Source organism: Gavia stellata, chromosome 6, assembly GCF_030936135.1.
Source record: "Gavia stellata isolate bGavSte3 chromosome 6, bGavSte3.hap2, whole genome shotgun sequence".
Lineage (NCBI taxonomy): Eukaryota > Metazoa > Chordata > Aves > Gaviiformes > Gaviidae > Gavia > Gavia stellata.
In genome coordinates, this window is record NC_082599.1 from 52,324,134 (window position 1) to 52,396,222 (window position 72,089).

Consider the following 72,089-nt stretch of genomic DNA (forward strand, 5'->3'; position numbering starts at 1 on the left):
TACTCCACACAACAATCAAAGTCTTTTCTTCCCCCCTACAACAAGACTGCTGCAGAGCATGGAGCCGTAAATACCCCAGCTCAGACGTATAGTTCATTGTACTACAAGTTTATTCCTTTTTTAAACATCAGTGACTCCTCCAGCCAAAGTGAAGAGTGGTGAGAAACTGTGAATGTAACATTAGTAAATTCCTTCTCATTAGCTGGTGTTTAATCTCGTCTGAACAGCATCGGATTGAACAGCAGACACATTCAAAGTGACAGGGTCAAGAGAATGGGAGAGTTGCCCAGGCATGTTACGCACAGAGACAAGGAGAGCGACTTGGAAGCTGACAGTTTTTTTCATTACTTACTTAACTCACTTCAGCTTGATCCCTCTGTTCTTCATGCAGGTCTCCAGCCAAGAGCTCCTTGTTAACTGCTCAAAGTGCATCTTTAAGGAAATTTGGCTATGTTTTATCTAGGAACTGTGGAAGATGCGTTTCTGCATGATTTGTTAAAGCAAAGTATTTAAATGCTTTATATCTGCCTGATAATCATGGTTCAAATAAATACAACAGCACCACTAACTTACTCCATCACTTTTAAGTGAAAAATTATCATACAGGATTGCAAAGCACCAGTTGTCCTAAAATCTCCCAAGTCTGAAAATTGACCGAGTTATGTAAGCAATATTAATACTGGCTTTTAATGGATACAAGGGCAGGAGTAGCCTCATCACCATGGGGATGGGCTGTGAAACAGCATTCCTTGCCTTGAAGGTAATGTCACTTCGAACTTGACCCTGTGAAGGAGCAGACTGACTGAAAGGGCTTCAAAAGAAAATGGGTGGGATTAGCAATTAGCCAATACCAAAACCAAGATACCCAGCTGCAGCACCCTTTGTCTGACCCAGTATCTCCATTATACACCCAGAACTGCCATATTTTGACAAGGTTGAGCAGCTCAGCATGTTACCTGCCTGTAAGTCCAACCAGGATCCAGAAGATGCATCTTTTTCATCTTCTACCTTAGTCAAGTAAAGTACTCCCCAAGGTTCTTGCACACCATGGGCATCCCTGTAAAACATAGAATGGTCACTATTGACTAGCCTCTGAATCAGAGCATTCTCCCAGGGAACAGGAGATCCGGGTTTACCTCCGCATCTCCTACAGCTTAGCAGAGGATGAGCCTGGCGACCGGACTGCTGGCATTCCCACCTCTCCTGCTGAAGCTGTTTCACTGTGCAATGAATTCAGCAGTCACGTATCAGATAAAGGGGGCTCAACCCTGCCCTGGCGACCAAGCACCACCAACACTGGAGCTACAGGTCCCCTTCCAAGGGCTGGCTGATTTTTTTAAATGTAGGACTACTAGTGTTGACACCTGCAACTGCAATGCATGTCTTCCCTTCCTGAATGGGTCCCTCTTCCACCCTCTCTCTGGCCCCAAAAAATCCTGAATTAAGTCACCTTCAGCAGCAGCTGTAGTGAATGCTCCTCTAGGCAAACCAGCACATGGCCCATCCTCCTGGGGAGGGGTGACCCTGAAACCTGTGGCTGTCTCAGCAGTCCAGAGAAGTACTCCAGCCACCCGGCTGTTACGTAAGTACTCATCATGTCCTCCTCCAAGTAAACTTTTTTCCTGGCTGCCTCCTGGTGAAAATAAAGAACTCTGCTTCTTTTGACAGAGAGACTACTGAAGGTTTCCAGGCTGCACACTTCACATGCTCTCCTACTCCGGGACTCCCCCGGTCTAAGTTCCAAAGATACAGAGGGTCTGAAACTTACCTTTCTGCATGTCTTTAGCAGACAAACACCATTTCAGATCTCCAGTACCTCTCAGCTCAGCGCGCTTTTGCTCCACATACCACACTGACATAGCCGGCTTTCTCCATAGGAACAGGCACCTCATCCACTTCTGCTTCAGGGTCCTTTTACGCAGCTCCATGTTCAAGGGCTCTTCTCTTTTTGGGGACCAAGGCTACTAGAAATGTAAAATTCCTGTAGAGTGCTCCAAACTACATAGATGCTGACTTTCACTGGGACATCACTAACACTGGAGTAACTCAAAGCTCAGCGTATCTAAGCTGACAAGGCAAGTCAGCAGCAAATCTCCTTAAAATGTTTTGCTCTAACCTATTTCTAGAGAAGCAGCCAACTTTTAAACAGCTCCAATGTTCTATCCTTGATTGTTCAAAGGTAAAAATCTCATCCCTTGATTTCATGAAGCATGTCTAGCACAAGACAAGCAAATGTTACAATGAATAGTTCACAGGGAGGCATAGAGCACTGAACTGGTGTGACATAGCTTCAGTAAAGACCTACTCACCCCTTCACAAAAGGGAATTACAAGGATTTACTTCTACAAGATTTAATGAAAACTATTATTTATTTTTCCTGCAGAATGTCTTAGAGATAAGCCTAATTCTGTCAATCGTTTGCTAGAATTTCAGCACTGGTATACACAGGACAATTTAGAAACCAGTTGATCAGAAGCCAAATGAAAGTAACTTATAAGCATCTGGAGTATTGATATTATTTAAATCACTAGCAATTGCATCTGTATGTAAACCATGAAACTTTGCATGCAGACTAAATGGAAGATGGGCTGTAGGTAGGCAAGGGACTTCTACCAATTTCTTTCCAAACATTATTTCCACAGATCAAGCAGCACAGGATGATTGCAACAGCCTTCAAAGGCACTGCAACCCATCCTCTTGCAACAAGGCAGGATCAACACAGCAAAGATGACAATACCAATACACACGTCAGAAAACTGAAATAAATGCTCTAATTCTCACAGAGCACTTGTTTGCAATGGCTCTTAATCTGAAAATTCAACTGCTTTGGTGTTTAAGTATCTGACACCAAGTGTTTCACATTGACTTTGAGTATATGTACAGTCAGAAATCTTTGCATACAAATGTAGTCATGAAAATGACAAAATAAAATATGTAAACTCTTCCACTCCCCACCACACCAGCTCTTATAAATGGGCATTAGGGAAGACACTCAAAATTTCTGACATCTACTACATCAAGATAAACAAGTAAAGAGTACAGGCATTGCCTAGTACTTTGCTAATACATTTCCGAGTTACATGCTAACTGAAAGCCTGAACAATATACGTGCCATAAATCTAATACACAGCAAGACCCAGAGACACTTTAGTAAATCCAGGTGTGAAGATCTTCATGAAAACTGAATGCTCCAACAACAAAGGTAGAAGCTCAGCAGCAACAGCTGTGGTCCCCTTTCATAAAAGGAAGGGTGTTTCATAATTGGTTTTCAGCAAATAATATCATGGGGATTGCTGGCAGGAAAATCTTTTATTTTATTTACACTGAGATGAGACAATTTCTTCCCTCCCACGTTTTCAGTGAGCATAAAGGCAAAAGGCTTCCCTTTAGGAAAGTACCCATCACTTCCCACACAGTCCTTCGTATTAATATGAGGCTCAAGCAAGCAAGAGGAGTTTGGAATTTGGAGAATTGTCTTCTTTTAGACCACACCCCTGTCTTCCAACTACAGTGAATACTTTGTCGTTCTTTTATTTAGGTGTCGTTTTTGTATCACCAGGGAGAGAGATTTTAAGTCACCAGTTTCTGTGCTCCTGAAGCCTTTTCTGAATTCTTTTCAACTCAACATGGCTTAGACAGGCAGAAGTGGGTGGATTAGCTTGACAGCCTGCATCCCCTACTCAGTTCCAAGGGTTTCAATGCAAAATGCACCGCATACATACCAAGATACCTACCATGCCTCTTAAGCCCTTTGAGTCAAAGGCATTAGCTGGTGCCAGAACACTGGAGCCTCCATCAGGGGTGAGAAAGATTTTTAAATAAACAAAAAAAAAACCCCAAGGGTGTATCTGGACCACCCCTTTTTGCTAATGAAACATTCAAATAGGATTAATGCACACAGATCATTATTATCTGAAGAGACTGCCATGGAAACGAAAGGTTTATGTTTATTTACGCATACCATCATAGGGGAAAAAACCCTTTAAGCACTGATATTGGACTGGAGATCCAACTAGATTTCCCATCTCCGCTTGAACATTACTGAAGTCTTGGCCTAGTATAGCCCTGAAACTACAGGCCCTGAACTTTGAATTGCTATTAATTTTGGCTAGCAGTCAGTATTTCACATGCCATTGACATAAGTTCCATCTGGGAGTGCTGATTCAAAGTCAGAGAATGACCAGTGGTTTGTATTGAACCATACCAAGGATGATAGGTCCCTGCACCAAGGAAATGTACCCGAGACGAAGTTTTTGATGCAATATAACTTCTGTTCTTACGTCTCCTTCTTTGTTTTCTCTTTGCTTGGTGTTTTGCAATAATGTTTTTAAAGCTTCATTTTTCCCACCAAGAAAAAGAATAATCACTAGATCTTTAAACTGTGGCCAGCAAGGATTTTTAAATTGCAATTATCCTTAAAAAGTTTAGGTAGCATTTACTGCCACAAATGTAAATACTGAAGCTGAGAAACTAATCCAGAAAATTTCTTGGAGTAATCTCAAATACAAAATACACATCATTATAGAAAACAAAGCCAAAGAAGTTACATTAATGATCCAACTTTCTTAATTCTTGTTTTCTATACAGTGCAGGTGACTAGCATTACATTTCATCAAGGTATGTTTTTAAACTATCTTCTAGATGCTTGCTTAAGCAACAAGGCTTCTTTAAGATGAAATACTTAGTAAAGAGTCTTCTGGCAGACAACAGCAATTACAATGCAATGGATAACTATTACTGCTGCCCACATTGCTCCATTCAACAGTAGCGTCTCATTTCTACCCATGTAAAATGTCCCAATTCCACAACATTGAGCGTAATGACAAGTTATTAAGTTTTTGGCAAAAGTTAATTATTGAAACAATCTGATATGTATACAAAATGGCTCCCTTTTCAAGATAAAATATTTCAACAACTAAATAATACTCTAACTAATTATGTTTAACATGCAAATGCATTAATTTAAAATGTTGCTAAAGAAGTCTACAGTATGTTGGAGACATTGAAATCCCAGAAGTAAGACAGCGTCAGTATGAATGTATACTCTGGACACAACTTGTAAATCTCATTCATGCAGTCAGTCACATACGACTTTCAGAAAGCATTCAAAAAATAAGACAAGATGAAGTGATTTTAAAAATTTTACAGGTTTTATAAAAAAGTTATTATACATTACAAAAAGCATTATTATACATTACAAAAAATTTGATCAATTAAAACTTACAAAACACTTAAAATGTGTAATATTCTTTTAAAGAAAGATTATCTATATTTCAATATGTACAGGTTAATGTTTATATCACAACTTGATCACATAGAAGACAATCCATAACTTTCATACCTATCTGATTAGAAGCATGTACACTGTCAAAAATATGAATGTGTTTAGAAATTACTGTTCTTGTCTATAAAAATAGAAAAGAGAGATACTTTAAGTACCTCACCTGAAGACTCAAAAATTTCCAAACATAACAAGACTCAGAACACGGCAGGTTTACAATGGTAACCTAAAACCACCAATTAAAACCTCTTAAAATCAGAGAAACTAGCCTTCTATTTTTCTGAGTATTCCAGCTCAGAAGAATGATGATGCAAATTCACAGGGAAGAAGAAAAAGAACAGTGGAAAAATACCCCTGAGATAAGGCAGAAACATTATTATTTTTTCCTACTTGTTTGTTTCTTTGGCTTTTTGTTACTTTCAAGCTACTGCATAGGTTTGAAAAGAAATTTGTCCTGTCATAGGTTTTTAACAATTACATCATCACCACATAGGTAATTATTCTGACACAATGTAAGTGATAAAAAACAATAGCATAAATTGCTCTTTTTCTTCAGACTCTTCCCATTTCTGACCCCATCCCTCTATTTTTCTTTTTAACAATTTTTTTATTCTAAAATTAGATTGTTAAGAGGATAGAATAGCCACCTGCATATTTTTTCTAATTACCATTTCCCACATCTTCCTTTTTTTCTTGAGGGTTTTTTATAGACAAGTTCTTCAAAAGCCATGCTTTCATCTTCGACTTCATTTTCCAAGTCTCTATCATGCACAAAGCCTATATTAAAAACAAGAAATTAATGCAGAATTGAAAACCCCAACACCTTTTCCTCTTAGTAGTATGACAAGCTATTTTATATGTCAGCAATATACCTTCATATGTATATAATCATGTTTAAGAAGTATTGGGCTTAATGTGACAATGTGCTTAAGAGCTCTGCTAGAAAGCAGAGACTGCTAAGCCACTTGCTGCACTAGCAATTAGTTTTTATACTGAAAATCTGTACCTATTGTTACTGCTTTTGACTTTTTTAAGAAGTCTGTCTCTCCTCTCTCAAGGTTCAGTTTCAGCAGGCAATACATTTGCTTACTGACTTAAAAGACAGACTATAAAGTTGCGTGTGAGACTATGGGAGCAATCCCAGGTAGTCTTTTTAACTATATCTTTCTTGGAATAGAAGGTGTAACACAAGGCTTTATCACAATCAAATTTTCTAAAATAGAGCTACTTCAATGATTTACATATAGTGCAATTTGTAAGCCTGATCACTTCATTGCTGCCTTTTTATGCAATTGTTGCAATCCCACCACCTAAATATGTACTTAAACCTAAACATACAGGTAGGCACAATGAAGTCTTAAACTTGGCCTAAGAGGTCTGTGATGCAATAGACTGCATCAATGTATGTTACTTTTGGTGTGAAACCAAGTGACATGGAAGTGAACTTATATTTTTCCACAGAACTCTTAAAAGCAAGAGAAGGATTAGTTTTGTTAGGAAGCTGGTTTCCAGGAACTTGGATCCACGCTGCCCATAAATGCACTGCTGCAGCAGAGTTAAGAAACAGCACTATCTTATTGGTGAAGATAGCTTCTCTTCCGTCCCCCCTGCCTAAGTTTCTATCCTGAAGACTGCACTTGAACCATAGTTACGTCCGCTTCTGCGTATGCCTGTGTGCACACACACACGCATACTTTATGCAGGTTGGAATCCACTGAGGGCCAGGGGAGGAGGCTTGCTCTGTTCTGGCTACCCTGTAACCAGCTGCAAGGCTCATGCTCTGTTTTAAAGAGCCACTGAGGAAAGACTGGTTAACTCCTGTTTTCCAGAGTGCCCCTATGGAGGTGCCGGCTTCTTGTTGCCTAGAAGGTAAGTGAATATCCACAACACTGCTGACTTGGAGACGAAAGTGATGCTAAGAGACCATTACAGAACAGTGTCCTCTAGGGGGCACAGAAACTCGTGTAATTCCAAAACGTACCTTCTTCTTTTATCCTGTGAGAGTCCATTTTCTTCAGCCACTTACCAGCCTCATCAATGGTGGCAACCAGTTTGTTGGCATGTTTGGTTACTATTTCTTCAGCTGAAATGGAGCACAATTAACATTCTGTAAGAACACTAGCTGAGAGATGGGCAGCAGCTAAAAGCCAAGCAGAAAATGAAGTTACACAGAGCTGTGGTGCTGTAAGATGATGCTGCAAAGCAAGAAGCCTCAGTCACCAGTGATCTCATGTGCAGGCAAATTCACTACTGAGGATGAAGATGCTGTATGTATTGCTCCCCATTCCAATCAACATTACTAGCACTATCAGAGGAGAAGCTCTTCATCCTTGTGCTGTCCCTTTTAAGGTATACCTGAAACTCCTGAAAACATTCTGGTTTATGTATTTTGGGGTATTAAAGTTCCTGGCTTTCATTATCCCTCTGAAATCATACAAGTCAAAGTAAAACATTGACCCTAGATATTGCAGTCCTTGCTTAACTGCACCACTAAGGACTTGAAAAATGCTTGTTACAAAGTGAGGGAAAAGCAATCTAAAAGGCAAATAATTTCTGTAAATACATTTTCACTGAGTGGAAGAACAAAGTAACATTCATCAAGTAACTGTCATAACAAAATCAACTATTACCTGATTAAGCCTACTACATGTATCATATTCATCACTATCATGGTTCATTGAGCAGAAAGCCAACTAAATAATAAGCAAAACTTTATGGACTTCATCCATACGTAAAAGTTTTCCACCAGGAGTAAAGATAAAGTTTACACATGAAGACCACAACCTAACTTTTAGTTACAAATTTAACGTATTTCCCTGATCAGAGCTGATGAACATATCAAACATTACAGTTTTTCATTACTGTCAGACATCACAGGCAAAGTGACAACTTGCCAGGGTTGGTGGATTTCTACAACTAAAGCCAGTAACAATGTTTTGATTTAAGATGTCACTTTCCCACAGCAAGTACCCCAAACAATTTTGCTCCCAGGCCACTCGTTCAGTGATTCAGTTTTGCTTGCAAAAATCAGCATAGAACAACGCTTTAAGTATATGAGGGGAAAGAAAAATCAAATAGCAAAATATGTATCTCTTAAGTACCATAATTTACCGGACTTTGGAATAACAGGGTTGCCTTTGAGTGCCTGACACCCCACAGATTTGTAGTTAAGTATCCACTTTTGTTCAGCCCTAACAAAATTAGAAGTTCAAGGGCAGACTAGTCAGAGATATCCTTAACCAAAGACTCCAAGTACTCCTAACACTCTACTCCTGCATACCCAAATTACTATGGCTGGCAGAACTAAGTAAGTAGGAAATAGCAAAAAAATTAGTAAAGATTACCTGGTCTAATGTAACAGGCTGCTGTAACACTGTATAAATTCAGGAAACACAGCACATCTGATCATGTACTTAAAATTCACTTTACTAAAATTCACCACTATTCACTTTACCTGTACTATCCGATGTATTTGTGTTTGGAAGAGGTGAGAATATTTTTTAAACATTTTCAAGTGTCTCAGTTCCTCTTTTCCTCAGCTACCTGAAATACCCTGAAATACCTTTCTCTTGACCACATTAAGATTTTCAAATGGAGCTTTGTCAGGTCTAGACGTTTGACCACAATGACATATTAAATTGTTTAAAATAAAACTGGAAAGGTCCTACCTTTAGCCCAGGCTTTTCTCTCATATATTTCCTCTACTGCATCTGAAATCTTCTTAATATTCTCTTTGATTTTTCTCTGACGTAAATTGGAACCTTCTTTATATGCTAAATGGTCTCGGGTGTAAGTCTTTTCCATAATGGCCTCCACTACTTCCAGTCCATCATGTATTATCGGATCTATCTTTCTTCTGAAAAAGTCGGCATAGTATTTGTAGGCAGCGTTATTATTTCTGTGTTCATCTGTGTTTCTGTGTTCTGTGTAAGCCTCACTGGCCACAGAAATTGCATTTCCTTCTGCATGCAACTTTTCTTCCCCGCTGATCTCTGTTGGTGTCACAGCCTCAGAAGTGTCTGCCTCCATGTTTTCTGACTGGCCAAAATAGTTCTCAGAGCTCTGCATAAATCTGACTCCACAGAGGTCACACTGGGTTTGGTCAATATCTGCTTTTTTGAAGATCTCTGATAAAAATTCCCCTCCTTCCATTGCAACAGGCTCAGTTTTGGAGCAGGCCTTCCTTTTCCACTTCATGCACAGAGAAACAAAATGGAAGACACGACGCAGCTGGCGTTGAGCAGATGCTTTCTGTTCTTGCTTCTGTTGCTTGCTGAGTGCAATGACTTCCAGGGGATCCTTTTGATCCTCTAAGCAATGAACCCTTTCAAGTTCATTTTCTAGCTCATCAGTGTATTCTGTCTTGTCCAAAGAGGTCATAAACCTGTCAAGGTTTATGGTTTCATACAGGATGCCCCGTATGGGAGGATGCCCCTGAGTGTACGCAGAATCCCACTTCCATCGGCAGTCAACCAAATACTCTGCATCTCGCTCTGTCAGAAGCTCTTGCAGGCCTGCAGCAATTTCTCTTACATCTGTAGCATCACTCACTTGTTCCACAACCCTTAGCAATCTTTCAGGCACTTTAGAGGGAGAGTCTTTTTTCATTGATTTCAGCATCACCTTGATTTCAGGGAAGTGGTGGCATAAAAGGGATCTACATTTAGAATTCTGCACCTGGTCAGCATTCAGTAACATCACTAAGCACAGCACAACAGTCCGCTCAGCCTCCCCTGAAGTTATGTAATCAGGATCCTCGAAAGCATCCAGAAGGACATTGAACTTTCCATGAACTCCACACAAAACTTCTGCTAGATAACAGAGATGAAATCTGAAATTCTGTACAGCTACATGTGCGTCCTTCGGTCTATACTCCTGTATAATAGAAAATGTGTCTCTAAGCTCTTTGTTATGGTCCTTGCTTCTGAACAAAAACTCCCAGTAATGAATGAGAGCAATGTAACTCTTTGGAAAGCAGAGAGTAATGTTCTTGGAGAGACGCATCAGGACAGCACAACAGAGAATATACTGGAATTCCAACAACATCACTGTATTTCCTATGCTTGGAATCAGGTATCTCGTGCATTTCTTGACCAGGACATTCATAAAACGAAAAAAGAACCTTTTACAGTTTTCTGGGTTCTTATGAACATAGAATTGCTCAAGTGAATTTTCAAGAAGTCGAATGAAGCACAAGTGCGTTCTCCCTGCATTTTCAGCATTTTTGTCAGGTAGCAACATACCATGTCTGCCCTCTATTCCTTTGGCCTTTCCTCCTTGGCCCTTACCCTTTGGGGAGTTTTTTGCCTTTGACAAAGCAAAGTTTAGCTCTTTGTTATAATCATCCTCTTCCTTAAAAAGAAGTTTCTCAAATTCTTCAGGATACCCTGAAGATAAGATGAAAACTTGCATGGCACGTAGCCACAAGTCAGTTGATTCTCTTCTGGCTGCAGTGTCTTCATTTTTAAACTTAAATGTGATGTACTCCTTCAACACCGCTCTACAGGGTTTGGAAATAATGTTACTGAATTCCAGTACTTCTTTGCATGCCTTTGGGTTCTCGGACAGTATTCTCAAATGAAAATGATTAGGAAAAAACATTTCTAGGAGGGCTTTACATGATGCGTATTTGTCAGCAGTCAAAATGTCATCAAAGCTTTTGCACTGATTCAGTAGCTCTTTAGGGAAAGTGCATGTGGCTTCCAACAGCAGTCCATTTATTGCCACCAGATGCATTTTACACTGAAATATTGCTTTTGCTTCATGGCGCAACAACGGCTTATGGTAATCCTCACAGGTTTTATCTTCACAGTTCAAGCCAACAATGAACTTCATACAAATATCAGGGTAATGCTTGTTCAGTAACTCCTGGGTGATAGAGCACAACCTGCTTAACAAGTGCTGCTTCAAAGCTGATTTTACCTCCTCTGTGCTTACTGAGAAATCACCTTTTGTCTTCCTCTCTTTCAGACTTGGCTTGTCTGACAGAAACTTGAGAATGGGTTCAGCTTCATTTTGAGACACCTGGCAACTGTCACCTGTGGGGACAATCCCAAAATAGGCAAAGCATGACTTTACCATATCTTTCTCTGCATTGGTGGCTGCTTTCTTCAAACCCCTAACCAGACTCAGAAGAGCCATTAAGCCGCGTGTTGCCATAAAGAGGATGTTCTGGCTAGGAGCGGGGCAGCGAGATAATGCAAAGAGAGCTTCAACTGCACCAGCAGAATGATTCAGAGATAGGAACTGACAGTATGCGTTGCTCAGCTTTGAGAAGTCTGCCTTCAGGACTCCCTGCAAAAACACAGCCTCAGCAATGCCAGACTTCTGCTCAGTTTGTTCACAAAGTTCGAGGGCTTCTCTTAGGATGACCTCCATGTCCACCAGGTCTGATTCTGCACAGCGAGTCACACCGGCACGTGCTGCAGCGAGTAAACACGATGCACGAAACTCTTTTATAGCTGTGAGGTTGGCTGCTTCCAGAGCAAACCCGTGTTGTTTCATTAACTTTGCAGCTTCTTCTTCTCGACCTTCCCTTTTCAGTAAGTCTGCTGTTTGGCGCAAGCATCCACGAGACTTCAGAAACTCAAGCTGATCCTCTATATCAAGTTTTGAGAGGACCTGCATCATTTCCTCAGTTCTGTTCATACTTAGGTACTTTGCAGCTGCTTCCAAATACAACTGATTTGCTGTACATGAGAGTTTGGAAACCATTTGTCCTTTTGTATTTAGCATCTCTTCATATCTGAAATAATAGGTACATCAATTTACTACCATAGTTGACTAACCTAGACAAAAAAATACTGCATTTTTAAAAAGTCTCCAAAACATTAAACAAATAGATGCCCCCAGAAGCCTTTCCTTCAAAAAGGCCAACTATTTCAAGTGGTATGTCTGTCATGTGAAAAACAATCACATCATCTTAAAAGTTCTACAGAAAGAATTTAGTTGCAACATAAGGCTGTCTGAAGCAAGATCATTAAAACTTCTGGTACAAACAAGATCACAAGGTTTACAGCATTAGTGGATCTTTCTCCATGCTGTCAAATCACTGTACAAATTATTTTAATCATATTTTGCCAGTGAAAATCTTCTGTTTATTAAAGTAAGCCTCAATATACAATGGTTGTTTACATGAACAGAAGCCAGTATGAAATCAATCAGAATTTCAATGAATTCCCCATGGGCCAATACAGATAATATTCTGCAAAGTTTACACAAACCACTCAGTTTAGAGAACTCTTTCAATCCTGTCCTATGTATCTACATATACTGTGCTGCTTATTGAGTGCCTGAGTAAAGTACCTGGTTGCATCTTTCAGAACACACACTTTAAAATACTCAGTTATTCATTATTATTGGCTGATGTGAAATTATTAAGATACCCCCTATGCCAGTCTTACAACAGTATTCTCACCTGCATGCTGAGAATGAGTAATTTTTTCTTGATGGGTGAGTAAATTATCATTAGCCTTTCATTATCATCTTTTTCATGACAAACATGGGAGTGCAGATTTTTTTACCTAAGCTGATGAATTTTCATGAATGATTTGGGGAGGCTGATTTAAAAAATTGTTCATTGGTCAGGTGACTTTAATGCTTGAACTTTTTGCTTGAACTATCTCTACATATTAAACAAACTTAGTCGTTCAAAAAGCAGTTGCCATTATTAAAGGTACATCACAAAGGATTTCAGTGAAGGTGTGTAACTGCAGGCCTTGCTAGAATTCTAATTGGTGTATATATTCTTTAAAAGTCATCAATCAATTTAGGTGTAATGAAAGGTGTGGCCAATAAATGAACTGTTTACGCAAGAATGCGCTAATGAGGTCACAGGAATGGGGCCAGATGCAAAGTTCTGTCAAAAAGATACTAATAAAACCAGTTTATCAAGCACAGTGTGAGGCAGTTCTTAACTGCCCTGAGCCAGAACAGGGGAGATGGTATGGAAAAGTTCATCTCAGAGACTCAGACCAAGAATCTGTCAGAAAGGCAGTGCAAGCTGGTCATTTAAATTACTATTCTTTGCTCTAAGTTAGAGATTTTGAGACAAATAGTTAATTTGCCACAACGGCTGCTGCATTATATACCACACATCTCATTGTTATAACTCCTACAGAAGTCAGTGACTAAGTGGCTAAATCCATTAAAAGAGAAGTATGTAATACTTCTGTTACATGTTTTTGTGATATTTACCATAAGAACCCAGTTCAGAGGACTGGCTGAAGGAGAACTTGCATGACTAGTAATACATACTGGAAAAAATTCCCAGGAAAATGAAGCTAGTCACTGCTCCAGCTGTGAACACAGTAGAATGCTTTCACTGTGTTATCATTACCCAAGTGAGAATTCTGACAAAGTTAATTTAACTTCATATAAAACAAAGTCACCAGCCAAAACTCTTGTGAAAATTTTATGGTGAGCCAGCTGTATTACGCTGAATTTTGAAAAGATAATTATATTCCAACACCATCTTGGAAGACATACCTTTCAACTGCCTTTGCTGCTTCTTCATAGAGTTCTTCCTGACAGTACATTTTAATTGCCAGATCAAACTCCTCTATTTGTTCATAACATTCAGATGCTTCTTTGTAGCACTGGCTTTTCTGATAGTAAACTGCAGCATCTTTCATCTGCAATGCAGAAGTCAGTAATGAAACTGAAGTGCTCTAAACAGTCAAAACTACATGAATAGAATAAATTTAGTAATTCTATCATGTAGGTGTCTCATACAGAAGCACACTTTAATAAAATGTAATTAAAGTATCTGAATATAATAAACTACATATTAAAGTAACCATCATCAAAACTGAACAGATTTTAAAACAAAACTTCAAAATATTTGTATCCAAAAAACTAGAATGTAAAATTAAAGGTATTACACAGGATTTCCAAAGTACTTGTTATTCACCCAGCTCTGCCTGTTATTAAAAAACACCACGTACATTTCTGTTGACTTGCAAATTTCTCAGAATCAACAGGATTAAATTAAAACAGTTACGGATGCAGAATGGGAACCCTAACCTTGTATCTTAAACTTTAAATATTTGGGAACAATCACCTTACATTCTTTTAGTGGAAATACACTGCAAAGAAAAGATGTTAAATATCCTCATACACTTAGAAAATTATTATTAGTACATTACTTAATCTTTGCAAGTTTCAAGGTTCCATTTAGATGGCTGTAATCAGTGAAGTTTCAATATCATCAGAGTATTGAATGAAGTAACAGCTCAAGTTTCATTAAATCAGTCATTAATTAACTTCTGACTGCAAAGCAGAAATGCCTGATGGTGACATGTGAGGAAAGCCAAAGAAATAAATCTAAACTGCATAATTGCATCATTGTCCTCTTCATTCATCTTCTGGCTATTCTGTGACAAATGCTTCCTCTTGAACGGCCCAGCTACTACCATGTTACAGAAAAACACTACTACCTTAGGAGTAATATGAGGGGAAAAAAAGCTGTAGGAAAAGGGAAGTGATAAGGAGAGCATAGTTTAGAGGGTTTAATACCTTTCCTAACTTTTTACACAGTTCTGCACAAAGCCGGAACTCCTTTGATTGAAACAGACATTTTAATGACAGTTTTGGCTCTCCACATTCCAAGTAAGTTTTAGCCAATGTCATATATTCCATCTGTTTTTCCCTGTAGAAAGTAAGAGAAAATTACCACTCACATCCAAATTGTTTAGGATCACATGATCTGTCACTATATCCAACCAACACTGACATCATGTGTTCGTCTTCATACATAACCTGATGAGGTATTACCTTACAATTAGTTATATTTTGGGCTGACACTGTTCTGTCCAGAAGCCTGTTCCAGAATCTCACTGCTCTGGCAGTAGAAAGTTTGTTGTTTTTTTTAATTTTCAAACTAAGTATCCTAATGCGGTTTTGTGCTGCTTCCCTTTTCTAGCTTAATTTACTCCTTCTTCCTTTCTGCTGTTTAGTGCCAATGCCATTAAAGACAATAAGCAAATCTGTTCTCAGCCTTTTTTCTGTATAACTAAACAAGCCCGGCCTTTCTGGTATCATCGCAGCATGTTTATTTTCTTCCCAGACCTAGCCTGAATTCATCATTCTTGAGCCTGGAGGATCAGAACTATACAGAGACTTTCATATTATAGAGCACACAGGAATCTTACTTATTCTTTGTACACCAGCATTAACACCTCTACTAAAAAAAATGCCATTTTCACAGCTTCATTATTACATATGTTCTGTCAACTTAACATATCCTAATATACCCAGTTTCTTCTGAAATTTTATCCAGTTGACAAGCACCCCAGCTTACAGCCAACTGAAAAAAGTTTTTTCAGTCCCATCAACAAATTCTCTATGATCACGAAATTTTATGAGTATCCTTATACTTCTAGCTAGGGCCACTAATATAAAACAGGTAATTAAAAAAGGTAAAACATTGATTAACCCCAGTCATAACATTTCTCCAGACGTTCTCCCTTCAGTGCTAGCTTCCTCTGCTCTAGTCATTCCTTACCCACTCTGCTATCACTGCTAGTTTTCAGCCTCCCTGGCAAGAACAGGAATTCATCACTTAGGTCTACAGTCCTCCCCATGAAGTTTTTACCTGTCTTATTTGAGACATGTCCCAAACAGTTTTTCAGCCTCTTCAGGAAACTGCAAACTTTCTTCCCTGTCAAACCCTTGAGCTATTTTGCCCAGCTGGCAGCATGAACAAAACGATTCATCTCAAAACCTGTCTCTTTAAAAGTGCCCTTTGGTTCAGGCCTAGTTCTGCTTGGTTAGTTTAGATTGACTCTAACACTAATTTTACCTCAAAGTTCACTTTTTGTTAGCAGCTTTTCTTTCCCTATGTACACCACCATTCCTTCTTCATTAACCAAATATGCAGTGGGATTAACTGGTGTTGAGCACTGCTGATGGCATATGCTCTTCTCTCTATATCTAAGAATATAAGCCTCTTGAGGTAATGCAAATCCTGTTGCTTTTCTCTCACACAACCAGTAAGCCCTTTTAATGGCCATATTTGGTTTGGACAGCCTATGGCGTACAACTGCTTTCACTACTCCCCGAAGACAGCAGTGCCCCAGACCCTGCTGGAGCTCTGCTAGACTTTCCAATTTCTTAAATCTCTTTTGCCACCCACAGACAAAGATGTGAAGACACCTCACCCGCATGGTTCTCCAATGTCTCCAGTCCGCTCCCACAACTGTGGTGGGAATCTCCCCCTGCACATACCCATAAGGTCTGGCACCACAGAATGACACTCGCTCATCTGCATTTACACTTACCTGGGGTTGCTTTTCTTTGAGTGCACTTTGAGAACAGCATCGTGTGCCAGAGCCAGTTTTGACTTCTCAGCTGCTCCTCCCTTTTGGTAACATTTGGCTGCCACCTGGGGCGAAATCATACACAGCATTCACACATGTGCATCCAGCCCATGGCTTATCACATAAAAGTAATACTTAATCTTACAGTCACTGTAATGGAAAACAGAAAGACTGGCAGGGTGCCTGGAAGAACGAAAAGGTAAAACATTGCAGTATATTTTTAGGACAAAAAGAAAAGCTTTAAAGTCAGTCCACACGTGACTATCACAAATAGAATTATAATTACAATGTTTTACATGGAAGTAGTGAAAGCAAAATTCCTGGTAGGCTGATATAACAAATAGCACATGCAATTTGAATGATAGCCTAAACCATTAATCGGCAAGTCACAAGGCATCTACCACATAAATTCTATTAATAAAAGTTAGCAAAACCAATGTGTGCAAAGTTAAATCAAAAGCATGGAACATTTATTCATGCTTTTACCATACCAGGCCCTTTCTGTGATAAGCTAAAGACAAACAGTGGGAGTTACCATGCTCCTAGCAAGGTTTGCTTCAGTATCACCTCACTCCATCTGCAACACCATTATTTCTTTATTCTATCTATTAATGCAGTATTTGCTTCTGTTTGGAAATTGCACATTGCAAGCCATGCTTAGAACTGCCAAATTCACCAGATGATAATTTCTTCTTAATGTAGCAATGATAAGCAGAGACTAGAGTTATAAAGAAAACAGAACAGCAAATAATATAGCTACTACATTTCAGATTTCAAGATTAAATTTTTTCAGCTGTGTGTTTTTTATCTAAACACTTTTCTGTCCGTTTAGGAAATTGTCTTTTTTTTTCAAGGGGAGATAAACACTGTCTGTATAGTGGCAGCTGATTATTTTGATTTTTGCCTTGTTATAAATATCTATTTTCCATACAAAAAAATTATACGTTGCTATCAGCAAAAAACGGAAGCTTTCCTTCTGCCATGATCAAAAAGAAGTATCCAAAATTTTATTTCATAGAATGGTAGAATATCTCAAGTTGGAAGGGACTCATAAGGATCACCAAGTCCAACTCCCAGCTCCTTGCAGGACTACCTAAAACTAAACCATATGACTAGAGAACATCGTCCAGATGCTCCTTGAACTCTGACAGGCTTGGTGCTGTGACCTCTTCCCTGGGAAGCCTGTTCCAGTGACCGACCACCCTCACAGTGAAGAGCCTTTTCCTAATGTCCAATCTGAACTATCCCTGATGCAGCTTCATTCCATTTCCTCATGTCCTGTTGCTGGTCACCAGAGAGAGGAGATCAGCACATCTCCTGCTGCACCCCTTGAGGGAGTTGTAGACTGCAATGCGGTCACCCCTCAGCCTTCTCTTCTCCAAGCTGAACAAGCCAAGTGACCTCAACTGCTCCTCATAAGTCTTGCCCTCGAGACCGTTCACCATCTTGGTCACCCTCCTCTGGACACACTCTAATAGTTTGACGTCATTCTTATGTCGAGGCACCCAAAACGGCACACAGTACTCAAGGTGGGGCCACACCAGTGCAGTGTAGAGTGGGACAATCACCTCCCTCGACTGGCTAGCGATGCTGTGCTTGATGCGCCCCAAGACACAGTTGGTCCTTTTTGCTGCCAAGACAGACTGTTGACTCATATTCAACTTGCCATCAACCTAAACCGCCAGATCTCTTTCTACGGGGCTGCTCTCCAGCCTCTTGTCCCCTAGTTTGTACATATAACCGGGATTACCCCATCCCAGGTGCAGAATCTGGCACTTGCTCTTGTTAAATTTCATATGGTTGGTGATTGCCCAGCTCTCTAGTCTATCCAGATCTCTCTGTAAGGCCTCTCTACCCTCAAGGAAGTCCACAGCTCCTTCTAGTTTAGCACCGTCAGCAAACTTACTTAACGTACATTCATTTCCTGCATCCAAATCATTTATAAAAACATTACAGAGCATTGGCCCCAAAATTGAGCCCTAGGGAACCCCAATGATGACTGGCCACCAACCTAATATAACCCCATTTACCGCACTTCTTTGAGCCCGACCCATCATCCAATTGCTCAGCCAATGTATTATGGACTTGTCTAGCTCTGTGCTGGATGTTTTGTCCAAAAGGATACTGTGACAGACAGTATCAAAAGCTTTGCTAAAATCCAAAAACACCACATCTGCTGGCTTCCCTTGGTCAAACAGATGGGTGACCTTGTCATAAAAGGAAATTAAGTTGGTTAAGTAGGACTTTCCCCTCATGAACCCATGCTGGCTATGACCAATGACTGCATTGTCTCTCAAGTGTTTTTCAGTAACTCCCAGAATAATCTTCTCTGTAATTTTACCAAGCACTGAAGTGAGATCGACAGGCCTGTAATTACCAGGGTCTTCCTTCTTACCCTTCCAGTCGATTGGGACCTCTCCAGACTCCCAAGACCATTGAAAAATAATGGAGAGAGGTCCCACAATAAAATTGGCCAGCTCTTTCAGTACCAGTGAATGAATCCCATCAGGTCCCATAGACTTATGCGCATCCAGCTGGAGCAGCAAGTCTCAAACAAGTTCAGAGTCAGCTGGGAGTTCATCATCCCCCACAGTCATGGTCTTCTAACACAGGGCTCTGGGGTCCCAAGGCGCATCATCGGTGTTAAAGACAGAGGCGAAGAAGGCATTAAACATCTCTGCTTTGTCTACATCCCTACTTGTGAGGTGACTGACCTTATCAAGTAATGGACCGATGTTATCTCTGATCCTCCTTTCGCTGTTAACATATTTTAAAAAGCCCGTTTTGTTGTCCTTCACAGTGCTAGACAACTTGAACTCTAATCAAGCCTTGGCTGCACAAATTTTCTCCCTACAGTGTCAAGCAGTGTCTCTGTAGTTCTCCCATGTTGCCTGTCCTTGCGTCCAATGTCTATACACTTTCCTTTTCTGCCTAACTTCTAGAAGAAGATCCCTGCTCAGCCAAGCCGGCCTTCTGCCCCACTTGCTTGACTTCCGACACTTCGGAATTGCCTGCTTCTGCACTTTTAAGAGACAGCTCTTGAAAAGTGACGAGCATACGTGGACCCCAAGGTCTGCAAAAGCAGGTTCCCAGGGGACCTTACTAACTAGCTCCTTCAGCAGCCCGAAGCTTGTTCTCCCCAGATCCAGGATCAAAGTTTCGCTCAGTTTTTCTCCTGTCGCCAACGATTTGAAACTCAACTACTTCATGGTCACTGTGACCAAGACAGCCACCAATTACCACTTTGCCCATGAGTCCTTCTCTGTTTACAAACAACAAATCTAGGAGAGCACCCTTCCTAGTCAGCTCCCTTAGTACCTGCACCAAGAAGTTATCTTCAAAGTGCTCCAGAAATTTCCTGGACCTGTTTGTGTCCGCTGTATGATATTCCCAGTTGATGTCTGGGAAGTTAAAATCACCCATAAGGACAAGGGCAGTTGATCTAGAGACATCTCTTAATTCCTTGTAGAATAATTCATTGGTATTGTCATCCTGGCTGGGTTTTGCTTCCATTCCATTAACTGTCATCCCATATCTGGATTGTATTAACTATCAATTTAGGAAATAAAAGACTGTAAAATCTCCATGTTCTTTAAATAGTAATGGAATGAAACCATCCTTTTGCTACTCCTTCTGCGGTTTTCTTAGTGCTCCCTTGGTTCTTACATGCTGTTCTTAATGTGTGTTTTGTATCCATCCCTAATTACTGTCCAAAAAACATAAAAGGGCTCTGAGATCATCACCCAAGTCAATATACTTCCAAGAAATGTTTTCATTTTCCTACAGTAATGTGTAATGATATTGTCAAGCACGTGGCTTAGATTCACAAACTCCAGTCAATTCCAGTTGTTGCTAATAATTGTTTTTTCCAACCATCTTTTGTTTGTGTCCATTAAAATGTTTTTCCCTCATTGGACTGCAAATTTCTGAGTAGTGAATTTAAGATTACAGACAATAGTCTTGCTCTCCCTGCTTACTTCTTGCAAGTCATTTACAAGCAGTCTGTAGACACCTACAAAACTGCAAACCACAAACTAAGATAGACTGCTACAGAGCAACTGAAGGGTTACAGGTAATTTTATAGATGCAAAGGGAAAAAAAAAAAAAAGGTTTTGGAATAGACAAGAATCCTTATTTCAGATAAATATATGCTCCTACCTCCCAGAACTGATGTTTAGCATAGTAGTCTCCCTGTGCAATCCATTCTTCTGGAGTTGAAGTTTTAGCAAACATGCTGTCGTCTAAGTCTATAAGGTCAGGGGTAATAATTTTATATTAGAATGGATAAACCACAGAAACCACTTATCTTGTACCAAAACTAAGCATTAACATCTCATAATGTTCCAAACTCTCTGATCTGTGCTCAGACCAGTAATGGTAACTATGAGTTAAATACATTTCATACCTCTCAATCAGCACTAAAAATCAACAAGTTTGGTTTGGTTTTGAAAGATGTTTAAACATCACGCTTGTTTTTTGGACAAAACTTTGAGTAAATCCACTGTCTTTATAGAAACCAAATTATTTCATTTGATAGATCTCTTTTAGCTGGGGTGGTTTTCCGTGAATGGCCTTCATTACTGTGCAGGTGTGATGGATGCAATCCTCCTGTTTGAACTAACTGAACTTTGGTCCAGGCAGATGCTCAGCAAGTAGGCCTAACCGAAGTTAATCCTATTGTATGAGGCTATCAGTGAGAACACACCACCAAAGCCAAAAAACTGGTTTGGCTGGAGACTCAGCTGATAAGCAGCTGAAACTGTATAATAAACACAACAGAAAACGTGACTACAAATCAACCACTTTACACTATAAATATCTGCAGCCATGAGGGTCCATAGGGCTCTTCCCCCATAGCAGCTGGCTGAGCGGCGGCAATCTCGTCCACCTCTCAAGGTTACCCCTCGAGGCTGAGAGACCCCTTACCTGACACCAGACATCGATGGGTTGGTAACTGACATTTTTGCATGCATGTAACATTTAAGATACATACAGTAAGCTTACGCGATAATCTTTGTATCCCATGCTAACTTTAAGTGTAATAAATAGTAGAGTACTGACCACCAATCCATCTGTACATATTAAATATTTTACATACCTACATTTACTGGTTAGAACTCAACACACTACTAGATCAGATCTGTCTGAGTGATCTCTGACTCTTCTCCTGCGACAGCAGGAAAACTTATACTAATGAATTAGCAATGAAATTATGCATTAACATATACAACTGATCTTTAGAGCCAAAAGAAGTAAGACCCACTGAAATCAGTGGAAATTTGCAAGGCCAGTTATCAATGCATACTGTTAGAAGGACCAAGGAATTTAACCTTCTTTATTACACAGCCTAAAAGCAAGAAAGCATGAGTAGGCTGTCCTGTTTGACAGTCTTTTAAGAAAGTTTTATGATAACTTTACCTTTATTTTCATTTGCTTTGACAACCTGAACAAATTCTCTTTTGATGAAATACTTAAAAGCTGGAGCCCGTTTATCACTGTCTTCATCGAAGATCCAAAGATTGACTCTGGCTCTTGTAATGGCAGTATACAATTGCTTTAGTTCTCCATTCAGCATCTGAAGCAGAACAAAAAAAAAAAAAACCAAACATTAATGCACCAAAATAAAATAAAATAAATGAAATGCCAGATGAGCTAATTTGTTAGAAAGAAACATACTTTGCAGTTATAAGAAAACAGCAAATATATACAGAATGAATAACAAATAAGAAAGTATCTTCAAGTAAGCAATCCTGAAAATATCTGACTCATTAGATTCTAAGATGTTTCCTTAATTTTAAGGTAGTGACACCGATCTGAAACCAGACTAAAGTAATAATAAATATTGACAAGCTGATTTGCTATTTGCTTTAACCACAGCTGTTTTGTAAATATACCTAAAAGTCTATTATAAGTAGTTTTTCTTCTCTTATCAAATTACATTTGCAAAAAAACTCTTATCTTCCAAAATCAAGATTATATTATACAAATGTGAACAACTACCAAAAAGACAAAGCAACCTCAAAAAATATGGAACTACAGGATGAAAGGATTTCTTGAAGAGATTTTGCTACTTCCAGGATTTAAGAATTTAGTTTATCCTTCCTATTCCCAATGTTAGAAAAACTCACCTTGTACATTTCTACATTAAAAGGAATTCTTTTCTGCATACCAGTAGTATCCTCTAAAGGCATTTCGATTAGCAATTTGCTTCCTACTTGCACATCCAGATCAGGAGTATAAGAAGAAATTATCTTCCATTCTTTGCTAGCCTAAAATGTCAAGAGAATGAGGTTTACTTGTATGCAACAATCATTACTGCCCACATATGCAAAAGATAAGGTCATATGTTGTGATCGATCAATGCACCCCCACAACTGAAGAAGACTCAGAGGAGATGAGTGGGGAAAAAAGTTATCTCAGGGAAGATTGTAAAGAATAACCACCAATGTTCATCAAGAAAGCTGAACTTCATCTCAATGCAAGTGGGACTGCAGGGAAACCTTTGTTTGAGATATATGTCTGTACCAGGTGGTCGTCAAGCCAAATAAATAACTTTCCCTAAAACAGCTAGTAGAGAGTAATGTCCTCCTGAGCCACCCAGACCAACATGGGGGGAAGTGAATACGTGGCTCAGCCCAACAGAGTGTGTAAAAACTGTGCAACAAACAAAACAGACCTGGAAGAGTGCAACTGGCCTGAGCGGGCTTCAAGCTACATATTACTTCCCAGGGACTGGGGATGCCCAGCATCATGATGGTGGAGCATATAGGGACCACTAACAGGAAACACATTTGTATTGTGATTCCGCTGGATATTGCCATTGTTACATTATGCTTGTCTTGTGATTTCAGGATACCGTTGTATCACTCTTCTAAATCCAAATCATATGCAATGCCTAATATATCAAATAAGCAAATCTGATATTAAACATGAAAACCTCCTTGGGTGGACTATAAATTTTCAGCTAAATTTGAAGATACACCCCTACAACGGATGGGCCATCTATGGCGAAAAGGAGAAAATCAGGTTATCCTCACCATGCACGAGTCTCAAGGTTTAGTCCTAAGGCTGGGGATTCTCCTACAAATCCTAATACTGCAACAGGCAGGCTCGCTGTGGGGGTGTGCTGACTGCTGGGCCAGGCAGCTCCCTGCCAGCCTGGGGCAGCGTGAAAGGTAAATGGTGGTGGGACAACGCACATGAGTTGCAATCTGTCATGCTAAAATCTGCTTTCTAAGACATGGATGGATCTTAGCCTGTAGGTCAGGATGGGCAGCCACCAAGTCTCCTTGACACTGCAAGACTGACAAGCTGGGTGAGTTGCAGACCAGCTGGCCCACAACTCACCAACCTCCTCATCACTGTAGCACCAAGGAGACCTGGAGCAAGGAGGATCCAGGCAAACAGAGGCAAGTGGTTGTTGTCCTTCGGCTGGTGCACCAACAAGGCAATTCTCTAAACATCATTCACCTTGGCAGAAAAAGGCAGTGAATTAACAAGAGGGAAATTTGGGACATCATCTTTGACATGCAAGTCATCACCAGTGCCTGTGTAAACCATGATGTGGTGGAGCCCATGGACAAAACAAAGGGGTTGAAGCCATGGAGGTGGACCCATCTGTATACCATAGAGACATATATTCTCATCCTCCCAGTGCCTAGGGAAGAGGGCTAGTCATTCATGCAATGAATGTGTTAAGCTCACTGTCCAACACCAGTAATCGCTAGTGCTGGTCTGAGCCAGGGAGTGGAACGGCACCTGGCAACACACCCCCTTGGAAGAAGGCTCAGAGATGAGCAAAAATACACTTATGGGGAATATCTAAAAAAGCCTGGTCAGAGAATATCTAACTCTGACATAGGGACATGTGAGAAATGCCTACAAATGTGCCCAGCCATGCTTAAATATACGTTGTGTGGCAGCAGATTGGTGTTGTGCACTCTAATGCCATGTAACAAATGCCAGCTCCTGATCACACCCTTTCTGCAGGTTCCTGCACCCCCACAAAACAACCCAGAAAATCGTAAGTATATTTTAAGTTGTTATGTTCATTTTTTCCCCTTTTTGGTATTTAATTGAAATCTGATTACACAGTGCCAAGTTTCTGGCACAAAATGAAAATTAATTATTATAAGACTGAAACAGCTTTTTTTTAATCTATATAGTCCAGAGCTTTAAGCAACCTGATACAGGTTAACTGTCTTCCTAAGGGAAAAAAAAAATCACAGAATCATTACTGAGAGAGTGGTCAAACACTGGAACAGGCTTCCCAGGGAGGTGGTGGAGTCACAATTCCTGGAGGTGTTCAAAAAACGTGTAGACATGGCACTTCAGGACATGGTTTAGCGGGCATGGTGGTGTTGGGTTGATGGTTAGACTTGATGGGTCTTTTCCAACCTTAATGATTCTGTGATTCTGTCATTAAGGTTGGAAAAGACGTTTAAGATCATCAAGTCCAACCATCAACCCAACACCACCATGCCCATGCAGGAAGCCTTTCCTGTAAAATGTATTTTGAAGTTAAGATTGCAATAAATCATCAATCAAAACATTCCTACACCTGTCATGGATTACAAAATGACAACCAGCTAATGGTGTCAGTTTGGTCAACTGCTTGCTGGGTTTTGGGGGGTTGTTTTTTTGGTTTTTTTTAGATTCTTCATTCAAATCTTCTTGAAACAACACTCATTTCAAATCTCATTTTCAAGCCCAAAAAGAAAACCCAACACATTACAAACAGCAGACAGCCATATTTGCTGTGTTTACAACAGTTCACAGATTCAGCTTTTCAAAACTAGAAAACCTCAGGGTGAGCTGCTTTCTTGCCTGCTTGTTTAGCTGCTCAAATCAACTCAAATACTCATGATTTGCAAGAAACTGGAAGAATTGTATGAAAACAGTTCTCCAGGCCTGACATACCTTAGTCTAAGTTAAAGTGCTCTATACAACTCAACTCTGTTAAACTGAATCTGCTAAATTCTGGTAAACAGTGTGTTGTCTTTCTGAGTACCAAAACCAAACCAAGTTTGAGAAATCTACCATGGCAGCCAGTACTGCACTGTCCCCGAATCTCAGTAAGCCAGATACAAGGTCATTTACCTCAAGCTCCTTCCTTCTGCCCTCACCACATAATGTCCACTAACCTCTATGAAGAGCCACCAGGTAAGCCGCCCTCAGTTTTCCTGTGGTTTTCATCTGCTGAAAACCACATGTGAGACACTGTTTTGAGGGCTAGAGGCAGAGGGCATCTGCAACAGAGATGTTCACACTGAATTTTAATTGCAGAGCAACTCAGTCATGGGCATTCTTGAGTCAGGCATGTTCAGTAAGGATGATGCCTACTGCCTGGCTGGAGATGGACGGTTGGTGATGCTCCAGCAACAACAGCAAGCCTGCTGTAGTTGACAGCTCTCTGCAAGGAACCTTGAGAACCACACCCCTGCCCCAGGTCTGGAGTTACAGGAAACCCTGGAGAGACAGGGTGTGAGCTCCCCAGAGAACCACAAAGGGGGAAAAGGGAGTACCTAAGAAATATAAAACACAACACCTCCAGGAAAGAAACTCTTCTTTATCTGAGGCCATTCTATGGGCGATGGTCTCCACTATAGACTGTGAGACCGTCCCAAGTTTCATGACAGCTCCTGGGCTAGACCAGAATGAGTTTTCTGGAGCTAAGTTGTGGATGGCTACAGAGCATGCTCCTCCCCGCCCCCCAAACACATACACACACTATTTGATTCTAAACATAATTGGTTTACAATTTTGAGGTGATGCAAAGCAGGGCATCTAAGGTGCTTTTCTGGGACCCGGAACTCCAGTATAAGGTAGAGTGTGAGAGGGTGATGGAGCGTCCCTCCACCAACTGCTCTGACATGAACAGGGAGCAGCCAGGAGGGACATGCTGTAAGCTAGCAGAGTAGTCTTGGTCTACAGCTGAAGTGTGTGTGTATGTGTGCGCGTGTGCGTGCACTGTTGTGTGAACCCCAAGGCTCTCCCTTAAATTGCAACAGCCAACCTGAAGGAAAATGCAGCACTAAGGGAAGACGGTCTCAATTCATAAACCTATGAGCCCTGTTTTCTACTGTGATGAAACCATCGATCTTCAGAGGAAACAGAATCCTTCCCCAGCTGGAAAGTCAATTAGATCACATGTAAAAATCAAGACTGAATTAAAAATGCAGAAAATGGGTAACAATCAAATACCTCCGAGTCTGTGAAAAAGTTGTAAAGGAGTACATCATCAAATTCCAAGCCCTTTGCTTCATAAACTGTCAGTACAAGTGCTAAACTAAGTTCCTCGGGTATCTTCTCCTTTGCAGTTTCATTTGCCACTAATACCACCTATCATAAAATACATTAATAAAAAGAAGATATTAGGAAGCAAAAAAAAAAAAAGGGTAACAGCTGCATAGAGAAAGCATACAAACATGTCACGATAATGCAAGAGCCTTCTCAAAACCAGACAACATTTAACACAGACTTTCCAGCACACTCTGCAAAAAAGGTCACAAAGCTGCCACTAGAAGACTGACAAACGCGTGGTATGTGCAGACAATTGTAGATCTGGTGTAAGAAAATTTGGAGTTAGAAAGGAACGGGACAGGCAACACCTGATGCAAAAAAGAACAGAAAGAGTCAGACGTCTATTAAGAAGAAACAGAAACCAACACAATAAAGGTTTCTAAATTTAAAAAGCATAATTTATCACTAAGATACAAGGGCTTAAAAAAAGGAAATTGTGCGCAGTCCATATAAAATGATGATTTAGCAACAGAGCTGGAAGAATCTGCAAAAAGCCGTATACCTAAGGAAAGCAAACCTGATGTGCTCCAAATTCAATGGGCTGTGTTTTCCTTTTGTTGCCCCTCAGCAGAATTGCTAGGTCACTAAAACTGCAGGACTCCAAGACTGTAGGTTTTGGTCCATCAAAGAGACCGCAGTCCTTAGGAAGCCTATCAAAAGATTCTGGGAAATAATGCTGAAGCAAATCAACCACTCCAGATGCTAAACGGAGAATACCTGTAATAAGCAGAATACAGTTTTTAAACTTCAGTCTGACTGTCTCATACTCTCTTGCAAACACACTTTTAAAAGATTTTGTCAGAATTTTGAAATCAAGAAGTATCATGACAAAAATACTAGTCAGAGAAGAGAAGCTGTCAGGTCCACTTTATGCTTCTGCCATTTTGAGTGGACCTCATTCATGGGCCTGTAAAGATCAGAAAGCATGCTACAAAGGCTTAGCAGCATCCTCATAAAAAGGTCATAAATGAGAAACAAATAAGAAAAGCAGAAGTAGCACACCAATGCTGCAAAGTCTAGCGATTTGGGGATGGGACAACAGATATGGCTATGATTATTTGTTAAGTTTTCCTTCAAACAAATATAGTCAAAACACGCAGTAAGCATGAGTGTTCAAAAAATGACAATTTTAAAAACATTCATTCTTGGTTTTCCAGTTGAGATGTCAAAATACAGAATTCGCATGTCAGAAAAAGTTGACTATCTGATCTCTTAAAAAACCAGGATGCTTAAACATGCTTTGAATTGGCCAGTAGAAAACTTCAGTCATTAATGACATCTGAAGAGCGCAGGCTCAGATCATAAATAAATTTGTTACTCTACCTGAATGGGACCTGTAGTTCTGGTACAACTGATATATCCTTTTTGGTTTTCTAACACGCTGCTTCTTGTTCATGGAGTTCTTGCTTGCATAATGAAACAGTGACCTCAGATCACTAAAACGAAAAGCAACTCCTTTCATTATGCTCTGAGCAGTGTCACCAGTTAGAAACATGGCATTAGGGTCATTGATGCATTTCATTAACAGTGCTAGCTCAGCTTGGGTGAAATCCTGTATCTCATCACCATAAAACTCATGGATGGACCATGGCAGCTCCCTAAGCTTTGAGAGTCTTTGAGATAAATTATACAGCAAATCTTCTTCATCGAAGTAACCTCTCTGCGATCGTATCTGCTGATAAAGACAAAAGAGGTGATAGATTTCACTCCTGTCTTCTGTGAAGTTCGGTGATCTCTTTCGGCCTAGCTTTTTGTACTGCTCCTCAGTAAGTTTACCCCCAGAGCAACTCAGTGCCTCAAAAGAGCCTTTCAGAAATGATTTTATTTCTTTCCAAACCAGTGCTGGATTGTACAAGCTTTTACCTTTTATAATTTTTGGCCATATTTCATTTGCAAATACATCGTAAGTCACAAAAGTCCGAGGATCACTTTCCCTAGAGTACGCATCTGCAGTTCCTTGATCATCACCATGTTCTTCTTCAACATTACCTTCTTCATCCTCGTCTTGCCAATTTGGTACAACCAAGTCTTCCTGAGGACTCCAGCCAACAATGATTCTTTTAAGGCTTCCATCTTCATTTCTTGGAAAAAATGGTTCAGGCATGGATGCATCCAGTAACAGCAACAACTGCTTAGAGGTGACAAACAGCGGAAAATTTTCATCTTTAACGTCTTGTAGCCTGTGAACATTTGGCTCCAGGGGCTTGAAGTGACTGGTTACCTTGGAAGACTTGCTAAGTTCAATGAAATTCTTCTGAACTTCTTGGCACAAGACAGGATTTTTTGTCACGAAGAGCTGGTGCAGGTGCTCCAGCCTGTTGGACGCTTCTGCGCTACAGATTTGGTCTTCTTCATGGTCATCACATGAATCCATTTCCGCACCAGCTGTACCCGTGGGAACCTTCTCTTCCTCACTGTCCTGGTCTTGCTCATCGCTCACGGGCTCCTCACTTGAATCATCACTGTCCTGTTTTAGTTCACGCTCTTCCTTCTCTAACCTAGCTTTTTCAACCTCACTGCACTGTCTCTGCTGCCATGTTTGCCTCTCCAGCAGAGGACCATTTGCCAAGGTAGATTTTTCCCAGTACGAATAGAATTTCTTCCAAAGCCTATACAAGCAGCAAGTCGTCTTCCCTGTCCCACTTCGCCCAATTAAAATGATTGGTTCCATGGGCTTTGGATTGAGATCAATTACTGCGTACTCCAACTCCCCAACTCGGAAAGGGTATTCAACGGAAGAATGTACATCATTTATAATGTTAAGCGCCATGTTAGTACTGAAGCTGTGAAATTTCATTATATTGTATTCTAATTCTGCTGAACTGGCTGGAGGGAAGTACTCGGGTATGGCATTTTCTTTTGATTTTTCTGCCTCTAGGTCTTCAACATAACAACGTGGAACGCGCTTCTGTGTTGTCACACTGTGGTTCTGATGTCCTTCATTTATGCCCTTGAGCTTTTTCCTCAAGAGGCAGGATAAACCACGATTGTAGGAAATACATATATTATCTAAGACACGGTTCAGTTTGCAGTGGTCGAGAACAATGGCCCAAATTCTGATTATTTCTGTGTAAACTCTACCTGATTTTTCAGGCAGACTTTTTGTCTGCTCTGTCTCCATAATCTTTTCCGCACTCTCACTGCAACGAGGAGAAAAGTCAATCGCAAGTTCCCACAGCATTCTTGCACCTTTGCCCAACTTGGCTTCATACAGCTGGATATCAGCTTTCAAGTGTTTCAGTGGCTTCTGAAGGCCCCTTGTCCATTCCCCATTGCCAAGCTGCTTAATTGTCATTATAGTTTTAGTTTTCAGATAATGAGGCACAGCTTTGCTGCCCAATGTCTTCAGCATTTCAGGAGTGCACTCTATTTCCCAGGTCATGTTATCGAACTCCTGCACATATGCCTCAATATCCAGAATCTTCTCCTTCTCTTCCTCTGGTTCTTCCTTCTCTCCATTAGGCAGGGCCATATTAAATTCCCCTTCTTCCTTCTTTTTCTCCCAATCATCCCCTTTTCCTTCAGGACAAACTATGCTTCCACAAGGTTGCAAGGACTCACTTCTTCCCTCTTCCAAATTAGTCTGGGCTGAAGATGGCTTTTGTACCAGAGGACGATCCTTTCTCAGGGTGTCACCCAATTTCAATTGCTGAATTAAAACTGTGATTGCCTGCACTAGACTTTCCTGCAGCGTTAAGGGGCTATTTATTCTTTCTGTTTCCTGCTTTGCCAACTGATCTTTTTTTGTTTTTACAGAACATGGGGTTTTTAAATCATTATGCGCTGCATTGCCAGATGGTGCCTTTAATGAGGACCCAGATGAAGAACGCCCTGTGCTCTTTGGCTGTGAAATCTCAGAGGCTGGAACAGGCTTAGATGTTTTAACCGACAGCCCTGCTACATCCTGCCGGTACTTCTTTTTCTCCAGTGCAGCATTATTCCAGACAAGCAGCAGTGGGTCATTTTTTTTAATTCTATGCCTCACATCTCTTCCTAATTTGTTTTTTATATTAAAGTTAATATCAAATTTTGCCAACGACTCTATTATTCTCTTAGCCTGTTTTGAAAACCCTCTCTGAAAAACAACATGCATCACTGTATTTCCATTCTCATCTTGTATGTTTGGATTAAGATATGGAAAGTCAGAAGGTCTTGAAGCAAAGAGATCAAGTAGATAGTTCAGGATGTTTAAACCAGTGCCATCTGAAAGGAAGAGAACAAATAAAAAAAAAATTACTTGCTTTACAAGATTGCTTTGTAGGCCAACAATTTTTAATACTCTTTTTCTGCAACGATTAAATGAAAATCAATTTGCTTTCAAAAGAAAAAAATCTACATTTAATTTTTGTAAAACATGCTTATTTGAAATAGCTCAAAACTAAGCTTTTCTAATATTCAGGGAAAACAATACAATGGCACCAAAGCTTTAGAAATCCCTAGTGCTGCAATTGTTCCTGTAGCATCAGTTGACTTCATTCCTTTTTTAACCTTCAGGTGCAAACAGATTCGTTCATCTTCCAACACCAGCCCTGACTGCTACCCAGGGGAAGCTGGTGACTCTGGTCATCTGGACAAACAGCAGCGCTGGGTACTGCTCTGGGGTTATTTGATTCACTTTAATATGCCACCCAGAAGTAATCTGCTGCAGATAGCTTTGGTTTACTAAAATAACCTGTGGCAAATCCCAATTATTTCCTGATATCTGAGGTCCCTAGAGCAATTTCCTACAAAGTAAGATTAGTCCAATACCTCCTTGGGGGAAAAAAAAAAAAAAGAGATATTCTACAGTTTTCTGGATTTAATCCACATAATATATGTGATGTAAACCAGGTAATACATGTGAAACATTTCTTTCCTAATTGTAAAATAGTAACACACCAAAATCATTGTAAAGAAATTCCAACTGAAAAACTTTACACAGTGAAAAATACTTAAGAGAAGATACTGTCATTGGACTTCTTAATCTTTTGATTTAAAATTTAGAGCTGGCAGTATCTATGCTTTTAATCTCTCTAAAACTATTAAATGAAATGTTTGTGCTTTAAAAATGAATAAATTCAGTATTTTTAATTATTTTAATCCTTCAACTCAAAAATGCATTTTTTTTAAAATTTAAAATCAAACCTGACTTTGGGGCTTAATTTGACAGTTTATCTTAATTTCTTACATTTTTATGTAAGCCCTACAGTCCTCTCACTCACTCCTCCTCTAAAGAAAACTTTGCTTGATTTACAACTGAACAAAAACTGCAAAACAGATTTCAGATGTCACCATAGGATTTCCTGCAGGGTCTGATGCCATTGCTCTGCCTTTACCTTTGTTTCTTCCTAGATCCTTCCCGTTTAGTTCATTCCCACCTAGTACACATTTTACAGGGTTTCAAAGAGGAGCCTTCCTTTCAAAATCAGCTTGACTAAATGAGAATATATTCACAAAACAGCAACTGACGGAGTCATTACAGCTGCTTGATTCCCGCTGGTCACCTGAGCTGCCATTAACTCTCCTCATAGTCCCAGCCACTGCAACCAGAAAGCAGAGCACGTCAGCTTAACAAAGATCGGTGCGTATCCTCTGGCCTGCAAACTTTGGGGGCTGAGACGCAGTCAGACATCCTGGTCTGCTGCCTCTGCTATCACATGAGTAAACAGCAGCAGAAGGGGCAGTGGGCTGGGCAGGTAAGAAATAGGGATGTTTTCAACAGCTGCTGTGAAAACGAATGGTGCACATCTGCTAGAGCTCTTTGTGTCCCCTAGGCGCGAGCACACAAAAGCCTTACCTCTATTATTTAAACAGATGGAAACTGCAGCATGCAAAGGAGTATCTCCTCGTGCAATGGACACATTTTGAGGATCTGCACCTTTGGTCAGCAGCAAATACACCAGTTCAAAATAATTCTTTTTGAGGCATATTTGCAGTGGTGTTTCAGAGTTGGTTCCAATTCCATCTGGCAGAGCTGGTGTGAAGGACATGAGAATATCAGGGGTTAAATCTGATACATGAGATTTCCAAACTACAGGAAGTTCTAAATAGATGAAGGTACATGCTGATTGCTGAGCAGGTGACATTTTCTTTTTTTGTCAGCTTTTTACATGTATCTGTTAAAGAGCTATTGACTATGAAAATCTTCAAAATCTCCTCTGATTTCCCATTAAGCTGAGCAACTAGTCCTCCTGTTGTGATAGGAAGACAGAAAGGCCAGAACACATCTTCTTCAAGTCAGTCAATGACCAAAACAAAAAGCCTCCCTGCACCTCTGGCACTCAAAAGACCGCAGCAGGACTGTGTGTCCATAATTTATAGCTAACATCAAGTTATAAGATGAAATGGAAAATGCTGGAGTAATCCTAGGAATAAACCTCATGCAAAACAAGAAAAATTATGATGTCCACACTAGCTAAAAAATAAAAAAGACACCTGGTCATGCCTTTGAAATCACTGAAGTAGTCAATTACTTGCAACATAACAACAGACTGAACCCAAAGACTGTAGCTTACAATTTCTATCAGGATAATACTGTGGCTGAAGACAGAGAAATTAAAACCCAAAGAAACTACAAGCGAAGGAGCAACAATGATCTTTGGCCTTTTACCTTTTATCAACCCTGACAGCCAAATTTCATTTTAGAAAACATCTTCCACCCCATGTAGCCTTACCAGCTTCCCCATGTCGCACACAGTGGATGCAGCCAATGGACTGCACTCCAATAAGCTGCTGCACTTACACAGAGCCACAAAAAATATGCGTTGGTATTTCTGAAACTATGTTGCTCCAAACATGCCAAATAAAATATTGGATCTATTATAACAAATTAATATTGCACAGTTTTTCACCTCCTCGTTCAATCAAGCATCTTATAAGGTGCACTTGCTTATCCGATCTGTCACACCATTGGATGACGTTGCCAATGTCAACATCTGAAAGACTGCAGTTTTTGAAGAGTCCTCCACCTGACATGTTTTCTCCACTGGCTTTCCCTGTTAGCAGCAGCAAAACTTTATCCCACATTTGCTTCTCCAGCAACTGTTTTATGAGGCTGTTAGCACAGGCATGGGAGATGTCGCAAGCCACCCCTTCAGGGATTTCTACAAGACAGTCAAGACAACACAACTCACTCAAAATCACATAATAAAATCCATCTTACTGTAAACTAATTTCAGAATAATTAACTCATTAAATTCAAAGTACATAACAGCAAAATGCAACACTGGCATCTTTCCGGCCTGATGCTGACAGCCTAGTAAGTTTGAACGTTTTGATTCATCATACTGAATTTTTGTGTATATTCCAGTGGTTCTAAGTGCAAAACACAACAGGAAAAATAAGTAAAAGCACATTGTTCCAGTAATATCAGTTGCAGAAACACGGAAGTGAAGGAAGCATAAAAGAGCAAAAACTGTGAGTTAGCATCAAACATATTTTTACAGCAATTAAGTTTTGTGAAGGGGAGAAATGGGAACTTGCTGTACCTTTCACAGAAGACAGCAGTTTCAGAAATCGCTTAACTGCATCTTCCTGCAATACATTTTTATGATGTGCTCCATTTTCAATCCTGTAGAACTGGACAAACTGTTCAAGAACATCCCGGAAAGAATCTGTATCAGCTATGGCTTTGCTTTCACTCCCCCCTGCAAAACATTACAGAAATTGAAAATCCAGTTCCTTGCTGGCATGTTTTCAGGGCAGGACTGTAATACATTACATCTCAGGGCTCTGAAAAATGTGTAGTGGCAGGTTAAAATCAGATGGCTGAAACTCTTACTGCCAAAGCCAGTCCTGTGATGGACTTCATATCCCAAAGGATATTTGATACACTCATCGAATACACTCTTTACCATAATACACTAGGTTGAAAACTGCAATAGTTCACAAGTTGATCTGCATGCAGGCAGGACACTGCTGCCTCACAGGGATATCATTGTTCAGAATTTTTAGAGTAGATGACTAAAACCAGTAATGTTTTCAGCATACAGTTTTAATCAGATGTCCTGAGCTTGTCTGATTCCTCAGTGCCATTTAAGAAATACAGCCATAAAATAATTTGTCCTCTTAAAAGAAAAAAAACAAAACAAAAAAACCCCCAAAATTATATCTACAAGTTTAAGAGATACTTAGGTAATGGGCAATGGCAGATTTTAAATTATACCCCAATAAATGGCCTTAAATGAAAACTGAAAGACTTGGCCTGGCTTTCCTAAAAGCTTTGAGGAATTCAAGGACATCAAAGACCAAACAAAACAGTAGCTTTACCCCTTAGGACAAAGAGACAGACAAAGTTAGTCATCTTTTTAGCAATGAGGACTATCCTCAGACTGTTATCTGTAAAGCAGTGGCTTACTGTCCAGCCTCACACTTTGCACGAGGCCTAGAAAACTCTTGGGGGCTGTGCATTGCCAAAAAAAAAAAAAAAAAAAAAAAAGAAAGACAGGCTGAGCTACCTGGAACACCAACCAAAGTGATTACCACCACAGGGGAATGGGTGTTAACCTCCTAACTGAGAACCACCGGGCTAAGACCTTCTCCAGAGCAGAGATGTCTACAGTAAAGAAAGAGAAACTTTGAGCATCTGCTTGCCAGGAGCCATAAGATACAAGTGCAATGAAACCCAGTGCTTTCCAGTAAACTTATATGCAATACACACATGAAAATTAAAAACTTCGTTTTTTGCAAAGTTTGATTTGCCTGTGCAGTTTTTTGCTCCATCTGTGCTTTGAGATTTGCACAACACGAGCAAGTGCTGGTTTCAGTAGGTTATGCTTTGGGCTAAGACAGTAATATTGTTAATACAGGTGTTATCTTAAAGTTCTGGTTGGTTAGTGCCAGGGAAAACAAGCAGATAAGGCCCCAAGCCATCTCAGAAAGACTGTACTGAAGAAATGCTTTCAAGATGAACAATGTCCACACTTGGGACTTATTTTTAAACAGCAGTCTAAACCGTGGCTTGAAAAGATCAGCTGCAGGATCTGTCTCCTGAGTTTCTGAACCTCAGAGTCCTGCAGGAACATCTTGCCTCACCGGCCAATCTGTCAGTTCTCATGTGGATACTCACAAGAGCTTCTCCGAATGGCCTCCTATGACTGGATCCTCTGCTGGAAATGTCTGTGGCGCACTACAGTCTCTTTCAAAGCTAGGATGTAAGTAGCAACCAAGCTGTAGCACCATGTTGCCAAGAAGGTGCATCCCGCAGAGACCCACCAGTCCTGAGGGTAGACAGCTCCCCATCTCCTACCCCAACTAGCATCTCTCCGACCATACTGCAGTAGAGGCAGCTCAGGCTTGCTCCATTTGTTGGGGCAGACAAGAAACTATATAAAGGTTAGCCAGTCTCCATACTGTCACACTGGGGTGGTATTGTACAATCTGTATCTTTTCTCATTCTCATTTATTGGCATGGAAGAGGAAATTCGCATTATTTGGACAACCACACTTGATACATTAGTTTCTGGAATGGAAAATTATAAAAAACCAGACAAGTGAGAATTCTTTTCAGAACTGACAGGCTGTTATAAAAAAGCAGACTGGAAACCAGTTTGTCACCCCAGTTCATGAAATTTCATATTAGCGCTAGAACAATTAAGATTTGTGTCTTTCTGTATGACAACAGGTCCTTTGCAAACTGCCTAGAAATATCATTAATAATTTTTAAAATGTTGTTTGAAGTTTCCCCATACTCCAAGAGTGTAATTAAATTTTAGCCTGCTTTGGTTATGAGAAGCTCTCGTAGTTTTAGTCTGATAGTCTGCTCTGCTACTCTTTTCCCTTAACATAAGCAGAGGTTAACATTTTCCAAGTAATACAGGAGTTTTAGCTGCATGTCACCAACATATATCAAAGATGGCTAAAACTTAGTGAAAAAAGAGCTCTTACTAAAATGTTATTTTGTTTATAAAAATGTCAGCAACTTTTCACTCACATTTTCATCATTTCAGAGCTTCCCTTTTTTTGTCAATATTTTTTGTTATTGGAAGCATTTTAAATATGCCACCAACACTTTAACAAAATGTTTCATTTTCCAGAAACTAAAGCGAAGGTAAAAGGTTAAAACTGAAAAAGTATCAAAAATAAGCAGTTTCTATGGCGGGGGGGAGCCTCACGTTAAGGGTGAGAAAAAAATGCAGTGGCTTATAGTAACTTAGAGCAACTTTTAGTTACTTACTGCATGATATACTAAGAACATCAGTTGGACAGCAGTCACCTTCAGGCAAGGACAAAACATTCATCATTGACTGACAGGAGATCAGGGTGACAACTCATAGGAAAAGTTACATAAAAACCATCTACTATTACCAATTACAAATAAAACAATTTTGTATCTAAAGGATATAATTTTAAAACAGGAAAAGCACACAGTCCGTATAGTACCTGTCCGTTTCTCAGAGGAAGTGTGTTTCGCAATGTGGTTGCTGACTGCTTTTACAGCATCAAAGTTTTTGTTCTTTTTCAAGATATCTATGACATATCTTGACTGTGCATCTGGAACAGTGGGATCAACCCCAAAATTCAGAAGCATGATCACATCTTCTGTTTGACCTAAAACATTACATGAATAAACATTAGAGGAAGAGTAATTCTCATTGTTCAGGGGTTTTCTTCTGTTTTCCTTTGTACTTCTAATTTCCTGGCACAATTTCTAGCATAATTTTTAGTTTAAAAAAAAAAAAAAAATCTAATTTTTTCCAGTGTCATAAGAACGAGGTATTGTTAGGTATCTTTCCCCAAAAGAAATCCCTTCAAAAAAATTAAAACTCTATCTTCATTATTATTAACTGGGAAATGGGAGCACAGAAACAGAAAGTGACTGGGTGCCTCACGAGCATCTCAACGGCCAGAAGCAGTATGTGGAATTCACCTCCTCCCTTATGCCCCAACCCTGTTCTCCAGGCTCTACAAAAACTGTTCTGTACATAAAGAAAAAACAAAACAAGGGATTTTGCTACTCTTTGGAAGGTGACTCAATAAACCATAATATTTCACATATTCAGGTATGAATATACGCAGCTAAGCACTCAGTTTCTTTCCTTTGCAACACAAAATGCATGATTTTTTAATAAACCTTATAAGAAAGACGTCTAGTTTGACTAATGGCAGGTACCATTGCTTTCAACAGAAACTACTATTACAGAATCACAGAATGATGGGGGTTGGAAGGGACCTCTGGAGATCATCTAGTCCAACCCCCCCACCAGAGCAGGTTCACCCAGAGCAGATTGCACAGGAATGCGTCCAGGAGAGTTTTGAATATCTCCAGAGAAGGAGACTCCACAACCTCTCGGGGCAGCTTGTTCCAGTGCTCTGCCACCCTCAAAGTAAAGAAGTTCCTCCTCATGTTTAGACGGAACTTCCTATGACCAAGTTTGTGCCCATTACCTCTCGTTCTGTCACTGGGCACCACTGAAAAAAGACTGGCCTTTATAGCATTTCACACATAAACACAATAAATATAATGCTGATTTAAAGCCTTGACACAGGATCTAGTATTCTGGAAGATGACATGCTCCCTTCTTAGTATGTCACACTCCACTACCAGGGGAAACTTTTCAGCCCTGCACGCAGTTGCCTGTACTCTTGCCTCAAAGAGGCACATTTGCTATAAGCCATGCCCTCGGAACAGCTGGGAGAGTGCAGGAGCACCAAACCACCAAGTCACGCAGGACAAGACTGAGCGATGGCGAGCAAGTAAGCGTTAGTCCACCGTACTTCCCCCAGACACACCACCACAGCACACAGCCTCTGTTACTGAATGTGCCAAAGGCAAAACCTGTATGAGGAAAAAATGATGCAGGCTAACACAAATGTCTTGCTTTGTGTGTCTAAGCCTTACCATCCAAGCTATTTTAGGGATTAATTTTTGTTAACAGATGGGTGCAAGGGTTTATTTTTTATATATATATTTATATACATATATAAGTATACTCTCTATATAATACATATACTATATAAATATAAATAAATAAACTTCATCAATAAATATATAAAAATACTCTAAAGATAACAGACATAGCATATAAATAGAAATAAATAAATACATATAAAATATATATTCTCAATATAATATCTATTATGTAAATACAAAGAAATAAACTTCTATAAATAAATATATATATCTCTATATACGGTCTCTTCTTGAAATGCAAGAGTCATTTGGCAACAGATGGAACTGTTGCAAAAGACGTGTTACACCTTTCCAGAAAATGAAATTATTTATATATAGGTTGTGCACATTTCATTCATACTATTAAGGAGAACTACCAGAATGTCATCGCATTTAATGACCTAGAAGTCTGGTGTTATCTTGGCATTGATGCTTATTTCCTGTGGCCACCTGGTGGGCAGAGTAAGAAATACAAGAAGAAAAGCCAGGCTAAATCAACATAAAAGAAATCCCACAGAAAATGTGAAGGAAAGCATTTTATTTTCCTCCTCTGACAAGGTACACTGCTACTTAGGTCTTAAATCTTCACCTATTTAAAAGAATAGGATAGGTCTCCAGGTGGTCTAATACAATTTTAAGGGCACATCAAACTTTAAAAGGTAACTTCTGTGATTCTAAAAACTGCAGTGTACTTGTGGGAATATCATAACCACTCACACCAAAGAGCAAATAAAATGGTCACAGGTCAGGTATACAATTCTAAAAGGGAATTGCTGAAATGTTTAAATATTAGCTACCATTACAAATTCTACATTCAGATAATAGGACTTTCTCATTTTCTTCCTTGGCATGAAATAGTAAACACCAGGGTCTGAAATTTTCTTCCATTATTCATCTTTCCATGTGAAAACAAAACACCACACACACAAAAAAAAGAATTGTATTTACTGCGTTTCTGGGAATATTCACTGGAAGATGCCACAATATGCAGGAGGGTGCATCCATCTCTGTCTTGCTGGTTGATCCTATCCTTCAAGTCTGGCCTCTGAGTCAGTAACCACCTGAAGAGATGGTTCTTTCCTGAAATGATCAAAAAACCCCACTTGTTATCAAAGGTAAAGAGAGATACAGCAGAACAGATCCTGGTTTTTTTCCCCTATGGAGTGGCAAGGGGCATTTGTATAAAACCTTTTCTCGAAGACAGGGCGTAGGAGAGGGAAGAAATATGTGAAAGAATTCATGGTAAGAGCCAGCTGCATTGTGGGAGACATGATGCTATGTTCTTGCTGACTCGCAGCAAATGCAAATCTGAGGTGGCAGGAAGAAATACTGTATTTTCGTCAAAGCTGATATATTCAGGTTATGAAAGACCCACATCAATCACACTCTCGCTTCACCACGGAAGAGAACCACCATATTAGGTTTGTACCACTATCAGGCACAGGTGATCAAAGAGAGTGTTTACGGCACTTTTAAAATAGTGCCTTATCAGCACTGCAAGGTTATGCCTAGATGATCAGATCTCATTAGTTTAAAAAAAAAAAAAATGTAAAAAGCTCCAGCTGTCAGTTCTCTGATGAAGGCCACCGTTGTTTTATTCTAGCTGCAGATGTCACTCACTTGCTTTGATACACAGTCTGATAACAGCATGAAGCAGATACACTCCAATGGTTTCAACTTTCGCCCCAATGGAGATTAGCCACTTGACTAACTCCACCACTTCTTGCATCTTCTCACCGTGCCCATACAACTCGGAAGTCTGATAACAAAGAAAACAATTACAACACATTATTTAACATACACAAAAGGCGTTTCTTTTTTAATCCTATTTCCATGTTTTTTATGACAAGAATCAGCGGAACAGTAACAATCAAGCCATATCCACTCTAAAATAAAACATTTATTATAAATGAAACAATTCCAGTAGAAGCTCAAAACAAATACTTCTCTCCTACAAGATGTTTATGAATCTTAAAAGAATCTTGTCCTGCTCTGAAGAGCACTGAACCTGAAGTCTATTTTATAATACGTATTTCTATATTTCTTCTCTGTAATTGACTGCAACTTTCTGCCTTACACTTGTCTATTAAATGTTACTGTATCCCAGTGCAAATATTGCTGTAACCGGATAGGGTGCCTTTCACGCTTGGATGAGGCAGCTTATGCAGGCAGTTACCCCAAAGCAAGAAAAGGCTGGATAAATACTTGAAATTGGGAAAAGGGAGTTAGAGACGGGGGGAAGGAGGTTTAGGGAACTCAGGTAACCAGTCCTCCTACAGCTCAGGAGCCCCGTGGATGGAGAGCAGGGCAAAGCCCTACTCTCATCCAGCTCAGGAAGCACCCAGCATTATTAAGACAACAATAATAATATGTCTGCTCACACAAAGAAAAGATGTTAAGCCTTAGGAGACTAATTTTTGGCCAGCCAAATTCCTAGAAGGTGATCTGAATAAAGTATGGAATTTACAGGGAAGTTTACAGACCAAGACTGAAAGCACACAGCCTGACCAGAAGGCAGCTGCACCGAAAACGGATGTTCTAGCAAGGACTTAATGAACATGAAGCACAGTCTACAAGGGGTACAGCAATATGGGGAACTCTGGAGGTGGGCAGAGGAAGCTCAGATGGAAATTGAGACAATATGCCAGAAGGATCAGGACATGAGGGGGTGCTCGGAAACAGTGTTCAGACACAATTTCTCCATTTGTGCCAGTCATCTTTTTAAATAGCAGTCTTCACACATGCTTCCAACATCCACAAATAAATCTTTTTTTCTAACACCTCATGCCAAATTTTGACTGGCAAGAATTACTGTTTGTGCACAGTTACAAAATCAAAATACAACAAATTACAGGGAGTATGTAGTGGCAGCAGGGGAAGTTTGAGTTGTCAGAAAGCCACATTTTTCTAATTTTCGCAAAAGAGAAGCAGTGCTTAGGGATCTTTCATCTTGATTCTTTCAGTATTCCACATGTAGAACAAAGCCACTAGAATAGCTAAAACTGGTGGGGCCAATTCAGCAACGAAGGACACGCTATTTTGCAAAGGCAACACACTTTTATCCTCCTCTCTCAATGAGGCATTTTGATTTGCTTGCCTAGGAAGGAAGATTTTTTGCTAAGACACCCTACCTGTGTCCTCTACTGCATTGCCATGCTTTACTGCCAGTGTGAGGAGCATGTTCCCCCCTTGCAGAACTGCTTTGCTGCTGTGCCCCAGGCCAGGGTGCTGCTAAGAGCTGCCAACCATGGCAGCAGCAGTGGGCACCTTTGCTTGGGAGCTGCTTTAATCCAAGGCTCTCACGCCTTGGCCCCACCACAACTATGCTGCTCTAGCACCACAGCCCTGCTGCTGCCTGGCCAGGGGCCTGGCTGATCCAGAACCAAACCCTGACCCACCCTCCCTTCCCGCAAAAAACTGAGCAAACACACGAGGGGTGATGGTGGGTAGCATAAAGTCCCATACGGGCTACTCTGCTGGCACTAAGACAGCATACCAGCTTAATGATAGCTAACCAAGCATGCTTGTGTATACTCATCTGCTAATTCTTCTGCTATTGCTATAAACAAGCCTATGAATAGACGTTGATTTATTTCCTTTGCCTTCCCCTTCTTTTTCAGAATTACTCCCGCTCACTTTGTCAGGCACCTAACTGAAATACATTTATGGAAAAAGCCCCAACTTGAAATTATTATGACAAAAGTACCACAAGTACTGTAACAGCCAAATGGTAAATTCTGGTATATTCCATCAATATGCCCTAAACTGCTAATTTGCCAGCCAGTAAACACCAAGCAAATGTACTGTGTAGCCTACAGTTAACATCTTCTAAATCTTCCATCAGGAAAACCACAGTGCTGTAAGAAATCTAGTACACTTCAGCATAAAGCCTAATGGAATTTCTCAATGAATGTGTAACCTTATCTTTTAAAAGTAGGTTACATACAGCAGAACTATAGTTAATTAACTTACACACACAAAGGAATGGAATAATAAAACCAAAAAAATTGATACAAAGAAGAATTTTTTTAATGGCCCATAAGAAAAGCTGTACGTAACTGCAATTGAAACAGTCTGGGCATCCACTGCATGATAACACAGATGTACTGGGAGATGCCTTTAGAAAGTTGGTATGTTACTGCTACAGACACCGGCTGTTCCTGGGTGGCAAAGCTGGTGAACTCCCATCAGCTCCTGGCTCGCAGCTGGCCTGCGGCTACACCCTGGTTCCCAAGAGGCCAGAAGCAATGGCTGCACACCCCTTCACGCGTTCAAAGCGTTTTGGTAGGATATCCATGCACAAAGACAGGAGCAAGCAGCAGCAAGTGATGTGGGGCAGAGCCTCTGGGTGCACCAGTGCGCACGGCATGGCACATGCACCAGGCAGGCACAGCCAACCAGCAGCAAAGTATGCGTGAGCATGGCAGCTTCTGACAGCTGGAAGATTTCATTTTATCCTGCCAGCATAGAAAGCTTTGGAGGTTCCCAAATGCTGCAGAACATGAGGAATCACAAGATAAAGAAAAGAGCAAGTTTCAGAACAGCAACATAAAGATCAAATTCTGCTATCTGCAGATGCCATCATCTCAGTGAAAGGCATTAGGAATTGTGGCTACTTGGTCTACAACTACATGTTTCCCTCTTGCCAAAATCCTCTAAGTTATTTAGGGAGAATGTTTAGCAGTTGCTGCCTAGGTATAAAGCAACCTACCAAAAATTTGGGGTGTTCAGGGAAGGGAAAATTCCAACACTGCACTCAGATCAACTCCCTGTAATCATACTCAGCACTGTGAAGCAGTCCAGAGACAGGGTAGCAAAGTATAAAAATACCCTATCCCATGTATATCATAAGTTCTCCTGGTTGGAAAACGTATCCAACTTAACTGATGTCAGACATTTTTCAGCATTAAATTGTCAGGTTACAAGTGTGACATGAATAGCTTGCTGTACTTGAGAGGAAGATGTCTTCTTTTGATCAAATTAAAGGAAATATTAAATTACATACAGGAATTATGCAAATTAAGGATTTTTTTAACTTACAAATGAAAAGGGACAAAATAGATGATTTGATGTAATCATACAAAGCTCATATATTATTTTCCATTTTATTTTTCTTTGATCTGTTTTAGCCTTGCACACAAGATGGAAAATCTCTTACTAAATTGCGCAGAAAGAAAATAGACACAAGAAAAAAAAAAAAAGGATGCTACTTTACCTCAAAGAGATTCTTCAGTGACAACTGGTTGACTCTGAGATTGGTGGGCAACTCTCTCTTCTCAGACAACAACAACAGACAAGACTGGAAAAAAAAAAACGTTAGTGATCTTATAACCACACTTAGAAACTTTGTTTTTCACTGCCTCATCAGATCTTGTACGAAAGCAAACAAGGGCTAAGAACATTTCAGATCTTTTTTTAAGGTCGTAACAGATTACTGAATCTCCCTTTCCATTTTTCAACTAAATTAATCTAATATACAGTGGACTGTGGGAAGCTATGACCAATGCAAGTTTCCTCAGAAATAAAAACCATGTAGAAAGGTCAGGTCCTAAAAGTCTCTCCAATACACCTTGGAAGTGACCCTTCACTTTAGAAATGGACCTTTACATCCATGGGGATGAGACTCCCCAGCTACACCAACACCCTGAGCAGAAAGCAAGAAATGCATACCGTTTCTTACTCCGTTTCCTCAGTTTCTCTAAAACCGTCACCTTGATCCTTGAAAACCCATGTAGCTTCACCAGAGGACAAGGGAAGAACTACAGATGTCATCTACCTGGACTTCTGTAAGGCCTTTGATAAAGTCCCCTACAACATTCTTAGCTCTAAATTGGAGAGATATGAGTTTGATGGATGGACAAGGAATTGGCTGGATGGCTGCATCCAAAGAATTATAGACAATGGCTCAGTGTCCAAGTGGAAACCAGTAACGAGTGGTGTCCCTCAAGCGTTCGTACTGAGACCAGTACTGTTTAATATCTTCATCAATGACAGACAGCAGAATTGCATGGTGCACTCAATCACTCAGCAAGTTTGCAGATGGCACCAAGCTGAGTGATGCAGTTGATATGCTCGAGGGAAGGGATGCCATCCAGAGGGACCTGGACAAGCTCGAGAAGTGGGCCCAAGCGAACCTCATGACATTCAACAGAGGCAAATGTAGAATACTGCACCTGGGGCAGAATAGCCCCATGCATCAGTACAGGTTAGGGGCTGACCTGCTGGAGAGCAGCTCTGAGGAAAGGGACCTGGGAGTCCTGGGGGACAACAGGGTGACCACGAGCCAGCAATGTGCCCCTGTGGCCAAGGCGGCCAATGGCATCCTGGGGGGCATCAAGAAGAGTGTGGCTGGCAGGTGGGGGGACGTTATCCTCCCCCTCTACTCTGCCCTGGTGAGGCCACATCTGGAGTACTGTGTCCAGTTCTGGGCTCCCCGGTTCAAGAAGGACAGGGACCTGCTGGAGAGGGTACAGCAAAGGGCTACAAAGATGATGAGGCAACTGGAACATCTTTCTTATGAGGAAGGCTGAGGGACTTGGGTCTTTTTAGTCTGGAGAAGAGAAGGCTGAGGGGGGACCTTATTAATGTTTATAAATACTTAAGGGGTGGGTGCCAGGAGGACGGGGCCAGTCTTTTTTCAGTGGTGCCCAGTGACAGGACGAGAGGTAACGGGCACAAACTTGATCATAGGAAGTTCCACCTAAACACGAGGAGGAACTTCTTTACTTTGAGGGTGGCAAAGCCCTGGAACAGGCTGCCCCGAGAGGTTGTGGAGTCTCCTTCTCTGGAGATATTCAAAACTCGCCTGGACGCATTCCTGTGCAATCTGCTCTGGGTGAACCTGCTCTGGTGGGGGGGTTGGACTAGATGATCTCCAGAGGTCCCTTCCAATCCCCATCATTCTGTGATTCTGTGACGGCCAAGTGCAAGGTCCTGCACCTGGGGTGGGGCAATCCCTGGTATCAATATGGGCTGGGGGATGAAGGGATTGATAGCAGCCCTGCCGAGAAGGACTTGGGGGTACTGGTGGATGAAAAGCTGGACATGAGCCAGCAATGTGCGCTCGCAGCCCAGAAAACCAACCGTATCCTGGGCTGCATCACAAGAAGCGTGGCCAGCAGGTCAAGTGAGGTGATTCTGCCCCTCTACTCTGCTCTGGTGTGACCCCACCTGCAGTACTGTGTTCAGCCCTGGTGTCCTCAGCACAGGAAAGACATGGACCTGTTGGAGCGGGTCAGAGGAGGGCCACAAAAATGATCAGGGGGATGGAACACCTCTCCTATGAAGAAAGGCTGAGAGGTCGGGGTTCTTCAGCTGGAGAAGAGAAGGTTCCTGGAAGACCTTATTGTGGCCTTTCAATATATGAAAGGGGCTTGTAAAAAAGACTTTTTAACAAGGCCTGTAGTGACAGGACAAGGGGCAACGGTTTTAACCTGAAAGAGGGTAGGTTTAAATTAAACATATGGAAGAAGTTTTTTACGATACAGGTGGTGACACAGTGGAACGGGTTGCCCAGAAAAGATGTGGATGCCCCATCATTGGAAGTGTTCAAGGTGAGGTTGGACAGGGCTTTAAGCAACCTGATCTAGTGAAAGATGTCTCTGCCCATCTTAGGAGGGTTTGATGGGGAATGTGGGGCTGTGGCCAGTTCATAGCAGTCCCTCTCTGTCGCTCCCTCCTCCTTATGCTTCTCCCCTGCTCCAGAACGGGTCCTCCACGGGCTGTGGTTCCAGTCAGGAGCCTGCTCCTGCGTGGTCTCTCCACAGGCTGCAAGCAAACCCCTGCTCCGGGCCTGGAGCACCTCCTCCCTCTCCTTCACCTCCTGATTTTTCTAAATTATCTGGTTTTGTTTAATAACCATGTACTTCCACTGAGCTGCTCCTTTATTTGTGGGTCTTTCACAGACAGCTTCAAAAGTCCAGCTTGTCATACAGAAGCAAAAGTAAAAGGGACCAAAAATAAACATGTATTTTTTTCCCTCTGATTTCTTTCAAGAATAATGACTCTAGATGGCACCGTAATTATAACAGAGACAACAGCAAGAAACAAGCGGGATTTCAAGTTCATCGTATCCCTTCACGAAACGAATTTCAGAAATTGTTTATCACTAAAAGTATTTCTCAACTCCTAAAAATCCAGACGTTTGAACCAGGGCACAATAAACATTCACTGCTGTGGATTTTAAAGGTAACACGAGCTTACCCCAAAGGGGTGAGACATGAGCGCCTACCGTGCAGCAGTAGGCCACGCAGCCACAGACTCACCCGCCACTTCCCCTTCTGGGCCAACCTTTCTATCACCGCTTGCCAAATCACTGCATCGAACCTTGCGCCGAAAATATAACTATATGCAGGGGGAAAAGTTGGTGGGAAGACTCGTACATCTGCAAGAATAAGCAATCGAGAAAACTATTCAGTATACACAGCACTTGTCAGGTTGGGGTCTCCAACTGAATAACTTCATCACACAGTGACAATTTTAGCACTGATTAATACCCAGAATGCCAAATGGGGGCTTAAGTATCCCTGGCCACCCAACTGATATGGCACCTTGTTGTCAGCAGCCATTCTTTATTAAACAAGGGGAAAAAAAAATTGATCCCTGCCCTCAAGACACACCTCTACTCCCCAAGACATTGTGAACCTCGTGGTGGTTCTTCCACTTGTGGGTGAGCCCAGCTACGGACATGGCTCAAGCTAATCAAGGTCCTTAACATGGGGCTACAAGTTCAAGTAAATGCAGCAGTGGCATAACCCAAAATCTCCTGGCAGGCCTGCAGGCCCCATCAGACAAAGCCTGTGAACTGGCCAAAAAAAGACAAGTAGAGGAGGAGAGACTGAGGAGAGGGCAGGGAGTCATAGGGTGGACATTGCTCAAAAAAATCCACACAATGCCACAGAAAGGCCAAATTCCCTCTTTTCATTGCTGCCCATTACTAGCTGAGGGCAAGTCCCCCACACTAGAATACACTGCACTGTAAACCCAGGTTTAAGCTGAGTATCTTCTAATTATTTCAAAATCTACCCAGCTAAAAGAAAAGCAGAGCGGTTTGCACAAAAACCACTAAAGCCTTAGGGATCTGGAGCTCCAAATCACCAACCTTGCCTCCCTGACTCTGAATTTCAACCTTTTCTAATTATTCCACAATTGACATGTTCTTGTGATACAATACACAGCCCCGTACAGTGTTATGGGATTGTTGGCATCTGCTGTATACAAACTGGACCAAGTTCACCACATCCTTTTGATTAGGCCACTCAACATATTCATAATCCTCAAACAGTCCTGAGGCACTAAGGACCAAATGGATGATCTCATGAAGGACGCCCTAACAAGGACTTGTGTTGTCATCACTACTGAAAGGCTCTCAGAAAAATTAAGCTCTTAATTTGAGTTTACCATTGACACTTATGAAGATTCCTGCTACAAAATCAGCAACTTGATTTCGATCTGCAGAAGCATTCAGGAGAATCAAACCTTTATGAAACATCAAAATCGCCCTGTAAGAGTCTGATAACATGATCAATGAGTGGCCAGCTCTATAATAAGCCTGAGGAAAAAAAGGAAAACAAAAAAGACAATTGTTGGGAAAATACTCAGATATCTTTACTACAAAACGTTATCATTTTTTCCTAAATTCTCTAACTATGCTATAAACATGACATATAGTACTATTTTTACAGCTTCTTACACACAGATCCAAAAAAAGTGCAATAAACATCCTTTGAAATTCACAATATGCTACTGATGTCATCACAGATACTAAGAGTCATAAATCCTGGAATACAAAACTTGGAAAATAACAACAGGATGAAAGACATACTGTTAGCAACTATATTTTAAACTCCTCTGGACAGGATTTTTTTTTTTTTGTCACAAGGTGCAGATTATATGTTTATGTCCCCATGTCACTGCATTTTGCAGTATTTACCACAATACATATATTCATCAGCCAAGGGCACCTGAACATGTTTATATTCACCGCTGAACTAGGTTGTAATGGCTCAGAGTCACAGTGGAGTCAATTTGTTCAAACCAGATAACTGGCATGCTGCAATACAGCACAAGTTAAATTGATATTTCCATGCAATTTTACCATATCTAATTCAAGTACCTTCTACTAAAGTCTCTGGGAGTCTATAGTTGTTAGTCCAGAAGACTATTTATTGTACATAAAAGCCAATCCAAGTGTATGCCTCCATATCATAAATACTGTACAACCACCACTTATTCCTAACAGATGAGTATTTGAGTCAATGTGTACTTAATCAATGTGTACTTAATCACAAGCGTATGTGTAGTGTATTGTTCTGCCCACTGGAAATACAATATGACCTTGATCACCACGTACTGTTCCCAGGAACTGTAGGCTTATTAACATTTAAACAATATTAGGGCACACTGCCCAAGGGAGCCTTCAAAGCTAAGTCCCCATCCCAGGCCTGACTGCTGTCAGTGACTGATGAATCTGTACCATGAGCCAGGCTCTGTAAGACTGCAAGCGAACACAGAGCTGGTGAACCTCACCATGGACGGGATCTGCGCAGCATGCCGTGGCCTGACCAGAGACCTGGCCGGTGCTGCGTCATCCCCAGGTCTCCAGCATCACAAGGGCAAGTAAGATTTTATTACTTGCTATCACCTTGTAGTGGCCAACAACCGACGACCCCCTCCGCCTTTCCTCTTTTCGCAGAAACATGCAAACATTGCTGATACAAACCACAATTACCCCCGTAAGTACCCAGTACAGAAGGCGCTCGATCGGAAGAAGCACCCTTTAGTGAGTTTGGACAAAAGGTGCCCAGTTGTAAAAAGCACCTTGTGCATTTTGCAAAAAAGCAGTCAGTTTGTGGTTTGATTTCGGATCATAGCTGCAAGTAATTGCGCGTAGGTAAAGCAACCTCTCTTATAAAAGCTGAGCTTAGGAGAGGATCTCGCTGCACTAGTGAGATCCTCCCGGCCAAAGATGCTTGACCGTATGATACTGCCAGTCACCGTAATTGCAACTGTAAGTTTGATTTGTATTGCTATCATTTTAATTTCAATAAGGTATTTGTATATCTTTATTAATGAGTATCTGGATAGAGTTACATTTCACATAGTTTCTATTCGTGAATATATAGATGCTGAATAAATTATACGTAAGTTGGCAATCTCGATGTTTGATTGGTTGACTTCTCTTTCTCTGGGGGCCCAGTGGACACTTTTCTTTTATCTCTTATTCTCAAACACGGTTTTGTGGGCACTGATTTGCCCACATACACCCATTTTAGAGAGTTGGGTGGAAGTAAGGCAACCAAGGAGGAGCCCAGATATGGGGCCCAATACCCAGATCTGTCTCCGCAGCAGCCTGAACCTTAACCAACGCGTAACCCCTCAGAATAGTCAGGTTATGACACACCTTGTCTGGGATATTAATAAAATAGTTATGTTTCCTGAAAGTGTTGGTGCCTCTCTTGTTGGGACCCAGAAAGAACCAGCATCTCCTGGTGCAAAAGAGAGCTGCTTCATTTTATTAAAAGTACTATTACAGCAGTAATTCTGATGCTCATGTACAAAGTCAGACAGCGATTCGGGAATTTTATGCTATATCTGTTTAACACACCTCAAAACCAAAACACAACAACAAGCAGGTATCGATACTTGTTTTAAAAAGTAAGGCATGCAAAAACTGCCAGCTTAAACATCTGAATACCTTAACATACTCTGGATTCCAGTGTAAGCTCTGGTAGGCTGAAGACACTGCTTCTCTCCATTTACCAAGATTGTACAACGCAGTTGATTTGTTGCAGTGTAACACAGCTATGTCCCTGGAACACCTGAAAATATGTTTTTAGCATAACTGTTTATTCACTTGAAAAAGGATGCATCGTACTTTTCAGTTAGCAACACGAAAAAAAGAAAAATGTCTATGTATCACCCATCTAACAAAATTAGAGGTAAAAATGGAGTTGTAGAAAATAAAGATCATTTGAACATCAGCTACAAAACCTCTTAGCGACATCCTAAATGATACCTTAGTGATACCCTTAGTGATATCCTGGTCTCTTCTGCAGCAGAAAGCCAAGCCACTGGACTAACACAGTATGAGGATTTAGAAAGAGTTTAGACCATCTCGACACACCTAGATATGGCTCAGTGAAAGCCCGTGGCCAAGAGTGGGACAAAACAGCCACATGAATGGAAGCTGCTACATGGAAAGAATGCTAAACACATTTAACAAAACAATGTAAACACATTTTACTCTATCACCAGTTGGTGAAGTCAACAGAATTATCCACATTTACACCAGCCAGGAAATAAAGAAATGTACTTTAGAGAACAGGATATACTGAAGTATAGAAAGCATCTGCTGGATCCAAGAGTTTCTGGAAAGAGCTGCACACAAATGACAGGACTACAGTCCACGGGGTACCGGGGAGCCTGTCAAGCCTGTCTTGCCTGCGCTCAAACAAAGTACATGCCACGGAGCTGCATCCTTCATCTTATTCCTATCTACTAATTTACACTCAAGAAAGTTGTTTCAACTACACAGAATGTGTTCAGAGCACACTCTTGCAGGCAAGCAAATCCTGCCGAGGCAACCTATGGCAAGGGGAAAGGAGACACTCGGGAGCAGATCCCTGCGGTATGAGGAAGCCCACTGCCTGCAAGGGGCAGGCGCCAGAGAGAACCTGCTCAGCTGTCCTCCCTCGGTCCTACTCCCTGCATATGCTCCAGACTTATTTTATGACTTAGTCTAAATGGCTAAGAGTCAAAATAAATGAATGGCTGGTGTTAAATTAGGTTAACAGCAGTGCTGATACACGGTAATAATGAATATTTAATAGTTAACATACTACTCAAATATTTAATCATTAATAACATTAGCAACTGATATTAACTGATGAAAACAAGTACTTAACATTTGGAAAGAAATACCCAAAGAACTCTTCTGCTGAAAAATTATTTTTTAACAAATCGGAGAATACTAAGAAAGACCAAATAACAAAAACAAAGTAACTTGAATGAATCATTTTAAAGATAATCAGATGACGCATGTAACAACAGGCCAAAGATGTAACCAGTACATGGCAGAATCCCAGTAAGATTAATCCACAGCATGTCAGCTAAGAAACAGAAGTGATTTAACAGAAACCAACATGGTTTATGGAAAATTAATTTGAGCTTTAACTACACTAATTTGTAATTGATGCTTCTATAAAATTATTCAGATTACAGTCACTAATTAATCTCCCACATATGTCAGGAACAGCAATTCCTCTTTAATTATAGAAGAGTTACACTAAAGAGAGTGACAGAAGATAAAAGAAAATCAGGTGTCAGAGCAAGAAATACAGTTCTGAGTTAACTGTAGTACTGTACAAATTTCAGACTCATCTTATGGTTTACATCTTGTAATTCAAGAATACTTACGGGACCCATTGCACTAAATAACCGAGCATATGTAGAGCTTGGTCATACTTTCTGATGGCCAAAGAGTAATTTCCGTTTTTAAAATCCTCATTCCCGGCTTGTCTCATAAGCTGTGCCTGTTCCATGGCATCCATGCTAATTAAGAGGGAAAAAAAAAAAAAAATCAAACAAAAGCATTGATTTATGAGACACTACTTTCCCTAAAATCTACTTAAATTTTCACCTTAGTTTTTGCATATTTGAAATGGAGGACAAAAGAGCACATCTTTTTTGTTTCTTGTAGTTGGAATAGTAAAATATAACTCAGGTGATAGCCTTATTTTTGCTGTTGATGCCTCAGCTTCCCATCTACTTTTTAATCAACCTCAGCTAACCAGTTCTACCACTCGTATGCATTTTTTTCATTTCTTCTCCTCAAGTCTTAAACCATATTTTTTAAATTAAGATTCCAAATTATTTAAATGCGTGCACACACATTAAATGCAGGAGGAAATATCCGAGAGAACAAACAGAGTTCATACACGTAAGAAATACATGAAGCTATACATCTCGATTAATTAAGCACAAAACTCATTTACTTGCTTTTTATTTATCTTTATGACTTTTTTTGTCTAACCTCTCTGGCTAGACATTCAGTAATCCAATGTATACAGAACTGCATTAAAATCCAATTACTACATGAAAATACTGTAACATAAGTATGTTAATAGTGCATGAGGACCTTGAATCAGATTTAAAACAGTTATTAAAATGAATATAGCAAGCACCAAAGAAAACAAAGTTGAAACAGGCATCAACTGCAACTGATTGAAAAAAAAAATTTCATTATTAAAATTGTAAAATCAGGTTCACTACATAAAACTAATCACATGGTCAAGCAGCTAGATAAAGGAAATAAACATAAGAGGAAAAACAGCTACATGTATGTTGCGAAACAGCACATCAAAATCACAAATGAGAAAAATCCAGTACTAAAGCCTTGCGTAGAATCATTCTACACAGATGGATTTTATGATTAAAAGCCATTTCCATTACCTGCAAAAACCTGTATGAATCGCACAAATCTCAGTACTATTAAATAAGATTAATTCACCAAAAAGGAATGCACAGATTTATTTACTATCCAGGTATTAGCAGGCCTGGAACAAAACCAGTAACAATCTGTAACTTCACAACCTGCTAACATAATCTGCAAGATCTCTTCACAAAAGAGCAAACTAGATTATTTTTATGAACCTACAGACAAACCAAGAAGTACCGCCAACATATTTTCTCTACAGTACTCCTCATGATGAACCTGAAACGTTGAGCATCAGTACTGTATTGTGACCACAGAGGTATGAAGAGGCACGCTACGGATGGCATCGCGCCTCCCTCATTTCCCCAGGCGCAAGAGGCGCTCGGCAGGATGACACCTGCAGCGAGCAGACAGGGGAGCAGCAGCCCGCAACTCGGAAGAGGCAACAGCAGAAGAACCAGGTGCAACTGCAAAGCTCAGATCCAGGCTGCTTAAGGCTGGCTGGGAAAAGGCCTGTCGGAAGTTACGTCTTATTTAATTAAACAAATAAACGCTCTGTGACTATGTCCGCCATCCAAACATCACCTCACTAATTCCAGGGAAGCACCAAGAACAGATGAAATTCCTGTCTATAATCTAAACTGAAGAAAAATAGGTCGCATCTACATGGGGGAGGTACGATGACCAGTCATGCTAGAGGAGTAATTATGACATCTACGCTAGGCAAATTAAATCATCACTTCGTTGAGCAATGTGCATACAGTATATATTTTTAAAATACTACTTATCCAGACAGCGAATCAAGTGTACTCTTAGCTTAAGCAGGACTTTCTTACACTGCACGGTATGAGCACTACTGAGGCGAAGAAAAGGAAAAAAATAGAGCAACAGCCCAAAGAATAAAAAGCAAGTTCTAAAAGATGGTTATACCTCGTATTTTCGTAATTCTTCCAGCTTCCAACTTTTTAGCATCAGGTTAGATAGATTTCCATCAAAAATAATACCAAAAAATTTCAACTACACAGGAGCTTCTTCATGTAGGAATACACATGGACCTGTGGTTTTCTAAATCACAGTTAAATTTCAAGCTTTTTCTTTTTTTTTTTAAAGAAGGCTATGCTTCTAGTTAGGGTGAAACTTTTACCCAGAATTATATTGACCTTACTTTTCCTTGGAACCTACTTAAAGTACAATTACAAATAAAAGGTACTTTCAAGACTTTTAAAGGATTATTTTTCCCACAATACAGCAAAAGATCCCCAATTGCAACATACATTTTAAAAGGACTTTCAAACGTGTCCTGTACTGAGAGATTTTAGAACTGAGCTCCCTATTTCAGATCAGGAGGCGGCATACCCTTCCCGCTCCCGGCAGCAGGATTTCCAGCAGAACACAAACTCCCATCCTTTTCCAGCACCGGAGTTTCCCTGCCAAAACTCCAAACTGTAGGTCATTTAAATAACTGGGATGTCTGCTGCGGGCTTTAGCAACTACACCCAAGTCTGCAGACCCAAGAGATACACAGGCATGCAAATCTGACATTGAAGTTAATGATCCAAATCTAAGTTACTGATCAAAAAGAATCGCTGTGCTGACTCGCACAGCATGTATTGCTATTGCCTAACATCTTCCTGAAGCATAAACAATTTTAACTCAGAACCAGTGGATTAACTGAAGACCTATTACATAAAGTCTACTGAGCGTGGCGAGCATTAAACAAAAATGTTGTCTATTATTCTGGCTTAACCAGCACAGGTAAAGGTCAGAACTGCATCTGTAGGTATTAATGAAAGACTGTGTCATGGTGAGTGCTGCGGGTTAACCCCGGCGTGCAGCTAAGTGCTCGCATCCCACCCACCCCCAGTGGGAAGGGGCAAGAGGAAAGGAAGAGTAAAAGGAAGAAAACTTGTGCGTCAAGATAAAAATTGTTTAATAAGCAAAAGAGAAGCGGAAGAAGAGAGAAAGAAAACAAAACAAGTGATGCAAAGGCAATCATTCACCACCTCCCACAGGTAGACTGATGCTCAGCCAGTTCCCGAGCTCAGGATGGCTAATCTCCGTAAAGCCCCTCCTCTCCCTTTTTATTGCTGAGCATGACGTTACATGGCATGGACTGTCCCTTCGGTCAGTTTGGGTCATCTGCCCAGTTGCGTCCCCTCCCAACCTCTTGTGCACCCCCAATCTATTATTCACTGGAAGGCAGGCAGAGTGAGAAACAGAGAAGGCCCCAACGCTGTGCAAACACTGCTCAGCCTTGTTTTGGTCAAAAATTTAAAACACAGCACCATACGAGCTACTATGAAGAAAGTTAACTCCATCCCAGCCAGACGCAGTAGAGTAAGTCAGGTTCCCCTCGTAAAGTGGGGATTTCTCCTAAGCTATGGAGTCCGTGAAACACATAAATGTGCGAGGACACCCTAAGGTCTGGGAGACCCTTCCCAGTGCATTGTTGAGACCTTGTTCTTCAAAGACAAAAACAAACAAACAAAAAAACCCAGACAAGATGGTCTACTCTGTTCACTTTTTTATGGCTCCTGAGGCCACCAGCATGACCGTGACAGCAAAATGAAGCATATTAATTGCTACTCAAAGAATTAAAACAAAAGATTATACAGTTAAGTCAGAAACAATCGGCTCCAACCCCTGCTGCTGCCAGTGGGCAAAATTCCCATTTGCTTCACATGTTGCCAACTCTTATGCTATTGTGATGGTCGGTGTCCCACTGAACTGCTTCAGTCAGACTGTCCTCAGAAGCAGGGCAGTTTTGGGGGTTTACAAGGCTAAGTTTTGATTCCTCTTGCTTCAGCAGATAAGCTTGAAAACACGAACAGAGACTGCCCAGAAAATCGATTTGTCATTCTTGAAAAATGTTGTTTTCCTTACGCCAGCTATCAGTCTCAAGAGGCCAGTTTGTGCTTTCTGAACATCTGAAGTTGGCAATACTAAAAACTTTATAAATCTGAGAGTGAACCCAAGCAGTTGGTTTGTTCTGTCTGCATCTGGTTTACACGTTTGGAAAGAGAAACTGTGTGATACTGCTTATTCAGAGAGAAAAAGTCTACAAAGCCATGCTTTTAATTGTTGTTGATACTGAAAGTTAAGTTTGAGGTTCCGTCCCTGGGGCATTACACAGTGGTAGAATATCATTTTTATTCTTGAAGTACAGTAGCTTTCCATAATGCAAGCAACAAATGAAGTATAGCAATCTGGGGAGCTCTGCATCTGAATTAAAATAGTGGTGAAAAATTAGTATCCTTCTATTTCCAGGAAATCTGACTTCTAAAGACTGTGCATTCCTCATTTCTGTTAGGCAGAGGAATAAATAATCTTTCCTTCTTCCCCCTTAACCTAACAGGCAGACACTACTAACTGGCAAGAGGTAGGGAAAGTCCAACAACGCATCTAAACTGTGATTGAGTGACAACTAAATATATTTCATCAGCATTCAAATAATTCATGTTTTCTCATCAGGAAACCTCTGGGCTCTCATTAGCTCTTGCCCAACAAAAGCTGGCTCCGAGAGCATGGTGCCACCAAGAAGAGATTGCCGTGTCACCCTGACCTGCTACATCAGAAGGACCCCTCCAGCCATGTGCCCACCACTGGCACTGTCCGTCCAGGCAGTCCTGCAGAAATCCCAGCAAAAGGACACTGCATCTTCTGAATGACACGTTGAGTACGTCCTGATATAGATGTACGTGAATGTCAGGGCAGGCCCAAGAAAAGAAAGGAAAAATACAGGATGAGAAGGCTCTAGCAGGCCATTACTTGAAAAGGCAATGCTCTGCCTGCTAGCCAGTTTTATTTGCTTCCCTGACAACAACAACAGCCACCAAAGCGTATTTACAAAACGCAGCCTCCTTTGAATGCATATAAGCATAACCCTGACAGGGAAAAGCAGAAAATATGTACTTCTTCCAGGAGCTTTGCTTTTCCATCGAATGCTGAAATGATGAACGAAAAATTGCCAGTACTTTCAGAGGAGGCCTTGGAGAAACAGCAGAGACAAAAATACCAGTTCTGCAATCAGGATGAACAGGTTATAACTGTCCAGGCCATAAGCAGACACATTAGGAAATCTCACGCGGAAGAGGGGAAAGAAGCTGAGATTTAGACATGGCCATGCTCATGGATCTGTTTAGTCTGGAAGTCATAGTGGTATTTGTGATTATTTGAACATTTTAATCAAATGTTCAGCTAGTATCTCATGAAGAATGTGTTCAGCCCTTGTAAAATATGTCAGCTCATCTTGGAGAAGCTGGTCAACTCAAATGAAAAGCCTATCATTTAGATAGCTTCTCATGAGACATCTCTGTTGTTAGGGATAGATTCAGAGAGACAGGGATAGACTATCATTAGATAGATTCTCACTCTGCCCTATGAATCAAAAAAAAACATTCCTGTAAAAAGTCACCTTGCCAGATTCATACCAGAGCTTGGAAGTGTCAAAAGACCCTTTGCTCCCAGTAAAAGCCAGCACCACTTTGAAAACGAAGAATGAGATCCTAGAGCAATTTGAAACAGATTAGGGCAAGCAGAGGAGCATAGTGATAGCTTCTTATCAGTGTATGTTGCCCTGAACTTAGCACAAATTGGACCAAAAGAAGTTTCTTTATTGCTTCCAGGCCCTATGGCCTGCCAATGTCCTACACATCGCAGCAGTCCAGAGGTGAAGACAGCATGCATGTCTGTAGCTGTGTTTGTCTCGAAAAGGATAAAGAAAACCATTTCCTAGGTAAATAAATAGAGAGTAAACTTTATCAGGTTGTTTCAGTCTGAACTGGAGACCCAAACACAATCTTTGTAAGTGAAAACAAACAACCCTAAACACCACTTACAGAGTTTTGCTCCTCCAGATACCCTTCCCTCCTAAGTGTTCAGCCAGAACTAGTACTAGGGGAACTCAGCCTACCTTTTCATAGCTCCACCAGCACAGTACCATGCTGAATCAGCGCATCTCGCCAGCGCAAAGCACGCCTCACTCTTGAGATGGGATTTGTACCTGCACTGGGTCTAGCGTGCAAGCGCTACCTCTGTATTTTGGAAGTCAGCTGTGAGACTTCTCAGTTCCAGCTGTGCTTTCAAGAGATACTAAATGGCTCCTGGTGCACCAGAATGAGACAGAACATCCCAGGATGCTCTTGATTTCATACCAAGGTTTCCCCTGGAAACGTACTCTGTAGTAAACTGATGATTGTAGGGCACAGACATTGTCAGAAACAAGACATACATCCTTATCAACATTTGGCAAATGTACCCCGGGATATGATTAGCACAGATGTCTCAATGCCCTGTTAATACCTCAAATGCTACTTACAAACCAGATAAGGAAGACGTGTGCAGTATCTGGGTGAAACAAGGAAAGCAAGTGGAATGCAAACACAAGAAAACTCAAGCTCTGGCCTAGGACCCTGCTCTGGGCAGGGCTGGCCTGAATGATCTCCCAAGATCCTCCTTCTCCAGATGACCACTGTACATTGGTTTCTATTTATGCAAACTGTTATAAGCAATTATTATTAATAACTAAGCCCAGCTGCCTGATGTCTCCAGCTAGCCACATACCAAACTCACGCAGCTGATGCTGCTTAGCAGCTCAGTTCCTCTTCAGATGCATGACCAGCACACAAGACCACAGAAACAGGACCCAAACCTGGCCAGAAGTACAGGGTCAGCCCTGCTGACTCGCAGTAATCCAAGCAAAACCTCAAGGCAAGGATGCTACTAAAACATTACAAATAAATCCTCAAGAGAAGGGATTTGTGGTTGACTTACACACAGAAAAGGTACTGGGCCAGGAAGCAACATAGAAAGAAAACTGAAATAAAAAGCATGTCACCAAGAACAAGACAACACTTTCCACAAAATGAGATGGGTGCACACACACCAGCACACCAGTTCTACTGTGAGCACTCCCTGTGAAACCGGAGATTTACATCCATGAACAGGGCAACAGAAACCTGACAGACTGGCTCCTACAGACCGCTTGGGATGTCCTGAGCCTGTCCATAAGGTATCTTCATGTCATTGAAATTACACCCCATTTTGGGAAGCCCCCTAAAAAAATTACAAGGAAAAATAACACTACTGAAAGACAAAAAAAACCCCACAGCTCTCAGTTTACAGGCAAGACCTCGATGCGTTGCTGATTAATTTGGCACAAAGGTCCTCACATAAGGCCATGAGACATCGTCCTGGATTTAAGGTGGCATCTTGGAACATCCTTCCTCCTTTCCTTGCAAGCCGAACTCACGCCAAGCACATGTGGACTTGCTTTCGTTGAAAACTGCTTCACAGCTTGCACCAGTGACAGGTTTGGCCTTGTTCCCCAGCACATCCTGTTTTGCTAAGTGAAACGAAACAGGCTTTTTTGCTTTCAGTTTCAAATTATTCTTTGTAACCTACCAGCAACAAGTTATACGTAAGAGAACATATGGTTAAGGCAAGTGTGGAGTTGCATTTTCAAGAAAAACTCTGTGTGTACATACACATACTTAGGATTTCCAGTAAACTAAGAAAGGACTTGCATCTCCCATTTTATATACGGAAAAACTGATGCAAAAACATGTTCAATATTCTATCTACCCAGTGTCATTACTGTTTTACAAAAGAAAAAAAAACCAAAATCTCACAAAACAGTGGAAAACATTAAGCCTGCTTCCCATCCTCTGAAACAACAACAATCCTGAAATCCCTAGTCCAGCTCAGCCATACAAGCCCTAACTCAGTCCAAGAGGGAGGTGTTTACACTGCTGCAGTTGTTTGCTCAGCCTAGCAATGTTCCTGTCATCAAACAGAGCTGAGCGGGTAAGAAAGCAATGGCAACAAACAGCCTCAGTATTTCCTTTGTATGGATTAGCTTAAGATGGTATTGCATCTGGAATGAAAAAAAAAAAAACAAACAAAAACCAAACACCAAAACAACAAGATTGCCCTAACAGCAAGGTTTTCAAGCTCATGCAGTTCACAGCCAACGTTTGACAAGTTTAACTGCGGGTTGGCAAAAACACTGGTAAGAAACACTCCCTTTTGCACGCTTTCATGGGAAAGCAAAGCTTCTTCCCATTTGCAGTAAACCCACGCTACCAAACCCGAAGTTCATTTGCTGTAAACCGGGCAAAAAATACAAAGATTGATGAGAGCGCCTTTTGCTTTTTTTCTTCCGAAGTGCACGCTGTGCCCAAACTCCTTTTCAAACGCAAAAGCCTGTTTCGCTAAGTGACCACTCCACGACCTTGTACAAGAGTTTTGCTTTTCAGGGAAAGGATCCAAAACCACTGAAGACAATGCGTAGCTCAGGGCCGTGCCGAAGGAGTTCTCTTTCTTCTTTTCAAGCACGGATCCATCATCACATCTCCCCCAGCTCCTCCGCGCAAGCTGTCCCGGGCCAACACCCCCCCCCGCCCCGATGCCTGGCAGGAGCAGGAACGCACCCTTCCCTTCTCCTCCTCCTCCAACCACCCCACGCATTCCCTGGCAGGCTTCCCAGCCAGCACAGCCACCCTCGCTGCCCGCCGCCCCGCACGCCAAACCCCGCACCCGCGCTCCTCATCGGGGAAGCGCGACCCCTCTCCCGAACCGACGAACCTCCCGCTTAAGTGCAGGGGAAGCTGGCGCCAGCTCGACCGAGGTGGGAAGCCCCCCCGCGAGGGGCAGCGGCTCCCACCGCGGCGCAGGCAGAGCCGCGCAGTGCGTGGAGAACCGCGCCATGCCCGCAGGCAGAGCCGCGCAGTGCACGCAGCGCAGGCAGAGCCGCGCAGCGCGGGCAGCTCCCGCAGGCGCCCCCAAATCCCGCACGGAGCGGCGCCTCTGCCGTGCCGGCGGGCGGACGCAGGGCGGCCGATGCCCCCGCTCCCCCACGCACGTACCACGGTGGCGGGGGGGGGGGGGGGGGGGGCGTGCTGGTGGTGGTCGCTGCGCGCGCGCACCTACCTGCCTGCTCCCCGCCGCCGCCGCGCGCCGAGACCCCCGGGGCGCGCGCCGGCCGCCGCCCCTAAACACGGGCGCCCCGCGGCCCGCCCCCGCTCCGCCCCGCCCCCGCCGCCCGCGTCACCTCGGGAGTGCGGGGCGCGCGCGGGGAATCGAAACCGAGACCGCCCCCCCCGGGGGGGGGGCGGGGGGGAGGTCCCCGCGCCGGGTACCGGGTGGAGGTCGCGGCCGGGGCGCTCCCCCGGGCGGCGGGGGGGCGGTTGGTGGCAGCAGGCACCCACCTCCTAACAGCACATTGAGAAACCCACTCCCACCGCAGCGGCAGTGTAAATGCCATTTTTTGGAAAATGACGTAGCAGCGCCTTCAGCTTACGTGGAAAAACCGCCTTCGTCCCCGCCTCAGTCCCCCCTTCACCCTGAGGCGCAGTGCTGTCACCGGTGGCTTCTCAAGACAAGCCCTGCTCAGAGGAAGCAGCTGCTGCTTTGGTCGCCCAGGGCGTATGGAGAGCCTGGGGAGTGAAGGCTTCTCCTGTTGCAACGTAATAGTTCCCTCATGGACCATTTCCCATTTTCACACTGGGAAAAGCGGATCAATAAGCCAAAGATCGATACTTTACGAGAGATCGTTCAATAATTCACTTTTCTGTGAAACACGTTTTTAATCGCGTTTGTCGTCAAGTACTACCGTCTGCACATCTTTCTCACATAAAACCGAATTTCTGCTAACCATCCGTCTTCTGCGCTGAGTTTTCACGTAAATTATCCCGCTACCCATTCCGGGACTGGAGGAACGAAGTAATGCTAACCTTAGCGTGGGTAGTTTTATCACTTCGCTGCAAGTGGAATGCATCAAAATAACGGGGCAAAGCCGCTGTTTAGAAAAGCAGTCAACAGTACAGCCACAACCGTTGTTTTGGAGCTGCACCGATACCAGGTGGGAAAACTGCACGCTCCCCACGGAACCTTCTTCGCTAAGTGACCTAAAGAAATCAAAGTCCACGGGTGGGATTTTGCAGTCCTTACCCGGGCAAAAGTGCTCGTGGGAATCAACAGACTATAAATGTTGCGAGGAATGAGTGGCTGATGGGGACTAACGTATCTGGCATTTCGCGTGACCTTGGAACTCGCTGTCATCGTGACTTAGGGGTGTCTGGCTTCAGCGCAGAGAAACCCAGGACCAACCTGCCTCCATCCCGCTGCAGAAAGCGGGAAACAAGCTTTTTGGCTTGGAAAGGACTCTGAGCGAAACATCCGCACAATCAATAGTGTTTGCTACATCTGTTTGCAAGCCATGGCTGTGTTTGTCAAACCAGTCACCAGACAGAAAACGAAACTTGGGTGGTTTTTTTTTTTTTTCAACTCAGCTGTAAAAACGAAACTTGGCAGCTTGTAAGCCTTTCGCCGGTGTGCAGCAGGGCGTTTTCTCGAGCAGAGCAAAGTACTTCCAAAAGCTGTGTCACTGCAATGCACACGCATTGCCAGTGAATTACTGAGTCTGCAAACTGTGGCGTTTCCTGATTCTGAACGAGTGGAGAAGGAACAGAAAGTGGGAAGGGTGGACCCCCTTGGGGAGGCAGTACCCTGTGTCCGAGTGCACAGGCACTCAGGCAGGTAAGCTGATAGGCGTAGCGGCTGATACGGGGCGTTTCGGTGCAGAGGAAGGAGCACCGGCAGGAGGTGCTCATAAGGTCCAGCAAGGCAGCATAAAATGATGCATGAAGCCCATTCTACCTAGCTGCTACGCCTCTTCTGTGCAGCTGTGGAGTAGAGGCATTGGTGTGGGTACGTTTCCAAGGAAAACATTTCTTTTGGATAGGAAAGAGAATAACAGATTCCGCCACGTCCTTGTCACTCCACACGTGAACCCGTGCCTCAGAGCTCACGATGGAGGTGCATCCATTGCACGGAGGGATGGGCCGTGGCACAAGCCTGATGCTAGAAATGGTGCTTTCTTAGCGCTGCTCCTTTTTCAATGATGGGAAAACCTCACTTGGAGGGGAAGAACACCCTTCATAACAAAAGAGAGTTGCAGCCCGTGTCATGAGCCCCTGGCCATGCTGAGCTTGAGGGAGTTACTCCACCAACAGCTCTTGCTTTCCTGAGCAGCCAGCATCTCCTAGCTCCTGCGAATACAGCACCGAGCCCCGGTCAGATACCACCACGCCTTACCAGAGACCTGCGTCTGGTGGGATGCAGACTCAGCTCCCAACAGAAGGCGTTGCATCTATTGTAGGGGCAACATGCACCCAACACTGACACAACCTGAACTGGTAAATCGACATCGTTCTCTCTCCCTGGAGGACTCAAGCAAACCATACCATCTGTCGGGGCCCTGGGGACAGCAATCAGCCTTAAGGGCCCTGACCCAACCTCACCTGGGTCATCCCCCAGCCCATGGGCCTGCTGATCACAGGGCTGTGTCTGACCCTGGTTCCCCTCACCGGGTCTGATCCTGACCCCCACCCACAGGCTGAGATCCCAGCCTGGCCTCAGCCCCTCCCCATCCCCATGAGCTGCCCGATGCTCTGCCTGGGGGCTACGCCCAGCTGCCCCCCAACCTGCCCAGCTCCCTCGCTGGGGGCGGTGGGATAGACCCTGGGTGGCGAAGCCCCTGCTTGGCCAGTCCCCTGGAGATCCCCATGTCTCCCCATCCCTTGGGGAGCAGCTGGCCCTTGCTGCTCCCTGGCACTGTACATAGAAAAACATGTTTTTCCTGGTATAACTGCCCCAGACGAGAGAGTTAGTCAACAAAAATACATGGGCCATAAATGATGTCTCCAGCTATCACAGCTATGAGGGCAAAAGTTTGTGGTGTAGGTGTGGTTTCGTGGAGGTATCCAAGCTGTAGCTTCTATCAGGATGATTGTTTCGGGATGTTTCCTTGACTTAAAGCATATCTCCAAACTGACGTAGTAATACTGGTGATGAACTTCTGTTTACCCTAGTTTATTTCTGCAGTCAAGAAACAGGTCCCAGAGAAATCAGGTGCTTCAGAATAACAGCTTTAAAAGAATTTTTAATGGAATCTTAACCACATAGTAAGTAAAGGATAATGTAACACAACTAATGGCAAATACATGCCTATTTTATTATTTTGCCTCTAGTCTCCCTAATGCTGAATAATGCCTTTGTGTCTCTCCTGTCTAATGTTTCTTGCCTGTTAACCTTTCCTGTTACTCCTTTTCCTTAGAGCCTGACCGCTTAACCTTGCCTGTGTCAGCATCATATAGGCTTGTAAACATCATATAGGCTTGGAAACATCATATATACTTGTAAACTACCTGAACATCTATTAAAGCATTTTATAGCCCTCCAAGAAGAGGTCTGTATCATTGTACAGGCAGTTGTCAGTGATCCACACACAATCTCTAGTGCTCTTCCCAAGACAAAGCGTTTTGTTCCTCTTGTGTTTGCTACCAGCACAGCCATTTTCCAGTGTTACTCTTCATAGACTTAAAACAGTTGTGGCAGAGTATGTCCTGAGTGGGGACTGGAGTCCTGTGACAGCAAGCACTGTGTACCTTGTTAGGAAAGCAATATAATCTTTTACACCACAAGGCCTGCTGTGCATGGAAAGACTGCTCTAGGGATGTCTCTTAGCTAGACTTTAACCCTGCCATTGACAGCAGCATTAAAGCTGCAGAAGCATAAAACTCACTTAGTACCACACAAATAGTTACCTTCCTTTACTATCTCCTTTTACGGCTGCTAAACAATTTGGAATAACCCAGCCAGTTCAAGACTGTTTACATAAAGTGTAGTCACTTCTGCAAGAGCAGTTCAAATAGTCTTACATGAGGCAGAAACTGAGCCAAGCGAGTGATGAAGAATGGGTAGGGAGAGCAATAGGTGTGACCAGGCTAAAGAAACGTGCTCCTTCTGCACCTGTCATCTCAACCTATCTGTTTTGGAGGCAAAATAGCTGAGCAAGGAGGAGTGGGGGCAAAGGAAGAAAAAGAAACGTGGAGAACGGAGAAGATTATGAAGGTTTTAGGAAAGGCATTCCCTGAGGCTCGCTGGTGCAGGCTGGGACTGGCGAGTCTCCCCAGCAGCAGTGCCTGAAGGAATCTGGAGAAAGGGCTACCAACAGCTGGCAGCAACAGAACAAACAAAAACACGGGGCTTGTCATCAGAGATGCAACATCCTGGGAGAAACCCGTAATAGTAATAAAAGAAAGATACATACTTTTGTAGTCTTTTGTTTTGAAGTACATCCGTAAATTCGCCCCAGTTCTGGTTCAGGTAATTTTGAGCTGGTAACTTCAGATCCATGTCCCTGTGCTTCCATACCAGTATGTTCTAATGGGGTGCAGCCACCTATGGATGGTGTGATATGGGAATGCCAAAACCTGTGAGATAACTAGGATTGCATGAAGCCAATCACGAAAATAACAGTAGCAATGGGCCATCAGCTGCTATGGAGCATGAAAGCGAAGCTTTGATCAGCAATGAACATGTCCATCTACAACACCAAGTACTGGATGGGATTTTAGCAAGAAAGAGTGGCGTTGAGCCTTACTTCATGAGAAACAGAGGTGGCAGGCTTGGTGACAGTGATATGTAAAAATAGAAGGACACTTGTAATTAGCTCATATTTGCTGAATCAATATGTACAATATGTACTTGTCTAAGCCTTAGATAGTGACCATATCTATTGTAGAATCCTTAAGAGACTCGCTATGAAAACCCATGCTCGTGATGTTCACTAAGGGCCAAGGTTGCTGAGGAATTAACGCGTCAATTAAAAGAAAATTACAGTTGGATTGATGCTTGTTGAGGAACTAGCGCGTCAAATGCCGAGGAATATGTATTAATGGCCAAAATTTCGTCCAAAGGATAAGAGAGGAAGAAGAAGATAAGACCCTCCGAGGAAGTAAACGACCACCGGAGCCAGGCCCGAGCATGCGCAAAGATAATGTGGACATTTTTACAAGTGATGACATAGGTATTTTAATTACTCCACCCCATTTATGAATATGTATGATTTGTCTTATGTAATCTCATTAATATGTATACTTTTGTGTAATAAATAATTGCTTGCTCGCTGAAGGAGTGTGCAAGCTTTGAGGAACAATCCCCTTGCACCCCAGTGCCGAAGTAAACATACCTGCTTTATAACTCTTTGTGAGTTGCGAAGTTTGTTTCCGCGCATCAACAGAGAGGAAGAGGAATGCTCCTAGGAAAAGATGCCCAAAGGCCAGGAGATGTTTGTGCATCAGGAAACCAGTCAAGAATCTGTGCAGGCTAACCAGGACAAGTAACTCAAATATGTTCCCATCCAGGTCCCAGCACCAGCACAGTCCTAGCTGCACACCAGAAGAGGTTGGCAGGATTTTCTGTGTTTGTTTTTGTAATGAGTCCATGCCAAGTTTTAAGCAGGAGATATTTGGTTTTACTGCCAACAGCGGGCAGCGCCATCACGGGTGCAGAGGAGCAAACAGCTTTTCCAAATTCCTCTTCTCCCCTTATGGGATTCAACCTCTCAAAACCAGCTCATGACAGTGACTACCAAAAAGGACACCTTCTGCCCGCCATCCTCCAGGACCTTCCAACTGAGCCAGTGTGATCCCCTCCACCCCAGGGGTACAGCGTGGCTGGCATGGCCACTCCCGTACAAAACTGAGCAACCAGCCACTGCACCCGTGTCCGTTCCATCCGTGCAGGACGCTTCCTCCAGCTGCAGGACTGCTTGTTTGGTCTGTATCTAGACTTTTGCCTTGTTCTGGAGTTGCTGGCAGGATCTCTCTTCCTGACTTACTCCTTACCAAGCACTATACCCAACCCTCTCACTCACGTAGGAAGTAGTGAAAAACAGATTCCTTTTGTGTCCATTCCAGGTTGTCAAGAAAAGAGCCTTATCTGCAAAAAGGCACATCTGGTTTACACATTTACTGTCATACTATTAGAGGAAGATAATATAGCTGTGATACACTCCAATTACCTTAAAAAGTGGCGGGGATCTCTTTAATTTAATGGCTGAATACTACTTACTCAAATGTCTCAGCAAGCTTTCACAGCACTTTTAACTCTCACAGGCTTACAAACCTATTTAATTATAGCACCAGCAGGCAACAAATTCTGAATCACACGCTGCAGATAATATTATCTAAAAGCCCCAGAAGTCTCTGCAGAATGTGATGCAAATTTTACGCAATTCTGTGGGTCACTGTGCTCTTCGGGTTATGTGGCTCCTCTGAACAGCAGCCACGTATTGCAGCACAGGGGCTCCCTCTGACTGGGCATGTAGCTATTTGCTTTGGACCTTTTTGTCATTGGAAGCAAGATCTCTCTGCAGAAGTGAAACACAAAAGTGAAAAGTCAGCAGAGCTTCAGCAGCCCATTTGCCCTCCACTAACATAAAAGCCTCTTTTTACCTCTTATGATTTCCCCCTCCTTCCTCTCTTTCCCCCTCCCAGTTACAGCACAGTGAGAGGGTAAACCACATGCAAACTCGAAGTCATTTTTATTCAATTACTGATGTCAGTGTAGTCACCGCAGTGGTGCAAACCTCAGTGCATCCAAGACCCTGCATGTATTCTCAGTCGACTGAAGTCCATGGTGCTTTTGCTACTCTTGATGTCCATCAAAGACCAACTAAATACGCTGAGGACAATGGTGGTAAAAATTCCCCAGACCCTGCGCGGTAACTGATTAGTTACATATTTATTAACATGCGACTTGGAAATTTTAGAGCATGGAGGTCACTGACTGGAGGTGAGAGAGTATGGTCTATCCCCTGTTGCTCTTCTTTCTGGAAATTAAGCATTTTGACTTTTTTTTTCATTTATTTTACCTTAGAAAGTTCAGTAATGTAGAGGTCATTAGAGAGCTCTTGACCCAAGACTCAGATGTCCCTCAAGAGCTAGTTCATCTACTAAAGGAAAGGTTAAGGTATTGAAACTTCAGTGTATGTATCTTGTCCATTCTTGTACAGTATTTAAGTTAAAGAGCAAAATCAAAATGGGACTTTTTAATTCTCTAGTAATCACAATAAAAATGAGGTTAAAATACCCCCAGTATTTACTGCCAAAGAAATACTAGAAAACAATTATTTTTCCCTGCAGTCCAATCATGTAATAATCACAGAACCATAGAAGAGCCCAGGTTGGAAGGGGCCTCCAAAGATGATCTGGTCCAGCCTTTGCTGGGAAAGGGAGCCTAGATGAGATTATCTAGCACTGTGCCCAGTTGCATCTTGGAAACCTCCAGTGGTGGGGGCTCTACCGCATCCCTGGGGAGGTTTTTCCAGTGACTGATTGTTCTCACTGTAAAAAACGTTTTTCTTATATCTCAAGATGAGGACACCTGTATGTAATTTAAAATATGTTTATTCTTCAATTTATTTCCATTAATATATAATAATTCTATATAGTTAATATAGTACTTTTAAGTTCATCTTAAGCTTCCTTTAACTGAGACTATGCCATATACTAAATAACAGAGGAAAAAAACAATGACAGAATACATACAATGTTATGCAGTAGTATTACACCATCATACAGAAGTTACCATCCAGAGCTCACAAAATGTTTTATGAAGGTAAGTCTTATATTCTGCAGAATATACAGTCACCCAGAAAATAAGTTACAAAAATGAAGGACAAAACTAGGGCTTTTGTTTCATACTTCCTGACTGGCCCAGAAGATTTTTTTGTTTCAAAGGAAAAGGTAAGTCGAATATCAGAAAAACTAGCATCATCATGAACAGTAGCTTGGAGAAATCTAAACACTGTGGAATGATGCAGTTACTGTAATGGGGAAAAAAAAAGCTGGCATAAATTTGGACTTATAAATTCCACCTTTATACCATTTTAGGAACATGGAAAATGCTGCCTCCGTATCAACGTGTGATTAATTTACATAAGCATTCTCCTTGTGACAGTTTTTAATGTCAGATGAAAAGAAGAGATAACAAGTAATGTTCTGGTATGTTTGCAAAGGACAATTACAGAACGGCGTGCCTATGGCAGTGCCCTCCCCAAGAATCAGGACTTAGTCTGCAGCCAAGTAAATACCATTTTTGCCATTACAAGTGAAAGGCTGAAGGGTTTGCACCGGCTTGGCAGTGCAGGGTCTCAGCACTTGTATAGGTTATGCTGGCCTAAGCTGATTTTGCCTTATTTTAGAGGTGATAGCAATTATCTAGTGGTCAGGTTGGGTTTTGGTTAGCTTTACTTTACTGTGACAACATGTAGTTATTTTTTTCTTGATCGAACTATGCGTTATCCTAGAACAAAATGGGAGGTACAAGAATCAAAAACGGGATGGTACCAGAGGTCCCAGGCTATGAACACAAACCACAGTGGTCATTACAAGAGGATAATCTTGTTAAACCAGTTTAGATACAAAAGAAAGATCCGGTAACTGAACCACTGAGAACCAGTGAAGAGCAAGTTCACATACACAGATTGCATTAAGAGAATATGTAAGAATAAAAGCAGGCAATCCCCAAGACCAAGGAGAAAAGGACCTCCACCCTGGCATCAGCCTCCTCCCAGGGAAGAATTTGGGGTGCTGCCCTGAGGCAGGCTGGGGCTGTCCACGTGGGCACCCAAGGGGACGCTGGAAGATGGAGCATGTCACAAGAGAAAGAGGGAAAGTACTAGGAAGGTCTTCCTGTGTAACTATTTTAACTGCACTACTGAGACTTCTCTGGATTAATCTGGACTACGAACGGTAGTAGTATTGCAACTGAGCTAACATCAAGGCTTTGTTTAGGTTGATTAGACTGTCAAATCAGATTAACAATAAATGCTTAAATCCACATATATGGTGTGTTCCACTTCACCTGTAGGATTTGGAGTGTAACAAGTCTTCAGCTTGTACAGCAGAGTAAATTATTGTTTTCCTAGGAAAGGCAACTATGGATGTTTTAAGGTCCATATAAAAAAATGCCCATATTCTAGGTAGAAAAGTGATACTATGGTTAACATACTGACAAAGAATGAACTCTGATTTCAGATTCTATCAGGCATGTCTATAAGGCCTTGCACAAATCATCCTGCCCATCTGGGTTCTCTAGGGTCCTATAAAGTAGACTTAATATTAATTTCTTACCTGACAGGACTGCCCGCACAAGGTATGATAAGGGGTTATAAATACATAGCATATGGACTTTAAAGTTATTTTCTCATCATGAGCTTCCAGAACCTGCTTTCCTTCAGAACTCATAAAAATGCACTACAAACTAGGCTGAAAAATCTTAATTGGGGCAGTATTTTCTAGAAAAAACTCCTCTTGCAACATGTAAATGCCTGAGGCTATGTATAAAGGCATGTGACACATAGTCTTGAGCAGCTCTTCTACTTGTCGAAGCACATTTTCACCTAGCCCTGGACCATGAGATACCAACTCAGAATATAATTACCGCAGCTTAACAAGTGATCCTGTGTCAGGTGAGCAGCAGTAACTGTCTTGAATTATATATGAGATAATTTGATTTCGCTGGAACACGAGTCCAATGCTTTTTCTGTCTTGGGATGGGGGTTTTTGCGTGTGGGTTTTTTTAGGTAGGCATTGCACTAACTTGGAGCAGCTCCCTTTCTGTAAATAGGTTTAGTAATATATCAGTAGCGGCAGTGCTATTGCTTTTGATATTGATATATAGCCAACAACTGTAGCACAATTTTTATGTTAATATTTTATTCAGTATCCTAAAGCTGCATGAAATTTCACTGCAAGATGAGTAGGTCTGTATTCAGCAATGGAAAGGGTTAAAAGAATTGCCTGGACACTCCGGGTGCCTGTCAAGACAAGCTGACAAGAAGCAGAGGTCTGTGAATCAAGGTTATTTGGTATGCATTCTTTCAGTTATCTCTTTCTAGCCAACTGGAGACAGTTTTAAGAAACTGTCATAAATTTTGCTGCTGTTTGGCAGTAAAAACTGTAAGAAGGGTGAAAGATACCATTTCCCATTAACAGGCACATCAAGGAAAATTATTTAAGGGCAAATGAGAAGACATTTCCAGAGACTGGAATATCATCTATGAAAAAAGGTGTTGCTTACAAGGAATTTTATAAAAGTACTACCATAGGAAAAAAAACCCCGTTACTTACTGGAATGCTGCTCAACTTGCTTCTCTTTAAAAACAAAACAAAACAAAAAAATCAGACTTTTTTGCTCAAGCAATCCTCACCTTTTAACCTCCTATTCTGCTTGAGCTGCAGTCTAAAACTCTAATAATTTTAACCTTTTAAATTGATTTCATCACTCTTCAGTCTTTTCTCCAGCATAGCAGGCCTCTACCTTTTTGCAGCCTTGCCTCATGTTACAGGGTGTAGTCTTCGGTTCTTGTTTTGTAAAGGAGAAGATGGTGGTGTGCCAACCAGGATTTATTTGTTTCCCCTATGCTCCAACCCCATGCTCCAATTCTTTCTTAAACCTTATTTACTATTTCTTAATACTCTCTTTTAATTGCTCAAGACAAATAAAGCAATGGTCACTTGAAAAGGTCACTAACAAACTACAAATACGTTCAAAACCTGTTTTCTGGGCTTCTTAATACATTTGAGTTGGAAAAATAAGTACATGCTGCAGATAGTAAGTGGGTAAGACTTGCAAATGTTACACTATATAGCAGATTAAGATTATCAGACCCAGCGCTAGAGACATCTTTGCATTTTTTAAAAACAAGATGCATTTTATAATAAAAATCAAAGAATTCAAAATCCATATTGTTTACTGGCACTTGGGCCACCTCTTCTCAGCAGTGAGAAAGATTTAATAAGATTGCGGCTCTTCTACTGCATTATTACTTTTTTTTTTTATTAAACGGGCCTCCATGCCTCCAAGGGAAAAATTCACTACATTTCTCTAGTGACTATAGGGCTGTTTCAGTTTTGTGTGTTTCTAAGAAACTAATTCTTGCCTTCTGAAATTTCTTAGCATTGATTGCTAAATATATCAGCTTTCCTCTTTGGGATCTTAAAAAGCATTAAGATACCAACAGGCTTTTTTCAT

At 41.6% G+C, this 72,089-nt stretch overlaps 1 protein-coding gene across 1 annotated transcript; it reads right to left on the bottom strand.

Annotated features, from left to right (window-relative positions):
* Positions 1-5,248: 5,248 nt before the first annotated feature.
* TRANK1 (tetratricopeptide repeat and ankyrin repeat containing 1) lies at positions 5,249-52,321 on the bottom strand. Its single transcript, XM_059818844.1, has 23 exons — positions 52,187-52,321; positions 50,466-50,589; positions 48,170-48,320; positions 47,035-47,153; positions 43,986-44,069; positions 40,391-40,529; positions 39,719-39,850; positions 37,261-37,428; positions 34,368-34,526; positions 33,732-33,983; positions 32,678-32,854; positions 28,225-31,104; positions 27,419-27,618; positions 26,803-26,940; positions 22,728-22,868; positions 22,018-22,174; positions 20,758-20,846; positions 16,561-16,664; positions 14,798-14,930; positions 13,769-13,914; positions 8,950-12,026; positions 7,263-7,364; positions 5,249-6,058 (listed from the first exon to the last, which is right to left on the bottom strand). The coding sequence occupies exons 1-23, from the start codon at positions 52,318-52,320 to the stop codon at positions 5,946-5,948; spliced, it is 8,919 nt and encodes a 2,972-aa protein (XP_059674827.1). The 5' UTR covers position 52,321; the 3' UTR covers positions 5,249-5,945.
* Between the last annotated feature and the right edge of the window lie 19,768 nt (positions 52,322-72,089).

Bases quoted from the DNA above. Each gene is read 5' to 3' on its own strand.
- TRANK1 (XM_059818844.1), bottom strand. From the start codon at position 52,320: ATGGATGCCATGGAACAGGCACAGCTTATGAGACAAGCCGGGAATGAG. The intron at 47,154-48,169 runs GTAAACTCAAAT...TTATTCTTGCAG, and splicing joins AATCTTCATAAGTGTCAATG to ATGTACGAGTCTTCCCACCA. The intron at 44,070-47,034 runs GTGAGTCTGTGG...TTTTTTTTCCAG, and splicing joins CCCAGAAGGGGAAGTGGCGG to TCTTGTCTGTTGTTGTTGTC.